The sequence below is a fragment of the Scyliorhinus torazame genome, chromosome 11 (assembly GCF_047496885.1).
Source record: "Scyliorhinus torazame isolate Kashiwa2021f chromosome 11, sScyTor2.1, whole genome shotgun sequence".
Lineage (NCBI taxonomy): Eukaryota > Metazoa > Chordata > Chondrichthyes > Carcharhiniformes > Scyliorhinidae > Scyliorhinus > Scyliorhinus torazame.
In genome coordinates this window covers 147,492,693-147,564,781 of record NC_092717.1, presented here as the reverse complement: position 1 = coordinate 147,564,781, position 72,089 = coordinate 147,492,693, and positions in this window count along the sequence as shown.

The following is a 72,089-nucleotide window of genomic DNA, read 5'->3' as shown; positions in this document are numbered from 1 at the left end:
AGGCCCCCAGGAGCAGGGATCCTGAGCCCTACAGGAGGCCAGCACAGCACTGGAGCGACCCACGCCGCTCCAGCTGGATACTGCCGTCAAATGGGCGCCTTGAATGCGCGCATGCGCATTGCGACCGTGCGAATGCACGCAGGCGCGGTAGCTCCCTTCTCCACGCTGGCCCCGCTGCAACATGGCCTAGGGCTACAGGGGCCGACGCAGAGCAAAAGAGGCCCCCGCCACGCGAGGCCAGCTCGCCGATAGGTAGGCCCGATCGCAGGCCAGGCCATGGTGGAGGCCCCCCCCCAGGGTCGGACGGCCCCCTCCCACCAGGCCGCCCTCCACAGGATGGATGCTGAGGTCCCGCCGGATAAGACCAGGGGCGAAATTCTCCGTAATCTGCGCGATATCCGCCGACCGCCTGCAAAAACGGTGCAAATCAGTCCGGCATCGCGCCGCCAAAAAGATGCGGAATCTAGGCCCGCGCCGGACTGATCTCCGCCCTGCCAGCTGGCGCGGCATCAAAGGCCTTTGACATTGCCGGGCGGCGCATGCGCGGGAGCGTCAGCGGCCGCTCACGGCATCCCCACGCATGCGCAGTGGAGGGAGTCTCTTCCACCTCCGCCATGGTGGAGACCATGGCGAAGGCGGAAGGAAAGGAGTGCCCCCACGACACAGGCCCATCCGCGGATCGGTGGGCCCCGATCACGGGCCAGGCCACCGTGGGGGCACCCCCCGGGGCCAGATCGCCCCGCCTTGTCCCGCCGGTAAGAGAGGTGGTTTAATCCACGCCGGCGGGACAGGCATTCTTGCAGCGGGACTTCGGCCCATCTGGGCCGGAGAATCGCCGGGGGGGGCCGCCAACCGGCACGGTGCGATTCCCGCCCCCGCCGAATATCCGGTGCCGGGGAGGGGGGGGTGAGAGCGAGTGCCGGGGAGGGGGGGTGAGATGAGTGCCGGGGAGGGGGGGAGAGTGCCGGGGAGGGGGGTGAGAGCGAGTGCCGGGGAGGGGGGGTGAGTGCCGGGGAGGGGGGGGAGAGTGCCGGGGAGGGGGGTGAGAGCGAGTGCCGGGGAGGGGGGGTGAGTGCCGGGGAGGGGGGGAGAGTGCCGGGGAGGGGGGGTGAGAGTGAGTGCCGGGGAAGGGGGGAGAGTGCTGGGGAGGGGGGATGAGAGCGAGTGCCGGGGAGGGGGGGTGAGATGAGTGCCGGGGAGGGGGGGAGAGTACCGGGGAGGGGGGGTGAGAGTGAGTGCCGGGGAGGGGGGGTGAGTGCCGGGGAGGGGGGGTGAGAGCGAGTGCCGGGGTGGGGGGGTGGGATGAGTGCCGGGGAGGGGGGGGAGAGTGCCGGGGAGGGGGGGTGAGAGCGAGTGCCGGGGAGGGGGGGTGAGTGCCGGGGAGGGGGGGAGAGTGCCGAGGCGGGGCGGTGAGTGCTGGGGAGGGGGGGAGAGTGCCGGGGAGGGGGGGTGAGATGAGTGCCGGGGAGGGGGGGAGAGTGCCGGGGAGGGGGGGTGAGAGCGAGTGCCGGGGAGGGGGGGTGAGTGCCGGGGAGGGGGGGTGAGAGCGAGTGCCGGGGAGGGGGGGTGAGTGCCGGGGAGGGGGGGAGAGTGCCGGGGAGGGGGGATGAGAGCGTGTGCCGGGGAGGGGGGGTGAGTGCCGGGGAGGGGGGGAGAGTGCCGAGGCGGGGCGGTGAGTGCTGGGGAGGGGGGGAGAGTGCCGGGAAGGGGGGGTGAGAGCGAGTGCCGGGGAGGGGGGGGGGGCAATGTGAGTGTCGGGGAGGGGGTGAGAGTGCCGGGGAGGGGGGGAAAGTACTGTTGAAGGGGGGGTGAGTGCCGGGGAGGGGGGGAGAGTGCCGGGGAGGGGGTGAGAGCCAGTGCCGGGGAGGGTGGGGGGGTGATGTGAGTGTTGGGGAGGGGGGGAGAGTGCCGGGGAGGGGGTGAGAGTGCCGGGGAAGGGGGGTGAGTGCGAGTGCCGGGGAGGGGGGGGGGAGAGTGCCAGGGAGGGGGGTGAGAGTGAGTGCCGGGGAGGGGGGGAGAGTGCCGGGGAGGGGGGGTGAGAGCGAGTGCCGGGGAGGGGGGGTGAGTGCCAGGGAGGGGGGGTGAGAGTGAGTACCGGGGAGGGAGGAGAGAGTGCCGGGGAGGGGGGGTGAGAGTGCCGGGGAGGGGGGGGTGAGAGTGAGTGCCGGGGTAGGGGGGGAGAGTGCCGGGGAGGGGGAGAGTGCCGGGGAGGGGGGGGAGAGTGCCGGGGGAGGGGGGGGTGGCGATGCGAGTGTCGGGGAGGGGGTGAGAGTGCCGTGGAGGGGGGCTGAGAGCGAGTGCCGGGGAGGTGGGGAGAGTGCCGGGGAGTGGGGGTGAGAATGAGTGCCGGGGAGGGGGTGAGAGTGCCGGGACGGGGCGGTGAGTGCTGGGGAGGGGGGGAGAGTGCCGGGAAGGGGGGGTGAGAGCGAGTGCCGGGGAGGGGGGGGGGCGATGTGAGTGTCGGGGAGGGGATGAGAGTGCCGGGGAGGGGGGAGAGTGCTGTTGAAGGGGGGGTGAGTGCGAGTGCCGGGGAGGGGGTGAGAGTGCCGGGGAGGGGGGAGAGTGCTGTTGAAGGGGGGGTGAGTGCGAGTGCCGGGGATGGGGGGAGAGTGCCGGGGAGGGGGGGGTGAGAGTGAGTGCCGGGGAGGGGGGGAGAGTTCCGGGGAGAGGGTGTGAGAGCGAGTGCCGGGGAGAGGGGGTGAGTGCGAGTGCGGGGGGGGGGGGGGGGAAGTGCCGGGGAGGGGGGTGAGAGCGAGTGCCGGGGAGGGGTGATGAGTGCCGGGGAGGGGGGTGAGAGTGAGTGCCGGCGTAGGAGGGGAGAGTGCCGGGGAAGGGGGGTGAGAGTGAGTGCCGGGGAGGGGGGGAGAGTGCCGGGGACGAGGGGGTGAGTGCGAGTGCCGGGGAGGGGGCGTGAGTGCGAATGCCGGGGAGGGGGGGAAAGTGCCGGGGAGGGGGGGAAAGTGCCGGGGAGGGGGGGTGAGTGCCGGGGAGGCGGGGTGAGAGTGATTGCCGGGAAAGGGGAGAGAGTGCCGGGGAGGGGGGGTGAGTGCGAGTGCTGGGGAGGGGGGGAGAGTGCCGTGGAGGGGGGAGAGTGCCGGGGGGGGGGGAGAGTGCCGGGGAGTGGGGGAGAGTGCCGGGGAGGCGGGGTGAGAGTGAGTGCCGGGGAGGGGGGGAGAGTGCCGGGGATGGGAGGTGAGTGCGAGTGTCGGGGAGGGGGCGTGAGTGCCAGTGCCGGGGAGGGGGGGAGAGTGCCGGATAGGGGGGGGTGAGCGCCGGGGAGGGGGGGTGAGAGTGAGTGCCGGGGAGGGGGGGGAGAGTGCCGGGGAGGGGGGGAGAGTGCCAAGGAGTGGGGGAGAGTGCCGGGGAGGGGCGGGTGAGAGCGAGTGCCGGGGAGGGGGTGTTAGTGCAAGTGCCGGGGAGGGGGGGGGGAGAGTGCCGGGAGGGGGGAAGAGTGTTGGGGAGGGGGGGTGAGAGCGAGTGCCGGGGAGTGGGCGTGAGTGCAAGTGCCGGGGAGGGGGGGAGAGTGCCGGGGAGGGGTGGTGAGAGTGCCGGGGAGGGGAGGTGAGTGCCGGGGAGGGGGGGTGAGTGCCGGGGAGGGGGGGAGAGTGCCGGGGAGGGGGGTTGAGAGGGAGTGCCGGGGAGGGGGCGTGAGTGCAAGTGCGGTGGAGGGGGGAGAGTGCCGGGGAGGGGGGGAGAGTGCCGGGGAGGGGGGTTGAGAGCGAGTGCCGGGGAGGGGGCGTGAGTGCAAGTGCCAGGGAGGGGGGGAGAGTGCCGGGGAGGGGGGGTGAGAGTGCCGGGGAGGGGAGGTGAGTGCCGGGGAGGGGGGGTGAGTGCCGGGGAGGGGGGGAGAGTGCCGGGGAGGGGGGTTGAGAGGGAGTGCCGGGGAGGGGGCGTGAGTGCAAGTGCCGTGGAGGGGGGAGAGTGCCGGGGAGGGGGGGTGAGAGTGCCGGGGAGGGGGGGTGAGTGCGAGTGCCGGGGAGGGGGGGTGAGAGTGAGTGCCGGGGAGGGGGGGTGAGAGTGAGTGCCGGGGAGGGGGTGTGAGAGTGAGTGCCAGGGAGGGGGGGAGAGTCCCGGGGTCGGGGGGTGAGAACGAGTGCCGGGGATGGGGGTGAGAGCCGGGGAGTGGGGGAGAGTGCCGGGGAGGGGGGGTGTGAGTGCGAGTACCGGGGAGCGGGGGAGAGTGCCGGGGAAGGGGGCTGAGTGCGAGTGCCGGGGAGGGGGAAAGAGTGCCTGGCAGGGGGGGCGAGAGCAATGATGACATGTTGTCGATCCCCCCCCCCCCCCCCCCCCCCCCGCCTGCAGGACGTCATGTTTACTGATCGGCCAGCGATGTTGTCTGCCACGGCGGCCGCGGCTATTCTCCATGTTGCCCTGGAGGAGGAGGTGCGTGCCAGAGAGGCGGCGGAGGCTGCCGCAGAGGAGCATGCTGCAGAGGGGCAGGCGGCAGCCGCCCAGGCTGGAGAGCCGCCCGCCCGACAGGGCGAGGAGGAGCAGGGGGAGCACGAAGAGGAGGAGGAGCACGAGGAGAGGGAGGAAGACATCGTGGCGCCACGGCGACGGAGACGCTGGAGGAGGCCCGTGTGTACCAGCCCCATTCGTCATACCAGGACCTCACGGACCGGGAATGCAGGAGGAGACTCCGGATGAGCCGGGAAACCGTGGCACATATCTGCCACCTGCTAGCACACCTGGCACCGCATGGCACTGGGGGAGGACACCTTCTCCCCATGTCCGTCAAGGTTACGGCGGCCCTGAACTTTTATGCCACGGGGTCATTCCAGGCGCCGAGTGGGGACCTGTCCGGCATATCGCAGGCATCGGTGCACCGGTGCATCCGGGCAGTGACAGACGCCCTATATGCCATTGTGAACCATTACATCCGGGTCCCTGTGGACCGGGCCAGCCAGGATGCCCTGGCTGTGGGCTTCTCTGTCGTGGCCGGTTTTCCCATGGTCCAGGGCGCGATCGATGGGATGCACGTCGCCGTGCGGCCACCTGCAGATAACAGGGCCGTGTTCACTAATAGGAAGGGAACCTATTCCATGAACATCCAGGTGGTCTGCGACCCCCGCATGATTATCCTGCACGTCTGTGCCCGGTACCCGGGAAGTGTTCATGACTCATACGTGTTGTCGCAGTCTTACATCCCCGGCATGTTCGAGGGACGCCCCCCCGGCTGAGGGTCGGGTTGCTGGGCGACAGGGGTTACCCGTTGCGGTCGTGGCTGATGACGCCTATACGGAGGCCACAGAATGACATGGAGAACAGCTACAACCATGCCCATGCAGCGACAAGGGGTGTGATAGAGAGGTGCTTTGGCGTGCTCAAAATGCGTTTCAGGTGCCTGGACCTTTCTGGGGGGCCCTCCAGTGCCCACCAGGTAGGGTCGGCCGCATCATTGTGGTGTGCTGCATCCTGCACAACATAGCCCAGCAGAGGGGCGATGTTCCACAGGCAGAGGAGGGCGGAGTGGAGGAGCAGCAGGAAGAGGCGCAGTCCTCCCCAGATGAGGGGGATAGGGGCAATGGTCAGGGCAGACGGGGGGTACATGGGCGGGTGGCTGTCCACCGTTACCGGCTGGGCCAGCGGGCACGGGACAGACTGATAGCCGCCCGCTTCACTGACTAGGGGGCGTGGGAATCGGCAAGTATGGCCACATACTGCACACCATGGCAACATCCGACCACCCTCACCCCCCCCTCACCCATCCAGCACCAACACCCTCACCCACCCACCCACCAACCACACCCACCCCACCCGCATGCACACCACCCCTCCATTGCAGATCCACTTGCGGCACGATGGGCCGGGCGCACACAGGCGCCGGTGGAAGCGTGTCTATTGCAGGCCATGGAGGATGATGCCGACCCGCCCTGCGATGAGCTCCTGGCTCCACATCGTTGGACGATGTCTGACCCATGGCGACAGTACCACCCTCCACCCAGACCGTCCCTGCCTTCAGCCGTGACACTGCAGCGCACAGTCCCGTCCTCTGCCCGGGGGATGGCGAGGGCAGCCCAGGGGGACGGGGGGGCACACTCACCTGGGGCCGATGTAAGACCACCCCTCACACACACACTGGCGCTCAAAGCACATGACACCCCCGCACGCTTCGGACAGAGCACAAAGGCAGATTCTGGAGATGTGAAAGTGATTTTAATAACAAACAGTCCATACACGTGCCTTAGCCCCTAAAACTCATCTGTGCCCTGCACCTGTGCCAACTTACTCAGTGTCTAATTGTTTGGCTTTACAGTCCCTTTGACTACGTCTACGTGGTTCCCCAGACGGTACAGCAGAACTGGAGGTGGACTGCGATTCCTGCCCTCTGACTCGGGATCCCTTTGGCGGCTGTTTCCTGGGGCGGCCCAGCCTAGATGGGCCAGGATGCGACTCGGGCGACTGGGATGGCGAGCTGCCAGCCTGTCCTGCCCGTTGCCCACCAGATGCACCTGGGACGGAAGGGGGGGAGTCCGAGGTGCTGCAGTGTTCTGGGACCTCCCCTACAGGGGGATCCGGGACCGGCCCCAGCACCTCCTCCTCCCTCGGGGTGCCCGATGGCCTCCAGGCCTCTACATGGGTCGGGGGTGCGAACGGACCAGCTATCCGACGCCCCCCCGACACCTGGCGCTGCCAGTCCTGGAGGCCCGTGCTGGTATCGACACGGGTCTGCAGGTTTGCAGCCATGGAGCTCAGGGGGTTGGCAATCCCTGTCTGTGACTGTGCGACACCGGCTAGCACATGGCCACTGGCGCCGATGCCCTCAGCGATGGCCTGCAGAGACTGGGCCATGGCCTGCAGCGACTGGGCCATGGCCTGCTGGGACTGCGTCATGGCCTGCAGCGACTGGGCCATGGCCTGCAGAGACTGCGCCATGGCCTGCTGGGACTGCGTCATGGCCTGCAGCGACTGGGCCATGGCCTGCTGGGACTGCGTCATGGCCTGCAGCGACTGGGCCATGGCCTGCTGGGACTGCGTCATGGCCTGCAGAGACTGCGCCATGGCCTGCTGGGACTGCGTCATGGCCTGCAGCGACTGGGCCATGGCCTGCTGTGACTGCGTCATGGCCTGCAGAGACTGGGCCATGGCCTGCAGAGACTGGGCCATGGCCTGCAGAGACTGCGCCATGGCCTGCTGAGACTGGGCTATGGCCTGCTGAGACTGGGCTATGGCGTTGAGCGCCTCTGCCATCTGGCGCTGGCACTGGCTCATGGCCTCCTGTGAGAGGGCAGCCATGTCCTGGGCCACAGACGCCGCCTGCACGGAAAGCCCCAGGCCTCGCAAACCGTTCCCCATGTCTGACACCATCGCACCGATTGCCTCCACCGTGGACGCCACCCGTGCGGTTTCGGCCTGGGTGGCACGCATGACCGGCACCACTCCCAGCTCCATGGACGCGGGCGCACTCCTCCACCTGCGACCGCAGCTGCTGCAAGCCGGCCGTCACCCTCTTCCTTCGTTCCAGGTTTGGTGGCTGCATCGGGTCTGTGGGTGGATGCGGTAACTCCAGGAACCCGGCACCCCTCTGGGCGGCAGATGTTCGCTTGCGCCAGGATGCCCTCCGACCTCCCGGCCCCTCTGCTGCTCCTACCTCCACCTGCTGTACCGGGACGGCTGTGTTGTGCGCACCAGTGAGTGTACCAGACGCCTCATCACTAAAGTGCCCAACCGAGGCGAGTGTCTCTGCGATGGTGGAGGGTGTTGGAGACAGCAGTGGCGTTGAGTCGTGTGCATCGCCCGACTCTGAGTCCATGGTACTCTGGGATGGCGGATCATCTCCACCCATCCACTGTGTGTCAGTGTCCTGTATTTCGGTGTCAAGCGTGTCGGTGTCCTGGGTAGGGCTGTCCTGGGTAGTGGTGTCCTGGGTAGGGGTGTCCTGGGTAGGGGTGTCCTGGGTTGGGGTGTCCTGGGTAGGGGTGTCCTGGGTAGGGGTGTCCTGGGTAGGGGTGTCCTGGGTTGGGGTGTCCTGGGTAGGGGTGTCCTGGGTAGTGGTGTCCTGGGTAGGGGTGTCCTGGGTAGGGGTGTCCTGGGTAGGGGTGTCCTGGGTTGGGGTGTCCTGGGTAGGGGTGTCCTGGGTAGGGGTGTCCTGGGTAGGGGTGTCCTGGGTTGGGGTGTCCTGGGTAGGGGTGTCCTGGGTAGGGGTGTCCTGGGTAGGGGTGTCCTGGGTAGTGGTGTCCTGGGTAGTGGTGTCCTGGGTAGGGGTGTCCTGGGTAGGGGTGTCCTGGGTAGGGCTGTCCTGGGTAGGGGTGTCCTGGGTTGGGGTGTCCTGGGTAGGGCTGTCCTGGGTAGGGGTGTCCTGGGTTGGGGTGTCCTGGGTTGGGGTGTCCTGGGTAGTGGTGTCCTGGGTAGGGCTGTCCTGGGTAGTGGTGTCCTGGGTTGGGGTGTCCTGGGTAGGGGTGTCCTGGGTAGGGGTGTCCTGGGTAGGGCTGTCCTGGGTAGGGCTGTCCTGGGTAGTGGTGTCCTGGGTAGGGCTGTCCTGGGTAGTGGTGTCCTGGGTTGGGGTGTCCTGGGTAGGGGTGTCCTGGGTAGGGGTGTCCTGGGTAGGGGTGTCCTGGGTAGGGGTGTCCTGGGTAGTGCTGTCTTGGGTAGGGCTGTCCTGGGTTGGGGTGTCCTGGGTAGTGGTGTCCTGGGTAGGGGTGTCCTGGGTTGGGCTCTCCTGGGTAGGGGTGTCCTGGGTAGTGGTGTCTTGGGTAGTGGTGTCCTGGGTAGGGCTGTCCTGGGTAGGGCTGTCTTGGGTAGGGCTGTCTTGGGTAGTGGTGTCCTGGGTAGGGCTGTCCTGGGTAGTGGTGTCCTGGGTAGGGCTGTCCTGGGTAGTGGTGTCCTGGGTTGGGGTGTCCTGGGTAGGGGTGTCCTGGGTAGGGGTGTCCTGGGTAGGGGTGTCCTGGGTAGTGCTGTCTTGGGTAGGGCTGTCCTGGGTTGGGGTGTCCTGGGTAGTGGTGTCCTGGGTAGGGGTGTCCTGGGTTGGGCTCTCCTGGGTAGGGCTGTCCTGGGTAGTGGTGTCTTGGGTAGTGGTGTCCTGGGTAGTGGTGTCTTGGGTAGTGGTGTCCTGGGTAGGGCTGTCCTGGGTAGGGCTGTCTTGGGTAGGGCTGTCTTGGGTAGTGGTGTCCTGGGTAGGGGTGTCCTGGGTAGTGGTGTCCTGGGTAGGGGTGTCCTGGGTAGTGGTGTCTTGGGTAGTGGTGTCCTGGGTAGTGGTGTCTTGGGTAGTGGTGTCCTGGGTAGGGGTGTCCTGGGTAGTGGTGTCCTGGGTAGTGGTGTCTTGGGTAGTGGTGTCTTGGGTAGTGGTGTCCTGGGTAGTGGTGTCTTGGGTAGTGGTGTCCTGGGTAGGGCTGTCTTGGGTAGTTGTGCCCTGGGTAGGGCTGTCCTGGGTTGGGGTGTCCTGGGTTGGGCTCTCCTGGGTAGGGCTGTCTTGGGTAGTTGTGCCCTGGGTAGGGGTGTCCTGAGTAGGGCTGTCCTGGGAAGGGATATCCTGGCTCGGCTGTGACGGGGGCCTGTGGCTGCCTCCCTCGTCGCTGGGTGTTACATGCCTGCGTCGCCACACCCGCACGAGACGGGGACGTTGTCTCCCTGTTGCTCCGGTTCTCTCCCTCTCTCGTGGCCGCTCTGGGGCGTCCTGCGGGCGTCGCATGCCAGAGGGGCCGGGTCTCTCCCTCTCTCGTGGCCGCTCTGGGGCACCCTGCGGGCGCCGCATGCCAGAGGGGCCGGGTCTCTCCCTCTCGTGGCCGCCCTGGGGCGTCCTGCGGGCGTCGCATGCCAGAGGGGCCGGGTCTCTCCCTCTCTCGTGGCCGCCCTGGGGCGTCCTGCGGGCGTCGCATGCCAGAGGGGCCGGGTCTCTCCCTCTCTCGTGGCCGCTCTGGGGCACCCTGCGGGCGTCGCATGCCAGAGGGGCCGGGTCTCTCCCTCTCGTGGCCGCTCTGGGGCACCCTGCGGGCGTCGCATGCCAGAGGGGCCGGGTCTCTCCCTCTCTCGTGGCCGCTCTGGGGCACCCTGCGGGCGTCGCATGCCAGAGGGGCCGGGTCTCTCCCTCTCTCGTGGCCGCCCTGGGGCGTCCTGCGGGCGTCGCATGCCAGAGGGGCCGGGTCTCTCCCTCTCTTGTGGCCGCCCTGCGGCGTCCTCCGGGCGGTTGGCATCCGCGGGGCTGGGTGCCTCAACGTTTGGTCCTGCAATACACAATACAGCATGCATGGTTAGACACGCAGACAGGGAACGGGGGATATGGGGGAGGGGGGATATGGGGAGGGGGGATATGGGGGAGAGGGATATGGGGGAGGGGGTTATGTGGGAGGGGGATATGGGGAGGGGGGATATGGGGAGAGGGGGTTTGGGGGAGGGGGGATATTTGGGAGGTGGGATATGGGGGATATGGGGAGGGGGAAATGGGGAGGGGGATATGGGGAGGGGGGATATGGGGGTGGGGGATATGGGGGATGGGGACATGGAGAGGGGGATATGGGGAGGGGGGATATGGGGAGGGGGATATGGGGAGGGGATATGGGGAGGGGGGATATGGGAAGGGGGAATATGGGGATATGGGGAGAGGGGGATTGGGGAGGGGGAATATGGGGAAGGGGATATGGGGGAGGGGGGATATGGGGAGGGGGGATATGGGGAGAGGGGATATGGGGAGGGGGGATATGGGGATATGGGGAGGGGGATATGGGGAGGGGGGCTATGGGGAGAGGGGATATGGGGATATGGGGAGGGGGATATGGGGAGGGGGATATGGGAGAGGGGGATATGGGTGTGGGGGGATATGGGGGATATGGGTGAGGGGGGACATGGGGAAGGGGGATATGGGGAGGGGAGATATGGGGAGAGGGGATATGGGGAGGGGGATATGGGGGATATGGGGAGGGGGATATGGGGAGGGGGGCTATGGGGAGAGGGGATATGGGGATATGGGGAGGGGGATATGGGGAGGGGGATATGGGCGAGGGGGATACGGGTGTGGGGGGGTATGGGGGATATGGGTGAGGGGGGACATGGGGAGGGGGGATATGGGGAGGGGAGATATGGGGAGGGGGGATATGGGGGACATGGGGGAGGGGGGATATGGAGAGGGGGATATGGTGAGGGGGATATGGAGATAGGTGGGATATGGGGAGGGGATATGGGGAGGGGGATATGGGGAGGGGGAATATGGGGGAGGGGATACGGGGGAGGGGGGATATGGGGAGGGGGGATATGGGGAGAGGGGATATGGGGAGGGGGGATATGGGGAGGGGGGCTATGGGGAGAGGGGATATGGGGAGGAGGGATATGGGGAGGGGGATATGGGGAGGGGGATATGGGGAGGGGGATATGGGAGAGGGGGATATGGGTGTGGGGGGACATGGGGGATATGGGTGAGCGGGACATGGGGAGGGGATATGGGGAGGGGGATATGGGGAGGGGGGATATGGGGAAGGGGGATATGGGGAGGGGGGATATGGGGAGGGGGGATATGGGGAGAGGGGATATGGGGAGGGGGGATATGGGAGGGGGATATGGGGAGGGGGTCTATGGGGAGAGGGGATATGGGGAGGGGGATATGGGGAGGGGAGATATGGGGAGGGGGATATGGGAGAGGGGGATATGGGTGTGGGGGGATATGGGGGATATGGGTGAGGGGGGACATGGGGAGGGGGGATATGGGGAGGGGAGATATGGGGAGGGGGGATATGGGGGACATGGGGGAGGGGGGATATTGGGAGGGGGATATGGTGAGGGGGGATATGGGGAGGGGGGATATGGGGGATATGGAGAGGGGGATATGGGGAGGGGGGCTATGGGGAGAGGGGATATGGGGATATGGGGAGGGGGATATGGGGAGGGGGATATGGGAGAGGGGATATGGGTGTGGGGGGATATGGGGGATATGGGTGAGGGGGGACATGGGGAGGGGGGATATGGGGAGGGGAGATATGGGGAGAGGGGATATGGGGAGGGGGATATGGGGGATATGGGCAGGGGGATATGGGGAGGGGGGCTATGGGGAGAGGGGATATGGGGATATGGGGAGGGGGATATGGGGAGGGGGATATGGGCGAGGGGGATATGGGTGTGGGGGGGTATGGGGGATATGGGTGAAGGGGGACATGGGGAGGGGGGATATGGGGAGGGGGATATGGTGAGGGGGATATGGAGATAGGTGGGATATGGGGAGGGGATATGGGGAGGGGGATATGGGGAGGGGGAATATGGGTGAGGGGGATATGGGGGAGGGGGGATATGGGGAAGGGGATATGGGGAGAGGGGATATGGGGAGGGGGATATGGGGAGGGGGGCTATGGGGAGAGGGGATATGGGGAGGAGGGATATGGGTAGGGGGATATGGGGAGGGGGATATGGGGAGGGGGATATGGGAGAGGGGGATATGGGTGTGGGGGGACATGGGGGATATGGGTGAGCGGGACATGGGGAGGGGATATGGGGAGGGGGATATGGGGAGGGGGATATGGGGAAGGGGGATATGGGGAGGGGGGATATGGGGAGGGGGGATATGGGGAGAGGGGATATGGGGAGGGGGGATATGGGGAATATGGGGAGGGGGATATGGGGAGGGGGTCTATGGGGAGAGGGGATATGGGGAGGGGGATATGGGGGAGGGGAGATATGGGGAGGGGGATATGGGAGAGGGGGATATGGGTGTGGGGGGATATGGGGGATATGGGTGAGGGGGGACATGGGGAGGGGGGATATGGGGAGGGGAGATATGGGGAGGGGGGATATGGGGGACATGGGGGAGGGGGGATATGGGGAGGGGGATATGGTGAGGGGGGATATGGGGAGGGGGGATATGGGGGATATGGGGAGGGGGATATGGGGAGGGGGGCTATGGGGAGAGGGGATATGGGGATATGGGGAGGGGGATATGGGGAGGGGGATATGGGAGAGGGGGATATGGGTGTGGGGGGATATGGGGGATATGGGTGAGGGGGGACATGGGGAGGGGGGATATGGGGAGGGGAGATATGGGGAGAGGGGATATGGGGAGGGGGATATGGGGGATATGGGCAGGGGGATATGGGGAGGGGGGCTATGGGGAGAGGGGATATGGGGATATGGGGAGGGGGATATGGGGAGGGGGATATGGGCGAGGGGGATATGGGTGTGGGGGGGTATGGGGGATATGGGTGAGGGGGGACATGGGGAGGGGGGATATGGGGAGGGGAGATATGAGGAGGGGGGATATGGGGGACATGGGGGAGGGGGGATATGGGGAGGGGGATATGGTGAGGGGGATATGGAGATAGGTGGGATATGGGGAGGGGATATGGGGAGGGGGGATATGGGGAGGGGGAATATGGGGGAGGGGGATATGGGGGAGGGGGATATGGGGAGGGGGGATATGGGGAGAGGGGATATGGGGAGGGGGGATATGGGGAGGGGGGCTATGGGGAGAGGGGATATGGGGAGGAGGGATATGGGGAGGGGGATATGGGGAGGGGGATATGGGGAGGGGGATATGGGAGAGGGGGATATGGGTGTGGGGGGACATGGGGGATATGGGTGAGCGGGACATGGGGAGGGGATATGGGGAGGGGGATATGGGGAGGGGGGATATGGGGAAGGGGAATATGGGGAGGGGGGATATGGGGAGAGGGGATATGGGGAGGGGGGATATGGGGAGGGGGGATATGGGGAATATGGGGAGGGGGATATGGGGAGGGGGTCTATGGGGAGAGGGGATATGGGGAGGGGGATATGGGGGAGGGGAGATATGGGGATATGGGGAGGGGGATATGGGGAGGGGGATATGGGAGAGGGGGATATCTGTGTGGGGGGATATGGGGGATATGGGTGAGGGGGACATGGGGAGGGGAGATATGGGGAGGGGAGATATGGGGAGGGGGGATATGGGGGACATGGGGGAGGGGGGATATGGGGAGGGGGATATGGTGAGGGGGATATGCGGATAGGTGGGATATGGGGAGGGGATATGGGGAGGGGGTATATGGGGAGGGGGAATATGGGGGAGGGGGATATGGGGGAGGGGGGATATGGGGAGGGGGGATATGGGGAGAGGGGATATGGGGAGGGGGGATATGGGGAGGGGGATATGGGGAGGGGGGCTATGGGGAGAGGGGATATGGGGAGGAGGGATATGGGGAGGGGGATATGGGGATATGGGGAGGGGGATATGGGGAGGGCGATATGGGAGAGGGGGATTATGGGTGTGGTGGTACATGGGGGATATGGGTGAGGGGGACATGGGGAGGGGGATATGGGCGAGGGGGATATGGGTGTGGGGGGGTATGGGGGATATGGGTGAGGGGGGACATGGGGAGGGGGGATATGGGGAGGGGAGATATGAGGAGGGGGGATATGGGGGACATGGGGGAGGGGGGATATGGGGAGGGGGATATGGTGAGGGGGATATGGAGATAGGTGGGATATGGGGAGGGGATATGGGGAGGGGGGATATGGGGAGGGGGAATATGGGGGAGGGGGATATGGGGGAGGGGGATATGGGGAGGGGGGATATGGGGAGAGGGGATATGGGGAGGGGGGATATGGGGAGGGGGGCTATGGGGAGAGGGGATATGGGGAGGAGGGATATGGGGAGGGGGATATGGGGAGGGGGATATGGGGAGGGGGATATGGGAGAGGGGGATATGGGTGTGGGGGGACATGGGGGATATGGGTGAGCGGGACATGGGGAGGGGATATGGGGAGGGGGATATGGGGAGGGGGGATATGGGGAAGGGGAATATGGGGAGGGGGGATATGGGGAGAGGGGATATGGGGAGGGGGGATATGGGGAGGGGGGATATGGGGAATATGGGGAGGGGGATATGGGGAGGGGGTCTATGGGGAGAGGGGATATGGGGAGGGGGATATGGGGGAGGGGAGATATGGGGATATGGGGAGGGGGATATGGGGAGGGGGATATGGGAGAGGGGGATATCTGTGTGGGGGGATATGGGGGATATGGGTGAGGGGGACATGGGGAGGGGGGATATGGGGAGGGGAGATATGGGGAGGGGGGATATGGGGGACATGGGGGAGGGGGGATATGGGGAGGGGGATATGGTGAGGGGGATATGCGGATAGGTGGGATATGGGGAGGGGATATGGGGAGGGGGTATATGGGGAGGGGGAATATGGGGGAGGGGGATATGGGGGAGGGGGGATATGGGGAGGGGGGATATGGGGAGAGGGGATATGGGGAGGGGGGATATGGGGAGGGGGATATGGGGAGGGGGGCTATGGGGAGAGGGGATATGGGGAGGAGGGATATGGGGAGGGGGATATGGGGATATGGGGAGGGGGATATGGGGAGGGGGATATGGGAGAGGGGGATTATGGGTGTGGTGGTACATGGGGGATATGGGTGTGGGGGACATGGGGAGGGGAATAAGGGGAGGGGGATATGGAGAGGGGGATATGGGGAGGGGGATATGGGGAGGAGGGATATGGGGGAGGGGATATAGGGAGGGGGGATATGGGGATAGGGGATATGTGGAGAGGGGATATGGGGAGGGGGGATATGGGGAGGGGGATACGGGGGAGAGGAGATATGGGGAGGGGGATATGGAGAGGGGGGATATTGGGGAGGGAGGATATAGGGAGGGGGGATATGGTGGAGGGGAGATATGGTGGAGGGGAGATATGGGGGAGGGGGGATATGGGGATGGGCTGTCGGTGGCTCGCTTGCTGATGGGCCCCCGACCTCTGCATCGGCAACCTCCCGGTCCTCAGGTCCACCTGCCAGTTCCAGGGCCCTTTCCTCATGAACGGTGAGTGGTCTCTCAGCTGGGCCCCCACCAGTCTGCTCACGCTCCCTGTTGTAGTGTGCGCGCTTCTCCTATGGGGGGCGGGCGGATGGGTGGCATGGGTAAAGTTCACCAGTGTTAGACAGGTATATGAATGCACGCCAGCGGTTGCGCGTATATTGGCAGAGGTGTGCAGCACATTAGGGTTAGGGTTGGGTTGGCGTTAGGGTTGGTTGCACCTGGGGGGGTGCGGCACATCGGGGGGGGGGGGCGTACTCACCCTGGCTGCCCTGACGAGGTTGTTCACCTTCTTGTGGCTCTGGGTGCCTGTCCGTGGTGTCAGAGCCACAGCGTTGCCGGCCTCTGCCACCTCCCTCCACAGGCGCCGGCTGAGGTGTGGGGCGACCCTGCGGCCATGTCCGGGGTACAGGGCCTCCCTCCTCTCCTCTACTGCATCCTGGAGCACCTCGATGTCGCGCTCCTGGAACCTCGGGGCTGCGCGGCGGGCGGCCATCTTAGCGGGTCTTCCTGGGTGGGGGGGGCGCGTCTTTTGTGCTGTGATGCCATGTGGCATTGATGACTCCGTGTGGCGTCAGTGACGCGGTGCGTCCACAGCGGGTGATGCCGTCGCGAATGGCGTTATGCCTCTGCTAACCCAATCGGGCCCGGAGAATTTGCGCCATTTGGGGGGGCCCGATGCCGGAGTGATCCGCACCGTTTTTGGCGCCGGGTCCCAGCCATCATGCAGGTTTTAGGAGAATCCCGCCCATGGTTGCAGGATAACAGGGATTCCATCCTGAATATTGAGGTGTATGTGACATTCAAGAAGAATAGGAAGATAGGAAAAGGTGGAGGCGTAATCAAGATGGCATTGGTGCGATAGTTAGAGATGACCTGGGTTCAGGAGATCAGGGTGTATCACCGGATTGGGTAGAGATGAGGAATAGTCGGGGAAAGATGCCATTAGTGGGAGTGGTCTACAGGCTCCCTTACAGTCTGCACAATGTAGGACAAAGTACACAAGAAGAATTATGGGATGCTTGTGGCAAAGGGATGGTAATAAACATGGGTGATTTTAATTTACACATAAACTGGGAAAATCAGATTGGCAATAGTAACCCCACGCCGGGTCGGAGAATCGCCGGGGGCTGGCGTGAATCCCGCTCCCGCCGTGTCCTGAAGTCTCCGCCACCAGAGATTCGGCAGGGGTGGGAATCGCGCCACGCCGGTCGGCGGGGGCGGGAATCGTGCCACGCCGGTCGGCGGGGGCGGGAATCGCACCGCGCCGGTCGGCGGGCCCACCCCCGCCGATTCTCCGGCCCGCGATGGGCCGAAGTCCGGCTACTGGAATGCCTGTGCCGCCACCGTGGATTAAGCCATCTTTTGAAAGGCGGGACAAGGCGGCGTGGGCAGGCTCCGGGGTCCTGGGGGGGGCACGGGGTGATCTGGCCCCGGGTGGTGCCCCCATGGTCGCCTGGCCCGTGATCGGGGCCCACCGATCCGCGGGCGGGCCTGTGCCGTGGGGGCACTCTTTTTCTCCCGCCTTCGCCATGGTCTTCACTATGGCAGAGGCAGAAGAGACCCCCTCCCCTGCGCATGCGCGGGGATGACGTCAGCAGCCGCTGACGCTCCTGCGCATGCGCCGACCCGCGCTGGCGTGGCACCAAAGGCCTTTCCCGCCAGCCGGTGGAGTGCAAACCACTCCGGCCCAGGCCTAGCCCCTCAAGGTGAGGGCTTGGCCCCTAAAAGTGCGGAGACTTGCGCACCTTTGGGGCGGCCCGATGTCGGAGTGGTTCCCGCCACTCCATTACGCCGGAATCCCCCGCCCCGCCGGGTAGGGGAGAATCCTGCCCCTGGATGAGGAGTTCATAGGATGTTTTTGAAATAGATTTTTTATAGCAGCTCATTCTGGAACCAACCATGAAGCAGGTTAAATTAGACTTGGTATTATGTAATGTGACAGGATTAATTAATGACCTCAGAGTAAAGCCCCCCTCAATAGCAGCAATCACAATATGATTGAATTTACATCCAGTTTGAAAGGGAGAAAAGTGGGTCTAAAACTAATATTTCAAACTTAAATAAAGGCAACTTTGTGGTCATGGAAGGTGAGCTAGCTGAAGTGAACTTGGATACTGGGCTTGGGAATAGATCGATTGAATTGAATTGGATTTGTTTATTGTCACATGTACCGAGGTACAGTGAAAAGTATTTTTCTGCGAGCAGCTCAACAGATCATTAAGTACATGGGAAGAAAAGGGAATAAAAGAAAATACATAATAGGGCGACACAGCAGATCAATAGAAAAGCAGTGGCAGATCTTTAAAGGGATATTTCAGAATACTTGGAATACGTATATTCTTACTATAAAGAAAAATTCGAAAGGGAGAGCCCACTATCCATGTTTAACTTCAGAAGCCGAGGAAAGCATCAAACTTAAGGAAAAAGCATTAATTATGCAAAGCATGTACCTGGTAGGTCGGATGATTGGTGAGAATATACAGGACGGCAGAGAATGACTAAAAGATTAATCGAGAGGGATTAATTAGGGTGGCAGGGATAATCCCGGGAACTACAGGCCGGTGAGCCTTACTTCAGTGGTAGGGAAATTACTGGAGAGAATTCTTCGAGACAGGATCTACTCCCATTTGGAAGCAAATGGACGTATTAGTGAGAGGCAGCACGGTTTTGTGAAGGGGAGGTCGTGTCTCACTAACTTGATAGAGTTTTTCGAGGAGGTCACTAAGATGATTGATGCAGGTAGGGCAGTAGATGTTGTCTATATGGACTTCAGTAAGGCCTTTGACAAGGTCCCTCATGGTAGACTAGTACAAAAGGTGAAGTCACACGTGATCAGGGGTGAACTGGCAAGGTGGATACAGAACTGGCTAGGCCATAGAAGGCAGAGGGTAGCAATGGAGGGATGCTTTTCTAATTGGAGGGCTGTGACCAGTGGTGTTCCACAGGGATCAGTGCTGGGACCTTTGCTCTTTGTAGTATATATAAATGATTTGGAGGAAAATGTAACTGGTCTGATTAGTAAGTTTGCAGACGACACAAAGGTTGGTGGAATTGCGGATAGCGATGAGGACTGTCTGAGGATACAGCAGGATTTAGATTGTCTGGAGACTTGGGCGGAGAGATGGCAGATGGAGTTTAACCTGGACAAATGTGAGGTAATGCATTTTGGAAGGGCTAATGCAGGTAGGGAATATACAGTGAATGGTAGAACCCTCAAGAGTATTGAAAGTCAAAGAGATCTAGGAGTACAGGTCCACAGATCACTGAAAGGGGCTACACAGGTGGAGAAGGTAGTCAAGAAGGCATACGGCATGCTTGCCTTCATTGGCCGGGCCATTGAGTATAAGAATTGGCAAGTCATGTTGCAGCTGTATAGAACCTTAGTTAGGCCACACTTGGAGTATAGTGTTCAATTCTGGTCGCCACACTACCAGAAGGATGTGGAGGCTTTAGAGAGGGTGCAGAAGAGATTTACCAGAATGTTGCCTGGTATGGAGGGCATAAGCTATGAGGAGCGATTGAATAAACTCGGTTTGTTCTCACTGGAACGAAGGAGGTTGAGGGGCGACCTGATAGAGGTATACAAAATTATGAGGGGCATAGACAGAGTGGATAGTCAGAGGCTTTTCCCCAGGGTAGAGGGGTCAATTACTAGGGGGCATAGGTTTAAGGTGAGAGGGGCAAAGTTTAGAGTAGATGTACGAGGCAAGTTTTTTACGCAGAGGGTAGTGGGTGCCTGGAACTCACTACCGGAGGAGGTAGTGGAAGCATGGACGATAGGGACATTTAAGGGGCATCTTGACAAATATATGAATAGGATGGGAATAGAAGGATACGGACCCAGGAAGTGTAGAAGATTGTAGTTTAGTCGGGCAGTATGGTCGGCACGGGCTTGGAGGGCCGAAGGGCCTGTTCCTGTGCTGTACATTTCTTTGTTCTTTGTTCTTTGTTTGAGAGCAAAAAATTAGTTTATGAGAGGAAGCTCGGTAGAAATGTAAAAACACAGATAGCAAAAGCTTCCACAGGTATTTAAAAAGGAAAAAGAGTAAGTCAAATAAGTGTTGGTCCTCTAGAGAATGGAGAATTAATAGTAGATAATAAGGAAATGGCAGATGAAATTAACAAATATTTTACCTCCGTCTTCACTATGGAGGATACAAAAATATTCCAATAATAGCTATAAATCTAGAGGTGGAAGGGAGAGGGGAACTTAAATATTTTATCATTACTAGTGAAGCGGTGCTGAGTAAACTTATGGAGCTGCGGGCTGACAAGTCTCTGGGTCCTGATGGATTTCAACCTATGGTCGTAAAAGAGGTGGCTAATGAGGTATAGGTGCATTGGTGTTAGTATTTCAAAATGCACTAGATTCTGAAAAGGTTTCAGCATACTAGAAAGAAGCAAATATAGCCCCTCTATTGAAAAAGGGAGGGAGGCAAAAAACAGGAAACTATAGACCAGTTAGGTTGTCGTCTGTCATGGGAAAGGCGTCAAAATCGATCATTAAAGAAGTTATAGCTGAGAAACTAGAAATACTCAAGATAATTGGAGAGAGTCAGCATGGTTTGTGAAAGGGAAATCATGTCCAACCAGTTTATTAAAGGTCTTTAAAGGAGTAACATGCGCGGTGGATAAAGGGAAGCCTAAAGATGTGCTGTACTTAGCTTTCCAATGTGTATTTGACAAGGTGCCACATGAAAGGTTATTGAGTAAGGTAGCAGCTCATGGTGTATGGGGTAATATATTAGCATGGATATAACATTGGCTGGCTGTTAAAAAAACAGAGCGTATGCATAAATAGGTATTTTTCAGGTTGGCAATATGTAGCAAGCAGAGTCCCACAGGGGTCTGTGCTGGGGTCTCAACTTTTCATAATTTATATCAATGACTTAGATGAGGTAAACAAAGGCATGATAGCTAAATTTACAGATGACACCAAGAAACATGGAAGTATAGAAAATATAAGCAAGAGGAGGCCATTCAGCCCTTCAAGCCTGCTCCGCCATTCAATATGATCATGGCTGATCATCCAACTCAATAGCCTAATCTCACTTCCCCCTATATTCTTTGATCCCCTTTACCTTGTTATGGGCGAGGCGTTTTCAGAACCCCAAAATGTATCATGGGGTTCAACCAACCTCTCCCTTTAATGGATTTGTTGCTTTTCCTAGGACACGGCTTTTTCCCGAGGTGTGGAATTACAATTATGGACACGTGGGTTTTTAAACACAAAACACTGTTTATTCCATGAACTCAACTTAACATCTTAAATAAACACTGGATCTCTAACACCCCTTACTTCAAAGATAGCTCCAAAAATATTGCAACAGTAAATAATTCCCGAAAATGTTCCTTCAAACTTCCAAGAGACTTAACACCTTTAAACAGTATCACATCAGGTTAAAGGATATATATATTTTCTGTAGAATGTCAGAGATATATTAGCTAGGTTGACTTCAGCTCCAGCACCTTGCTTTCTTCCTGCAGCTCTCTGGAAACACACAGACGCACACAACCTGCTTTCTCCAACTGCAAAACTAAACTGCAAAATGGCTGACCTGAGCTCAGCCCCACCCACTCTCTGACATCACTGTTTTCTTAAAGGTCCATTGCTTAAACATCCATGTCTTGAAGGTACCCTCACATGACACCTCCTCCCAAGAAAAAAAAATAAACCATCAACTTCAAGATGGTTTCATTTTTCACTTTTGCACCATCCACTAAGAAATGCACACAGTAAAAATATTTTTACGTTTCACAAAAAAAAACACGCAAACAGGCATAATAATATAGTCCATTTTTCTTTGCTCTTCTTCCTCCAACCAAAATCCTTCTCGATTGACAGCCTCTTTGAACAAAGTCCCTGCACGATCCATCCATTCCTCTACTTCTCGGCAATTTTCTTTAGAATCAAGGGCGAAATTCTCCGGAAACGGCGCGATGTCCGCTGACTGGTGCCGCAAATCAGTCGGGCATCGCGCCGCCCCGAAGGTGCGGAATGCTCCGCATCTTTGGGTGATGAGCCCCAAACTTAAGGGGCTAGGACCGCGCCGGACGAATTTCCGCCCCACCAGCTGGCGGAAAAGGCCTTTGGTGCCCCGCCAGCTGGCGCGGAAATGACATCTCCGGGCGGCGCATGCGCGGGAGCGTCAGCGGATGCTGATGGCATTCCCGCGCATGCGCAGTGGAGGGAGTCTCTTCCGCCTCCGCCATGGTGGAGACTGTGGCGAAGGCGGAAGGAAAAGAGTGCCCCCACGGCACAGGCCCGCCCGCGGATCGGTGGGCCCCGATCGCAGGCCAGGCCACCGTTGGGGCACCCCCCCGGGGCCAGATCGCCCCGCGCCCCCCCCAGGATCCCGGAGCCCGCCCGCGCCGCCTTGTCCCGCCGGTAAGGTAGGTGGTTTAATCTACGCCGGCGGGACAGGCATTTAACGGCGAGACTTCGGCCCATCCGGGCCGGAGAATCGCGGTGGGGGGCCCGCCAACCGGCGCGGCGTGATTCCCGCCCCCGCCGAATATCCGGTGGTGGAGAATTCGGCAACCGGCGGGCACGGGATTCACGCCAACCCCCGGCGATTCTCTAACCCGGCGGGGGGGTCGGAGAATCTCGCCCCAGATACTTTAATTCAATCTAACCAAAGAGTCCCTTGCAATTCTCCAATACAGGAGCATTGGTGATCACAGCTTTCAGGCAGTCAAATGCCTGTTGAAAGTCCGCTGTCCATTGAAACTTTTTACGTTTCTTCAGCAATTCCATCAGTGGAGTTAACTTTGTACACATGTTCTTGTGACTTTAAATATATATATTTTTTCTTTATTTTTAATAAATGTTTAAATTCACTAGTTAAAATCATCACAAGTGGTCTGGAATTTGACTTCCACATAACATATAAATTGCAAACAGTTGCGGCAGCTTTTTCCAAATTCCCCTTTAAGATTTGGCCATAACAGAAGGTTCATGGAATGCTATTATTTATTATGGGAGGAACGGAAAATAAGAGTAAGGAAGTTATGCTACAGATATAAAAGGCGTTGGTGAGATCACGGGCGAGATTCTCCGAGCCCCCGCCGGGTCGGAGAATCGCCGGGGGCTGGCGTGAATCCCGCCCCCGCCGGTTGCCGAATTCTCTGGCATCGGATATTCAGCGGGGGCGGGAATAGCGCCACGCCGGTTTGGCCGAAGTCCCGCTGCTAGAATGCCTGTCCCGCCGGCGTGGATTAAACCACCTCTCTTACCGGCGGGACAAGGCAGCGCGGGAGGGCTCTGGGGTCCTGGGGGGGGCGCGGGGCGATCTGGCCCTGGGGGGGGCCCCCCACGGTGCCTGGCCCACGATCGGGGCCCACTGATCCGCGGGCGGGCCTGTGCCATGGGGGCACTCTTTTCCTTCCGCCTTCGCCACGGTCTCCACCATGGCAGAGGCGGAAGAGACTCCCTCCACTGCGCATGCGCGGGGATGCCATGAACGGCCGCTGACGCTCCCGCGCATGCGCCGCCCGGCAATGTCATTTCCGCGCCAGCTGGCGGGGCAGCAAAGGCCTTTCCCGCCAGCTGGCGGGGCGGAAATCAGTCCGGCGCAGGCTTAGCCCCTCAAGGTTAGGGCTCGGCCGCTCAAGATGCGGAGGATTTGGGGCGGCGCGATGCCGGACTGATTTGCGCCATTTTTGACGCCAGTCGGCGGACATCGCGCCGATTACGGAGTATTTCACCCCACATCTTGAATATTGTGTGCAATCTTTGTCTCCTTATTTAAGGAAGGATGTAAATACATTGAGGTGGTTCAGAGAAGGTTTACTTGGAATGAGTGAATTGTCTTCGGAGAATAGGTTGGAAATACTGGGCTTGCTCCTGTTAGAGTTTAGAAGAGTGAGGGGCTACTTGATTGGGGTATATAAGATCCAGAATGGTCTTGACAAAGTGGATGTGGAAAGGATGTTTCCTCTTGTGGGTGAGTCCAGAACTGTTTTAAAATTAGGGGTTGCTCTTTTAGGACAGAGCTGAGGAGACTGTTTTTCTCCCAGAGTGTTGTGTAACTTTGGAACTCTCCGCCACAAAAGATGCTGGAGGCAGGGTCATTAAATATTTTTAAGGCAGAGGTAGATAGATTCTACCAACGGGGCTGGTTTAGCACACTGGGCTAAATCGCTGGCTTTTCAAGCAGACCAGCAGCACGGTTCAATTCCCATACCAGCCTCCCTGAACAGGCGCCGGAATGTGGCGACTAGGAGCTTTTCACAGTAACTTCATTGAAGCCTACTTGTGACAATAAGCGATTTCTCATTTCATTTCATGGATTCTAGTTAAGCAAGGGAAAAAGGTTATTTGGGGGTAGATGGGACTGTGTGTGGAATTTGCAATGCAAACAGATCGACCATGTTCTTATTAAATGGCGGAGCAGGCTCGAGGGGCTAAATGGCCGACTTCTCTTCCTAATTTATATGTTGTATAACTTTAGAATGATCATAACACTGAAATACAAAAGTGTGAGAGCACCTTAGAGAAGGCATCTGACGTTGCTTGCACTTGATACACTATGGGCTACATTGTGAGGCTGGATTTAAAAAGTTCTCATGTGACAACTGAATGTACAGGCACTTTATAAACTGAGTTGGGGTTTTTTCTCTCCAATGTTATGAGAAAATTGATGTTCCCTGCCAGAATTCCCATACATTCAAAATGTATCAGCCAGAGGCAGAGCCATGGCGAAACACATAAATGTTTATAGCTGACTTCCAGCTGCAAGTTCAATTCTAGACAGGCGGTGTAAATCAGCTGCAAATCAATTTTCAAATTGGCTCATCTGCTTAATTGGTGCAGATCTTTCTGAATGCTGTTTATCTCCCTTACATCTGGCACCTGCCCACATAGCTTGGAATCGTCTTCCAAATCATGTGCGAATATCACGAACAGCAGAGAGTTAAGACTGGACCTAAGGACGCTACTATCTGGTCCCCTAATTGAAACTTATTGTATTGATCACCACCTTCTTTTTCCTATTTTCAAGGCATTGTGCAATCCACTTAATTGATTGAAGCTTTGTGCTGATTGTTCTTTGTGGATCTGTATAATTGCTGAAAAAATAGACTTTTTGCGAAGATTTTCATCTTGCACTCAACAGCACATTCACAAGAATACATTATAAGGGAAATCAACACATTTTTCACTGTAAATCGCACAAACTGATGTAAGGGCAGTATTACTGAATTTAGTGCAAGTTTTAAGAACAAAGAACAAAGAAAAGTACAGCACAGGAACAGGCCCTTCGGCCCTCCAAGCCTGCGCTGACCATGCTGCCCATCTAAACTAAAATCTTCTACACTTCTGGGGTCCATATCCCTCTATTCCCATCCTATTCATGTATTTGTCAAGATGTCCCTCAAATGTCACTATCGTCCCTGCGTCCACCACTTCCTCCGGCAGCGAGTTCCAGGCACCCACTACCGTCTGTGTGAAAAACTTGCCCCGTACATCTCCTCCAAATCTTGCCCCTCGCACCTTAAACCTATGCCCCCTAGTAATTGACCCCTCTACCCTGGGAAAAAGTCTCTGACTATCCACTCTGTCAATGCCCCTCATAATTTTGGTCGCCCCTCAACCTCCTTCATTCCAGTGAGAACAAACCAAGTTTATTCAACTTCTCCTCATAGCTAATGCCCTCCATACCAGGCAACATCCTGGTAAATTTCTTCTGCACCCTCTCTAAAGCCTCCACATCCTTCTGGTAGTGTGGCGACCAGAATTGAACACTATACTCCAAGTGTGGCCTAACTAAGGTTCCTTACAACTGCAACATAACTTGCCAATTTTTATACTCAATACCCCGGCAAGCATGCCGTATGCCTTCTTGACTACCTTCTTCACCTGTGTTGCCCCTTTCAGTGACCTGTGGACCTGCACACCAAGATCTCTCTGACTGTCAATACTCTTGAGGGTTCTACCATTCACTGTATATTCCCTACATGGATTAGACCTTCCAAAATGCATTACCTCACATTTGTCCAGATTAAACTCCATTTGCCATCTCACCGCCCAAGTCTCCAAATAATCTAAATCCTGCTGAATCCTCTGACATGTCCTCAGCACTATCCGCAATTCCACCAAGCTTTGTGTCATCCACAAACTTACTAATCAGACCAGTTACATTTTCCTCCAAATCATTTAAAAAATACTACGAACAGCAAAGGTCCCAGCATTGATCCCTGCAGAACTCCACTAGACACAGCCCTCCAATTGCTACTCTCTGCCTTCTATGACCTAGCCAGTTCTGTATCCACCTTGCCAGCTCACCTCTGATCCCATGTGACTTCACCTTTTGTACCAGTCTACCATGAGGGAAGTTCTCAAAGGCCTTACTGAAGTCCATATAGACAACATCACTGCCCTACCTGCATCAATCATCTTTGTGACCTCCTCGAAAAACTCTATCAAGTTAGTGAGACACGACCTCCCCTTCACAAAACCGTGCTGCCTCTCGCTAATACGACCCCTTGCTTCCAAATGGGAGTAGATCCTTTCTCGAAGAATTCTCTCCAGTAATATCCCTACCACTGACGTAAGGCTCACCGGCTTGTAGTTCCCCGGATTATCCTTGCTACCCTTCTTAAACAAAGGAACAACATTGGCTATTCTCCAGTCCTCCGGGACATCACCTGAAGACAGTGAGGATCCAAAGATTTCTGTCAAGGCCTCAGCAATTTCCTCTCTTGCGTCCTTCAGTATTCTGGGGTAGATCCCATCAGGCCTTGGGGACCTATCCACCTTAATATTTTTCAGGACGCCCAACACCTCGCCTTTTTGGACCTCAATGTGACCCAGTTTATCTACACACCCTTCTCCAGACTCAACATCCACCAATTCCTTCTCTTTGCTGAATACTGATGCAAAGTATTCATTTAGTACCTCTCCCATTTCCTCTGGCTCCACACATAGATTCCCTTGCCTATCCTTCAGTGGGCCAATCCTTTCCCTGGCTACCGTCTTGCTTTTTATGTATGTGTAAAAAGCCTTGGGATTTTCCTTAACCCTATTTGCCAATGATTTAATGCTATTTTTATTCTACTTGTAATGTGAATTGTCATTTAGGTTCTAAAAGTTTATAGAACATTTTACCCTGATGATGCTCCACAAGGAAACTTTGTCCCATTTCAGCACTGACTGTGCTGACGAACATTGGTTTGGAGGTGCCAGCGTTGGACTGGGGTGAGCACAGTAAGAAATCTGACAACACAGGTTAAAGTCCAACAGGTTTGTTTCGAATCACTAGCTTTCGGAGCACTGCTCCTTCCTCAGGTGAATGAAGAGGTGGGTTCCAGAAACATATATATAGACAAAGGCAAAGATGAAATACGAAACTTTGAATGCGAGTCTTTGCAGGTAATTAAGTCTACAGGTCCAGGCGGAGCAACTGGAGAGAGGGATAATCGCAGGTTAAAGAGGTGTGATGTCTCAAGCCAGGACAGTTGGTAGGATTTTGCAAGCCCAGGCCAGATGGTGGGGGGTGAATGTAATGCGACATGAATCCAAGGTCCCGGTTGAGGCCATACTCAAGTGTGCGGAACTTGGCTATAAGTTTCTGCTCGTCGATTCTGTGTTGTCGCGCGTCCTGAAGGCCGCCTTGGAGGACGCTTACCCGAAGATCAGAGGCTGAATGCCCTTGACTGCTGAAGTGTTCCCCGACTGGAAGGGAACACTCCTGCCTGGCGATTGTCACGCAATGTCCGTTCATTCGTTGTCGCAGCGCCTGCATGGTCTCGCCAATGAACACGCTTTGGGACATCCTTTCCTGCAGCGTATGAGGTAGACAACGTTGGCCAGTCGCACGAGTATGTACCACGTACCTGGTGGGTAGTGTTCTCACGTGTAATGGTGGTACCCATGTCGATGATCTAGCATGGCTTGCAGAGATTGCCATGGCAGGGTTGTGTGGTGTGGTCGCTGTTCTGAAGGCTGGGTAGTTTGCTGCAAACAATGGTTTGTTTGAGGTTGCGCGGTTGTTTGAAGGCAAGTAGTGGGGGTGTGGAGCAAAGATCCAACCAAAGATGTCCATAAACTCCTTTTAAAACAAAATGTTGCAAAAGTTCTCATGTAACTCAATCATTCTTCAAAGCTCTTGTAAGCTACAGACTTCAAAGTCATCTGCAAGTATCAGGAGATGCTGATAACAGGCTCTTCTCAGTCTAAATCCTACACTCCCCCTTGTCCATTGACTGTAAGTTATTGGTGTTGGTAGTGCTAGTTCTTTATAATAAAATTACTTCCCAGTGGCAACAGCTTGGATTCTGCAGCAAAAGAGACATTACAAAATGACACTATGTGGCATTTATCCCCAAATCACCACAAAACACAAGTATCTTTGTGGCCAAAGGTTTTACTTTAGCATGGTGTGTCCTGGAAGTGCATTTTGTGCTCACATCTTGCTTCAGTTCTGAATAAATTAATGTTCTTGAAATTGACATTGACCTCAACAACTTCATGAATGAATGGATGTGGCGTTGCTGACACTTATCATTGGCTCTTCAAACGTTCATTTGGTTATCCATGTTTTAAATGCCTGGTGTCCAAATTTTATCTCAGGATCATAGGCCTAACCTTGATTTAGCTCAGATCTGTAACTACATCAGGTCAGTGGTTCCTCAATAGCAATATTCATGTTTCCATTTAGCCAGTAGACCAATTGATAAAGTTTCAGATCACCTCTGGATCCTGAAAATACCTCATGAGATACCATGTTTGTTTGTAATATGTTCATCTGAAATTCATCTTTCTGATATGTTATTTTAAATGGGTTATTATATTCACCAATCTAGCAAGTGTCCTTTCAATGTTATCTGTTGGTGACAATTCAGGCCCTAAGTATAACGGTAATATATTAAAAGATGCATTTTGCTAATGCACAACTACAAATAGATTACTACTTGTTGGCTAGCGATAAAACAAATTATGACTGCATAGTGACAACTTATTGAATAATCAAATCCTCACTAATAATCAAAAATAAGAGTTAATCAGTTCAAAAATTATGATTTTGCATAAATGAATAAAACAAGTATGCTTGTACCACTTTGAGACTATTATTCAGGTATTAAGATAAATACCACAGCTATTTATTTTTATTATTAAATGACTAACTGAAGCCCAAAAATATATTAGTTACTGACCTCAATGATTACCAACCTCTTCCGTGGAAATATAATACAATTAAATAATGAGAAAGCCTTAAGTAAATAAAGTTACTGCTGTAATTAGTCGATAGCTGGCACAATAGGTGGTGCGGCACAATCATTTAGTATAGATTGACTAATTGATTCCTTTGGAAAGAGCCATTTATCACTCCTAAATTCACTCCTTTGCAGTTGTGTGGGTGTGTGAGAGATGTTGCTCCTTTGAGAGGCTGTGTTTCTGTGTTCCAGCTTCAGGCTGAGGCTTGGTTAGTGCGGTGTCAGACCAGAGCAAAGTGTAGAACCTGATCTGAGAGCTGTTATGCCTCGTCAACATATTTCCCATCTTTCAGTTTAGTATCTGCTTCATAATATTTGTTGATTTGCAAAAGGATAATGGCAGTCCCTCTCACTATGCTTGGATTGGGTCCAATTTTTTCCACCACTCCTATAAGAATCCCTCCTGCAGTCGATCTTGTTGCCTTACATTTCCCTCCCTTATTTGGTGCTGCTCAGACCCTTCATATTTTGTCCTGTAGTTGTGAATCTTGCACTTAACTGGAGGAATTCCCAAGCCTCGTGCGGGCTGGTCTGGCATTAAACATCAACTTCCTGACAGACCCATGGGGACTGCTGAAAATAGCTTTTCGATTATTTTCATAAAGTGGCATCAAAACAGATTTGTTTAATTGGAAATGCCAGTCTGCAGTTAGAATTGGAGGATATGTTCAAAATATACAATAAAATCAGAACACTTCAGTTCCCCTCTACGAATATTAGTCTCCAGATATTGTATTTATGTTTTTCTGCCATTTTGAGCTCCATTTATATTTGCAACTTAATCAAATCCGGAAATTATACTTCCCAGAGAATTACTGTTATAAAGGATGATTTTCCCCTTGTTTGATTCTCTTAATAATTTCCTAACATTTTCCCACGGTGGTACCAGTGACATCCAGTGTACAAATATGTTACTTGTAGCACATTAGCTGAGCATGAAGAAAGGAAAGTTTCAGAAGTTACCCATCTCGGATGGAGTTGGCTATTCCATGTTGTTAGACACAAGTGAACCATTACACAACCTGCTCACACTTGTATTTCTCAGACTCTCTGATAGAAAATTAAATCTCTTGGGCAATGTGACAATTGGAAGATTTTAGGAAATTGGATTATTAATATAGTGGCCAATTTAAGGGTTAAAAGCCTGGGGTTAGTGTGGTTTGGCAGGAGGGAGTCTCTACAGAGTTAATGATTTGCAGCCTGCCTGCAGAGATATTCAGGACAGGATTCTCCAGCCGTGTTTGCCTGGTGACCGGAGAATCCCGCCCCAGGTCAATGGATTTTTCCATTGTCGGTGACTCACCTGTGGCACTCTTGCGGCGGGCGGGGTAGGAGAATCCAGCCCACTGGTTTTTTTATCCTGAAGAGGTGAGGTTGGTTGTTGGGCGGAGCTCAGGGAGACAGAGGTGCATTTTTTTGTGAGAAGCTGTGGAGAGAGGCAGTTTGGAAAAACTGTTAGGGAGACGGCATTGGAGAAAGGATTTTGGAAGTGAAGTCTGATCTCTGATCTGGCAATCCTTTGTTTTTCTTGAGAACACAAGTAAAGGCAGAGAGGCAGTGAGATTGGTGAAACCTTGAGAGAAAGAGAAGCTGAGTTCCCATCTGCCTGATTCTGAGTGCACAATTCTTTTCCAAGTAAGATAGTTTACAAAGTTACACTATTTAAAAGGCAGAGCAGCCTTGCCTGGAGACAAGGGAAAGACTGAAATAAATCAAGTGAAGCAGCCAATTGAAGACGTTCAGATAGAGTAAGAAAAGGTTCCCGTAAGAGCCAGAATCTGCTTTGTAATGAATATATCACTTTAGGCCTTGCTTGGTAAAGCTGGATTGAAAGCTGTAAGTGTATTTTCTTGTTGTTTAATGGGAAATTGAATAGTAGTTTTAAGCAGGAAGCATTTGTTTCGCAGATTTGAAGATAAAAAGTTTAAGATTGTAGCTATAATAAAGTTTTGTTTTTAAGTAACCAAGCCCTATTTCTTCATACAGTCACTTCTAGAGCAAATTGATCTTTCCACATAGTCTTAAAAAAATAAAATATTGTGGTTTTTAGTCCAGTATCCTGGCCACTGTTGGGGTTTGGTTGTAGATCGTAATAGGAAAGAGCAAAAAAACATCTCTTTTAATGAGTGATCTCTTTCTTCTGTTTGAAAGGTTTGCTCAAGATATTGATTTTAGGATTAGTCATTCTCTTGCAGCTGTCAGCATACTTGGCAGCTGTTAGCTTTCTAAATTGAGAGTATTTCATCCATCTGTCAAGTTGTTGGCATTTCACAAGGAAAATCATTTTTATTTGATTGGGATTGGAGGTTAACAATGTGAACCAATCCAATCAGTTAGAGGGCTTGCCGGCATCTTTATCAGAACCAATCAAATTGGTTGTAAGGTGGCACATTGTCCCCCAAGCAAGTCGGATTAGCTTGAGGATGAGATTGGGGTCTGTCAAACCCATGGACCATTCAATCAAATACCCTTTCACTTCGTATTGGTTACACATCAGACTCAGGAATAACAGTTTCCAAATCAAGAGTATTATTTCGTGTTTATCTTTCAAAAAGTTATAGAAAACAAATTGCAAATGGTAATTAACTTGTAAAACGTTTTAATTTCCCAACAGGGCTCTTCCTAGGGCACGCTTGGGCTGCTATCTTTTGTGAAGGGTTATTTTCTACAAGACTGGTTGCACCAAAATGTCTGAGCTAAAGCAAATGTTTTCTGGTGTACCTTGGGTCAGTTTCTACCTCTCAGTCAGAAAGGTGTGGATTCAAGTGCCACTTAGCTTGAGTACATAATCTAGGTTGTCAGACTATTGAGAGAGTGTACCACTGTTTGAGATGATTTGTGTTTCAGATGAGATGTTAAACGATCCACAATCAGGTGGGTGTAAATGATCCTGTAGCACCATTTGAAGAACAACAAGGGAATTTGTCTAGTGTTTTAGTCAATACTTAATCTTCAACCAACATCACTAAAACAGATTATTTGGTAATTTATCTGATTGGAGCATCATATGGCGGTCATGAAAGGTACTGTATAAATGCAAGCTCAATCATTTTTGTGCAAATGCAAAGTCAGACTATATTACTGCATTTGCAGAATTGTCTGGGTGGAAAAGGAAAAAAGTCAGTTGAGTGGATCGGATTGGACTGACTGATGGTGTCCCAGGTCAATGAAAAATTACTTTGATATTCGTATGCTGAGGGCGCGATCTGACCAAAAAAACCCAGTACGTTCTGGGTGGGATTCGAAGTGTCGTTCCCGGCGCTACAAGTGCCGGGAACGACCCCGCTATCTAATCGCACTCTGTTTTTTTCAGGCCTCAATGGAGAACTGTGTGTCACATGCTTCTGTTTCACTCTGAAACGTGCAGCCAAAGTGCAGCATCAGAGAAGGCCAGGGCCACTATTGCCACCATGGTGAAGGTCACCATGGCCATGGATTTTCGTGCATCTGGTTACTCCCTGGCTGGAGCAGGCAATTGTTGCAGCTTCTCCCAATTTGCTCTCTTTCCAACAATTGCAGGCTTTCCTGAGGTGCAAGAGACCATTAACTGCACACATGTTGCTTTGCAGGCACTAAATGTCATCTACCAAAGGCAGAAAGGATTCCAATCCCCCAATGTCCAAATGCAATACATTTTACAGGTCAATGCTTGGTAGTCTGGCAATGATCATGATGCTATTAGTCCACTGTCCCATCTGCACTTGAGCCACCATGACAAACCAAAGGCTGGCTAGCTGGTTACAAGGGCCATCTGCTTAATGGGGAAATGGTGGCAAAGTGAAGTCATTGGACTACGAATCCAGAGGACCAGGCTATTGCTTTCGGGTTATGGGTTCAAATCTCCCCATGGCAGCTGGTAGAATTTGAATTCAATTAATAAATCTGGAATTGAAAGATAATCTTAGGAATGGTGACCATGAAATCATTGTAAAAACCCACCTGATTCACTAATATCGCTCAGGGAAGGACATCTGCCATCCTTACCTGGTCCAACTGACAGGTGACTCCAGAACCTCAGAAACGTGGTTGCCTATTACCTGCCCTCTAAAATGGCTGAGCAAGTTCAATGGCAATGAGGGACGGGCACTGTGGTGATATACAGGGCTGGGAGAATCCCACCCAATGTCCCTCACTGCCTTCAGTTATGTGTCACTTTGTCCTGCAAGAGAGGCAAGTGTGTCAGTGATGGTGGTGCAACGTGTTGGGCTGATGTGGCTATCTGTGTGCAAGCTGTGAAATGTGGTTGTGAGGCTTACAGCAGTGCTGCTACATGTTGAGGGTGAAGTGAAGCTATGAGTGCTATGTCTGATTTATGATTGCTAGATTTGTTGACAGGTGAGTGATGGTGGTGTTTGTATTTAGCAGTGGCTGAAGCTACTAGTGCAGTGGATTGACAGTGAAGATGCATCCGCCGACCTTGGCCACTCGTGTGGCCATTGGACCTCCTATGTATCTAAAACTACCGGCATTGACAACAACACTGAGGAGGATTTTCCATTCCCATCGAGGGTGACCCCTGAGGCAAGACGGGCGAGCCATGCAAAACGCCGTAGACATCGTCAGGACCGGAAGGTTCCACCGGCGGCCAATAGCGAGCTGCCTCCACTGCCTGAAAACATGCTGGTGGCGGTTGCAGACAATCCCTCTCACTGCCTTCTCAAAGTTTTGTCTGGGAAGAGTCCTGGCTCCCGTTGGTAAATGAAATCTCCCCTGCTATCCACTTCCTGATCAAGGCCTCTGCTGCAGTGTTGGAAAGGCCTGTTCTCTGCCATGTTGTGTCATTCATATATTTTTACCAAGTCAAAGTCACGTTTACAATTATTTCCGGACAAAATGCATCACCCTTTAGGAGATACGGGCTGGTTTTAAGTAGTGCTAGCTTAATATTTGGGTAGCATGGTAGCCATGCGGTTAGCACTGTTGCTTCATAACGCCAAGGTCCCAGGTTCAATTCCCGGCTTGGGTCACTGTCTGTGCGGAGTCTGCACGTTCTCCCCGTGTTTGCGTGGGTTTCCTCCGGGTGCCCCAGTTTCCTCCCGGAAGCCCCGAAAGACGTGCTTGTTAGGTGAATTGGACATTCTGAATTCTTTCTCTCTGTACCCGAACAGGCGCCGGAATGTGGCGACTAGGGGATTTTCACATAACTCCATTGCAGTGTTAATATAAGCCTACTTTTGATCCTAATAAAGATTATTATTATTATGCTAACCTGTCATTGTATCCACTGCCCAGGTGTGCAGCCACTCAGCAGCACTGCTTGCATACTACATTCATTAAAAGAGCAGCTAGCGTGAAGTTTTCTCTCGTAAATAGACGATAAACAAATGCTATGCCCATATGTGAAGTATTCATTTGCTTTTATTGAAGCGATTACAGTCATTTTGTGGATTGTGATTTCTAAGATTTGAAACTCAAGAAAGGCCCAAAAAATTCTCAGAATTTCATCCTGATGATTATGCCAGGACCGTTCTTGTTGGCAACTGAAATGCTAACTTTGCCAGAATATGTGGAGGTAATGAGAGGTCACTTAATTTTCGTGATTTTCATGAATGACCCTCTCTCTGGTCACTGTCTGAGGCTGAAAGAGACCATTTACAACCTTGCCATCTGATTTGACCCTGCAATGAGCTTCTAATTACATATTTGCATCATCACTCACAACACTTACTTCCAATTTTGTAACGCTGCCCAATTCCATTGCATCCTGAGCTCATCTGCTGCTGGAATCCTCCTCATTTCTTTTGTTTCCTCTCGACTTGACGATTCCAACAACTCGCCAGTCTCTCCACCTTCCACCCTGCAGAAAGTAGAATTCATCCAAAGTGCGGGCAGCACGGTAGCACAAGTGGATAGCACTGTGGCTTCACAGCGCCAGGGTCCCAGGTTCGATGCCCCGCTGGGTCACTGTCTGTGCGGAGTCTGCACATTCTCCCCGTCTCTGCGTGGGATTCCTCCGGGTGCTCCAGTTTCCTCCCACAGTCCAAAGATGTTCAGGTTAGGTGGATTGGCCACACTGAATTGCCCTTAGTGTCCAAAAAAGGGTTAGGTGGGGTTATTGGGTTACGGGGTTGGTATTGGTGGAGGTGTAGGCTTTGGATAGGATGCTCTTTCCAAGGGCAGGTGCAGACTCGATGGGCCGAATGGCCTCCTTCTGCACTATACTTTCTATGTTCTATGTTCTATGTTCTACTCCACCTGTATCCTAACTTGCACCAAATTTCATTCACCAGTCACCCTTGTGCTCATTGGCCTGCATTGGCAACACCTACGACACCTCAACTATAGGATTCTCATCCTTTGCTAGTCTGTGGAATTCTCTTCCCCAGAGAGCAGTGGAGGTAGAATCATTAAATATTTTTAAGGCCGAGTTAGGTAGATTCTTGATTGACAAGGGCGTCAAAGAGAGTTGTTACGAGAGTACAGTTGAGAGCATAATCAGATCAGCCATGATCTTATTAAATAACAGAGCGAGCTCAAGGGGCCGAATGGCCTACTCCTGCTCCTAATACTCTACGTTCATATATACCATGCTGGATGGATATTCTTGGCTGAGGAAAACAGAAAACATGTTGGAAGCCTTGATACGGATGGCAGCATTGTTCCCGCCCACTCCCACCGGCCCCACCCCAGTTCTAACCTCCAACACCATCCCCCCGCTGCCATAGCACCTTCCTGTGCAAGGACAGGAGATGAAACTTCTACTCTAACCTCAACTCTTCTGATCTACCAGGACCCAAAACCATTGTTTCAGGTGAAACAATGAATTACTTGTACCTCTTTAGTGCTGCGTTTGCTACATGTGATGAGGTCTCCTATATAATGTGGCGGCTGCCAAATGCTGTTTGGGGTGATTGCTTTGCAGAACACTTCCTTGCAGCCCACAAGCATGCCCCTGTGCTTATGTAGGAACAAGGAGCAGAAGTAGGCAATTCAACCCCTCGAGCCTGCTCCATCATTCAATACAATCATGGCTGATCTCATCTCTGCTTCAACTCGACTTTCCTGCCCGTTCTCCATAACCCTTCAACACATTGCTAATTAAAAATCTGTCTCCCTCCTCAAATTTACGCAACGGCCCGGCATCCACTTCCCTCTGGTGAATTTCACAGATTCATGACCCTTTGAGAGAAGTAATTTCTCCTCACCTGTTTTAAATCTGCTACCCCTTATCCTGAGACTATGACCTTTCATTCTAAATTGTCCCGCAAGAGGAAGCATCTGCTCTATGTCTACTTTGTCAATGCCTTTTATTATCTTGTGTACCTCAATTAGATCTCCTCTCATTCTTCTAAACTCTAGAGAGACTAGGCCTAAACTGCTCAATCACTCTTCATAAGACAAACCCTTCATCTCTGGAATCAATCTGGTGAGCCTCCTCTGAACTTCCTCGAATGTAACTACATCCCTTCTCAAACACGGAGATCAAAACTATACACTACTTCAGGTGAGTTCTCACCAATACCTTGCACAGTTGCAGCGTTATTTCTCTACTTTTATACTCTATTCCTTTAGCTATAAAGGCCAAAACTCAACTTCCTTCCTTATTTCTTGCTGTACCTGCATGCTACTTTTCTGCGATTCACGCACCAGGACACCCAGATCCCCTTACACCGAAGCACTCTGAAGTTTCGACCATTCTCTTTCATTTCAATTCTCCACCACAACCCCACTCCAAACACTGTCCTCAGCTTTCTACACTATTGATGGTTTGAAAAACTGAACTCATAATTCGATTAGACACTTTACAGCCCCCCGACTCAATACTGAATTCAACAATTCATGATCATAACCACAGCTCCCATACTGACATTTGTTGTTGATGGTTATGATGTTGCTTTATACAACTCAGATGTAATCTTTTGTTTCTTGTTCCAGTACCATCCCATTTTACCTTGCATTGTTATCCTTTTGTCATTTAATCTCTCCTATTTGCCACCCTGTCACAGACCTTCCCTTTTCTTCATTCCTCTTTTCCATGTTACTGTACTGATTAAATGTCATTGCCCTAAAAAGTTAATTTATGTTTTCTCTCAGATGCTGCCTGATCTGTTGAGTTTTTCCAGCATTCTTTTTTGTTTCCTTTTTCAATATAGACTTGCCAAGTCAGCTCTCTGTGGTAGACTTAGAAATTCAGCAACCACACCAAGCAGATCCACAGTACTTCAGGGCAGTGTTATTGATCAACCAGTCAGACTGGCTCACTAATAAAACTTGGAGGGACTCGTCCTGTAGGGGCAGAATTCTTCCCATTTTTCTCCAGATAATGCTCTAACAGATAAGGTAGCCTGAGGTGAACAAGCAGTGGGCGTGAGTATATGAGTGTATGTTTGTGTGCTTGCATGCAGGTGGCATTGGGAGGTGCAGTGGGGAGGAGGGATGGGGGTGCTGGTAATGTTGGTGGGTTTTAGGTGTTTCCATGGAGACACTTAAACATAGTGCTGAATTTCTAGATCGGCCAACCATTCAAATCGCCAAAACATTTTTGGGGATGTCAGCTTTTTAAAAAATCAGTTGGCCAGCTTTAATCTAATTTTTTTAATTGTCATCCACATGCGAGCCAATCATCAACGCTCCTCTGTATTTTCTCCCCACTCCCACACAATAACAATAATGCCTGCAATACTATTTGCATAGAGCTGCAAAACAGACCTCCAACTCAAACTCAATTATTTCTCATTTTAATGGAATTGTGTTCCATTTTCGGGCACAAAGAATTATTTTATGTCATATCCAAAACATTCCTCATTTATGAAGGTATGGGCTGCTGCAACATTAGCTCGCTGAAATTGCAAGACCACCTGTACCATCAGATATCAGCACAATCGTGGAGAATTAATTACGTCAGCTAAAAGGACCTTGACTTGTATAAAGCCTTTCCTGCCCATTAAGCAGATTAAAATTTCATGATTACCAAACTAAATGAGTCAGAAACAGTTACAACAAAAACAGCACATTTTGCAGCTGTGTTATAAATACTACTTAATAATGGGGAGGTTGCGCATGGCAAGTCTTTTTATCTATCTGATTTTCCTAATAATTAAGCTGCCATGCTTAAATTATCAAGCACTTTGGATAATCTACTGTCTAAACAGCGGCAAAGAACATGTGACTATTCTTGAAACCAAAACCTATAATTTAATTTTACACCCCCTGCTGATTCATACGTAAAACTCCATGTGAGAAACGACCTTCTCTGTCTGAAGGTTAAGTTTATATTTGGTTATTCAACTTAGTGGTTCCAAACTTTTTTCAGTTTATCTGTGGAAGCATCAATCTTGGACTTGTCAACTTCACAGCCCTCTCACTGATTGCTATGTAATACTGTCCTGAGCACTTGTGTGCAAAGAGTGAGCATTGTCACTTATTAACAAATTCCTTCCAACTGTAATTTGCCACTCGGGGAAACTTTTTTTAAATTGGAAAACGAAGCTGATGAGCCATGATACAAGGTGCAGGACAATACCAAGTCTGGAAAGAGTGAAAAGGAAGATGAGGTAAATCAGGAAATAGTATTGCAATGGCACAGCAATGGGCAGCAGGGTAGCACAGTGGTTAGCACTGTGGTTTCACAGCACCAGGGTTCCAGGTTCGATTCCCGGCTTGGGTCACTGTCTGTGCGGAGTCTGCAAATTCTCCCCGTGTCTGCGTGGGTTTCCTCCGGGTGCTCCGGTTTCCTCCTACAAATCCTGAAAGACGTGCTGTTAGGTCATTTGGACATTCTGAATTCTCCCTGTGTACCCGAACTGGCGCCGGATGTGGCGACTTGGGGGTTTTCACAGTAACTTCATTGCAGTGTTAATGTAAGCCTACCAGTGACAATAAAGGTTATTATTAACAAAACCTTTCTTCTAAAAACATGGAATTGGAGGAGGAAAAAAAATACTGAGAGATGCAAAGAAACACCACAGTCTTGAGGTCCTGGGAAAAAAGAAGCTAGATAAGGAGTTGATTCTTGATTTCAATGTTCACAGGAATATAGGGAGGGGGAAGGGAATTCATGATGATGCATTTGGAGCTCAGAAGGAAAAAGATTGAAAAGTCCAGAGGAATGCTGACTGTAACAGTAATAAAAAATGAGAAAGTTTATGACAGAAAGAGATTGGAAAGGCATTTGAAGTGATTACCCCACAACTGTTGCTCATTTCTGTTGGATGCCATCATGCATTAATAGCACATCTCACGATGTATATTACCTAAGTGATTTCAAGATTGTAACCTTACCTCAGGGCTCAGGAAAACAGAATAAACCATTTTAGCATCACCTAAATTTATGACATCGCCAAGATTGCTGCTTTGTAATCGCTCTCAGATCTCCATTGTGTGTTATTTAATGATAGGAGCGCTGTTTAAGCTATTCTCACACACTTCCTATTATATTTTATGTTTACAAATGATCTAAAAGTCAAACATCTACAAGCAGCTTTGAAATTCTCGGAATTGGATTAATTTGTAATGGCTGACTGCAGTGCTGAGAATGATGACTGGATACTGCATAACATTTAGCAGTCCTGTGGGATTTATATTATTTTTACAACAGTTTGCAGCAGTTTCTGAGAGTATAGCACAATTTTTTCTCGTGATTTGATTTTTGCTATTAAGGTTAAGGATATCAGTGCTGGAAGATAGAACCGTTTTTTGCTCCAGGCATTTAATGTTAACATTGAGCAAGCCTCGGTCTGATACCAATATTATGTGATAAAAGTGGAAAAGGTATTCAATTTTCCAATGCTAACATCTCTCCCTGTGAGGGGCTAAACAAAAGTAGTTACCAAACAAAAACAAGAAGGTACATTTCCTCCCCCTTTCTTGATTACTTATTGTGCTATAATAGCAGAGAATGACTTTCAAGCAAGGGAAACATGGGGGGAATAATTTCTGCTGTTTGCTCACTCACAATCTGCTTCCTGTGAGATCCTGGGTGCAATTAATGAAAAAAATTGTTTTTGGTGCAAATAGGTGTTTCTTGGTGCCTGAAGCACAGAGAAGGGCCCCGCTATCAAACTGGACTCTTTTTTTGCAGGGTTCTCTGTGGGAAACAGCCCAACCAGGCCACGCTTATCTCAATTCCTGCACTGAGAGCTCACTGGGTTAGTGCAGGAAGAGATCGGGGCTTCAATTTTAAATACCATCCTGATCTCCTCCTGACCCCCCACTGCAGCCTCTGGACTCCCTCAATGCCCCCATTTACTGATTAAGGACTCCTCGAGCCCCACTCACCCCATTTCATAAGGGCAGATTGCCCGGCGGCCCGATCACCTGCATGAGCAACCTGCCACTCAGGCACTACCAGTCTGGCACCTTGGCATGCCCCTGCCAGTCCGGCAGTTCACCTGGGCACCTTGGCAGTGCCTGCCAATGTGCCAGGATGGCAGTGCCAAGGTGGCAGCGGGTGCTAGGGTGCCACCTTGCCAAGAGCTCAACCACCAAGGACCTCCGATCATATGGGAGATCCCCCGAAGTGCGCTATATGCCTGGTCCACGTTTGTTTAATGACAAGCTCTCCCAGGCATAGCTGCCTGATCCCAAGTCTTGGGATACTCTGGTGTTGACTTTTTTTTAAGCATGGCCAATCCATCTATCCTGCTCATCTTTGGGTTGTGGGGGTGAGACCCGCACAGACACGGGGAAAATGTGCAAACTCCACACGGACAGTGACCCATAGCTGGGATCCAACCCACGTCCTCAGCAGCATGAGGCAGCAGTGCTAACCACGTGCCACATGCGGCGCAGACGTATTTAAGTGAAGCTAACTGCTCACTTAAATACGCAAATCTGGATCTCGCCCAGTGAGGGTGAGATCCAGATTGCAACGCCTTGCGAGATCGTGTTAGATCTCACGAGGTGTCCCATGCGTCGTACATTTAGTGTCGCTTCACCGAGCTGGGCACAACGAGGCTGTTAGATCGCATCGTTTTTTCCCATCCTACATTGTGCCCAATGAGTTCCCTGAGCAGGCCAATAGAGGGGATGGTTTAGCACAGGGCTAAATAGCTGGCTTTTAAAGCAGACCATGGCAGGCCAGCAGCGCTGGTTTTATTCCCATACCAGCCTCCCCGAACAGGCGCCTGAATGTGGCGACTAGGGGCTTTTCATAGTAACTTCATTTGAAGCCTACTTGTGACAATAAGCGATTTTCATTTCATTTGTCAGTCAATGGCACAATAGAGACTCTGCAATCAGACAGTCAACATTCTCACATTTCTTCAACGGAAAAAAATTTGGAAATACATGGCTACTGGGTGACAAGGCCCCTACTGCCATGGTTGAAGAATGTCATTGCAGGGAGATTTGCTAATATTGTTGGGGAGGATTTAACAGTGGTTAGCACTGTTGCTTCACAGCACCAGGGACCCGGGTTTTATTCCCGGCTTGAGTCACTGTCTGTGTGGAGTCTGCATGTTCTCCCCGTGTCTGCATGGGTTTCCTCCGGGTGCTCCGGTTTCCTCCCACAAATCCCAAAAGACGTGCAAGTTGGTGAATTGGACATTCTGAATTCTCCCTCAGTATACCTGAACAGGCGCCGGAGTGTGGCGACTGGGGGATTTTCACATTAACTTCATTGTAGTGTTAATGTAAGCCTACTGTGACACCAACAAGATTATTATTATTGGTGGAGGATGGGAACCTGAGGACAGATTCAGATAGGGCAAATTCAGAGCAGGAAGTAGGAGACAGAGAATTAGTGACTCTAAGACGTAAGAAGCAAACGTTAAACAGCACAGGAATTTAACAATGTTATAAGATATTTATTTCCATGCAAGGAGTATAGCAAATGGAGCCAATGAGCTGAGGGTACAGATAGACAAATGGCAGCATGATATAATTGCTATAACAGAAACATAACTTAAAGAGGGGCAAGAAAATGACAGCTCAACATTCTTGGATACAGGGGTTTCAGGCAAGATAGAGAGGGGGCTCAAAAAGGTGGGGGTGTAGCATTTGTAGTTAAAAAATCAATTACAGCTGTAAGGAGAGATGATATACTAAATGAATCAGCAAATGAGGCCATATGAGTTGAGTTCAGAACCTTTTGGCTCAGGTCAAGTGTAAGATCAGGTGTAATGTTTTTGTCAGCTTGGATCTTTTCTGTGTCTCTTTTATGTCTCTTTTGTGGGTACCATGAATTGGATTCAATTTGAATTGTTTTTTTGGAGCACGCAAGGAGATGGATTAAGGACTTGCCCTACCCACTCTGCGCATTGGTTTTGTAACTCTGAAAAAGGAATTTTTAAAAGGGCAGCCACACTACTAGAAGTGTACAATAGACCCCCAAATAGTGAGATGGAGATAGAAGGACAGATAGAGATGTTACTGGCTCCGGAAGATCTTAAACTAGAGGAACCCGTATAGGTTGGCCGCCGTGAATCCCGCCCCCGCCCCCGCCGAAGTCTCTGGTACTGGAGATTGGCAGGGGCGGGAATCGGGTCGCGCCGGTTGGCGGGACCCCCCGCTCAATTCTCTGGCCCAGATGGGCCGAAGTCCCGTCCAGAAATTGCCTGTCCCGCCGGCGTAAATCAAAGCTGGTATTTATCGGCGGGACCAGGCGGCGTGGGCGGGCTCCGGGGTCCTGGGGGGGGCGCGGGGCGATCTGACCCTGGGGGGTGCCCCCACGGTGGCCTGGCCCACGATCGGGGCCCACCGATCCGCGGGCGGGCCTGTGCCGTGGGGGCACTCTTTCCCTTCCGCCTCCGCCACGGCCTCCACCATGGCGGAGGCGGAAGAGACTCTCCCCACTGCGCATGCACGGGAAACTGTCGGCGGCCGCTGACGCTCCCACGCATGCGCTGCATTTCCGCGCCAGCTGGTGGGGCACCAAACGCTATTTCCGCCAGCTGGCGGGGCGGAAATCCCTCCGGCGTCGGCCTAGCCCCTCAATGTTGGGGCTCGGCCCCCAAAGATGCGGAGCATTCCGCACCTTTGGGCCAGACGATGCCCGTCTGATTGGCGCCGTTTTTGGCGCCAGTCGGCGGACATCGCGCTGTTGGGGGAGAATTTCGCCCAGGGTATGTAATTGATGGAGGAGAAATTGAACTTTGGAGTATCTATTTTGTCAAGGTGCAAGAACCTAGGAAACACTGGCAGCTGTACAATAGGCAGGTTATGATGTCAATCAGTTTGCAATGCCAATCCGATGCCAATATTTTAATTTTTGAGCACCATGCTCCAGCCAATACTCTGTTTTAACCTCACACAGCTGAGCCTGTTGCGAAGTGGTATTAAGTCCTGCCTAAAAGGTTTGTGATCTACTCACATGTTAGTTGCTAGGTTATTTCTTCTGGATGCTGATACATGTTTTTGAAGCTTGTCTACAGGATCCTCCTCACAGTTCACAATATTTTCAAGTTTCTTTTCTGCAAATTTTGAAATTGTGCCCTCTACACCAAGGCCTAGGTCATTATTAATTATCAAGAACAGCAAGGATCCTAACACAGATGCCAGGGGAATTCCACTACACATGTTAGTCCACTCCTTAAAATATCCATTAACCACTACCTGCTGTTCCTTGTCACTCACCTAATTTTGTATCCATGTTGCTGTTGCCCCTTTTTATTCCATAATCTACTTTGCCCTCAGGCGTCGTGCGACACTTAATCAAATACCTTTTGGAAGTCCATGTAGAGAACATCAACAACCCTCTTGGTTACCTCATCAAAAAAATCAAGCAAGTTAGTTAAATATGATTACGCTCAACAAGTCCTTGCGGTTTTCCTTCATTAATCTGCATTTGCCAAAGTCACTATTAAATTTGTTGTGAATTATATCATGAGACTGAACCTATGCTTTATACAGGTTTATCATAACTCCCTTGCCTTTGTATTCTATGCATCTATTTGGATTGTGGACAAGCATTGTGGATAGCACAATTGCTTCACAGCTCCAGGGTCCCAGGTTCGATTCCGGCTTGGGTCACTGTCTGTGCGGAGTCTACACATCCTCCCCGTGTGTGCGTGTGTTTCCTCCGGGTGCTCCGGTTTTCTCCCACAGTCCAAAGATGTGCAGGTTAGGTGGATTGGCCATGATAAATTGCCCTTAGTGTCCAAAATTGCCCTTAGTGTTGGGTGGGGTTACTAGGTTATGGGGACAGGGTGGAGGTGTTGACCTTGGGTGGGGTGCTCTTTCCAAGAGCCGGTGCAGACTCGATGGGCCGAATGGCCTCCTTCTGCACTGTAAATTCTATGATGATCGATGATAAAGCCCAGGATCACTGATGCTTTATTAACCAATCTCTCAACCTGTTCTCCCTCCTTCAAAAACTTAAACACAGGGCCGTCAGCTCCTTATCCCCCTTTAAAATTGCTCCCTTTGTTTTATATTGTTCCTACACATTCTTCCTACCAAATGAATTACTTCAAACTTCTTTGCATTCAATTTAATCTGCAGCTTGCCTGCCTACTCCACCAACCTGTCTGTATTCCTTTGAATGGTGTCCCTCCTCACAATACTTCCAGGTTTTGTCATCTGCAAATTTTGAAATTGTGCCCTGTCCAACAAATCCTTGGGGTGGAATTTTCTCAAAACTAGACTGAGTGACCCAACGAATGGGAAACGCAGTGAGGAAGCTGCCAGCCCCAAAGGCAGCTTTCCCCACAATGTTGTTCACTACATCGCCAAATATAATGAAGGGATGGGTTTCACAATGTCACACCGGTGGGGTGGGCTCTGACTTTACATGGCATCCCGATACTGTGCCTCAGGGTAGAGTCTCAGGCCCAACTATCTTCGGCTGCTTCATCAATGACCTTCCTTCAAACATAAGGTCAGGTGTGGGGATGTTCCCTGATGATTGCACAATGGGCAGCACCATTTGTGACTCCTCAGATACTGAAGCAGTCCACGTGAAAATGTAACAAGACCTGGAAAATATCCAGGCTTGGCTGACAAGTGGCAAGTTCTATTTGTGCCACACAAGTGCCAGGCAATGACCATCTCCAATAAAAGAGAATCAAACCCATGGCCCCTTGGCATTCAATGCCATTATCATCACTGAACCTGCTACTATTGACATCCTGGGGGTTACCATTGACCAGAAACTGAACTGGACTAGCCATGGCTACAAGAGTAGATCAGAGGATAGGAATCCTACTCCGAATAACTCACTTCCTGACTCCCCAAAGTTTGTCCACCACTGCAAGGCACTTGTCAGGAATGTGGGGGGGGGATTCTCCGACCCCCCCGCCGGGGCGGAGAATCCCTGGGGGGCGGCGTGAATCCCGCCCCGCCGCTCCGACACCGGCTGCCGTATTCTCCGGCGCCGGTTTTTGGGTGGGGGCGGGGATCACGCCACGCCGGTCGGGGGCCGTTGGCAGTGGCCCCCCCGGCAATCCTCCGGGCCCCAATGGGCTGAGTGGCTGTCAGTTCCTGGCCAGTCCCGCCGGCGTGAAATGGACATGGTACCACACAGCGGGACCTGGCTGGTAAGCCGTCGAGTTGAGTCCTCGGGGGGGGGGGGGGGGGCGTGGGGGGGATCCGGCACAGTGGCCTGCCCGCAATCGGGGCCCATTGATCTGCAGGCGGGCCTGTGCCGTGGGGGCACTCCTTCCTTCCACGCCGGCCTCTGTAGGGCTCCGCCATGGCCGGCGCGGAGAAGGTCTGCGCATGCGCGGAACAACGCCGGCGGTTCTGCGCATGTGCCAACTCGCACCGGCCCTTCGCCGCCGATTGGCACGGCGCCAACCCCTCTGGCGCCGACCTAGCCCCCGGAAGTGCGGAGGATTCCGCATCTTTCGGTTTGCCTGACGCGCGCGCCGTTCTTTACGCCGGCAGCGGGCCATCGTGCCAATTGCGGGAAAATCCCACCCAAGAAGTCTTACAACACCAGGTTAAAGTCCAACAGGTTTGTTTTGAATCACTAGCTTTCGGAGCGCTGCTCCTTCCTCAGGTGAATCATTCATGAGGAAGGAGCTGCACTCCGAAAGCTAGTGATTCAAAACAAACCTGTTGGACTTTAACCTGGTGTTGTAAGACTTCTTATTGTGACAAACCCAGTCCAACGCTGGCATCTCCACATCATGTCAGGAGTGTGATGGAATACTCCCCACGTGCCTGGATGAGTGCAGCTCCAACATCACCCAAGAAGCTTGACACAATCGAGGACAAAGCAATCCACTTGATTGGCACCCTTCCATCAACATTCACTTCCTCCACCAACTATGTACAGTACAGCAGTGTATATCATATGCAAGATGCACTGCAGGAACTCATCAAGGCTTCTTAGGCAACACCTTCTAAACCATAAGACCATAAGACATTGGAGCAGAATTAGGCCACTCAGCCCATCGAGTCTGCTCCGCCATTCAATCATGGCTGATATTTTTCTCATCTCCATTCTCCCCATAACCCCTGATCCCCTTATTGATCAAAAACCTATCTGTCTCTGTTTTAAAGACACTCAGTGATTTGGCCTCCACAGCCTTCTGCGCTAAAGAGTTCCACAGATTCATCACCCTCTGGCTGAAGAAATTCTTCCTCATCTCTGTTTTAAAGGATCGTCCCTTTAGTCTGAGATTGTGTCCTCTGCTTCTAGTTTTTCCTACAAGTGGAAACAGTCTCTCCATGTCCACTCTATCCAAGCCATGCAGTATCCTGTAAGTTTCAATAAGATCCCCCCTCATCCTTCTTAACTCCAACGAGTACAGACCCAGAGTCCTCAACCATTCCTCATACGACAAGCTCTTCATCCCAGGGATCATTTTTGTGAATCTCCTCTGGACCCTTTCCAAGGCCAACACGTCCTTCCTTAGATACAGGGCCCAAAACTGCTCACAATACTCCAAATGGGGTCTGATCAGAGCCTTATATAGCCTCAGAAGTACATCCCAGGTCTTGTATTCTACCCCTCTTGACATGAATGCTGACATTGTATTTACCTTCCTAACTGCCGACTGAACCTGCACGTTAACCTTAAGAGAATCATGAACAAGGACTCCCAAGTCCCTTTGTGCTTCTGATTTCCTCAGCATCTTCCCATTTAGAAAATAAACTATGCCTCCATTTCTCCTTCCAAAGTGCATAACCTCACACTTTTCCACATTGTATTCCATTTGACACTTCTTTGTCCACTCTCCTAGGCTGTCCATGTCCTTCTGAAGCCCGCCTGCTTCCTCAACACTACCTGCCCCTCTACATCTGTATCATCTGCAAATTTAGCAACAGTGCCTTTAGTTCCTTCCTCTAGATCATTAATATATATTGTGAAAAGCTGTGATCCCAGCACCGACCCCTGAGGTACACCACTAATCACCGGCTGCCATCCTGAAAAAGATCCCTTTATCCCCACTGCCTTCTGCCAGTCCGCTAATCCTCTATCCATGCCAGGATCTTACCCTGAACACCATGGGATCTTACCTTATTTCACAGTCTCCTATGCGGCACCTTGTCAAAGGCCTTCTGGAAATCTAAATAAATCATGTCCACTGGTTCTCCTTTGTCTAACTTCCTTGTTACTTCCTCAAAGAACTCTAACAGATGTGTCAGACACGACCTCCCTTTGACAAAGCCGTGCTGACATAGTCCTATTTTATCATCCAAATACTCTGCGATTTCATCTTTAATAATGGACTCTAAAGTCTTACCAATGACCGAAGTCAGGCTAACCGCCTATAATTTCCTGTCTTCTGCCTCCCTCCCTTCTTAAACAGTGGTGTTACTTTAGCCACTTTCCAGTCCTCTGGGACCCTTCCTGCCTCCAGTGATTCCTGAAAGATCATCGCCAATGCCTCCACAATCTCCTCAGCTAGCTCCTTTAGAACCCTGGGGTGTAGTCCATCCGGTCCAGGTGATTTAGTTTCAGCTTCCCGTGAACCTCCTCCTTAGTAATGGTCACTGCACTCACTTCTGTCCCCTGGTTCTCCTGCAGCTCTGGCATCCCACTGGTGTCTTCCACCGTGAAGACTGATGCAAACTAACTATTCAGTTCATCTGCCATTTCTTTGTTTCCTATTATTGCTTCTCCAGCCACATTTTCCAGGGGTCCACTGTCAATTTTTGCCTCTCTTGCCTTTAATATATTGAAAAAAATGCTTCCTATTTTCCTTTATATTACTAGCTAGCTTGCACTCATACTTCCGATGACCACTACCCTCTAGAAGCACAAGACCAGCAGATACATGGGAACACCACCTCTTGGAGGTTTACCTGCAAGTCACTCGCCATCCAGGCTTGGAAATATATTGCCATTCCTTCAATATTGCTGGGTCAAAATCCTGGAACCCCCTCCCTAATAGCACAGTGGGTGTACCTGCAGCACATGATGAGTGGGGAGAGGGGGGGGGGGGGGGTAGCTATCAATAAAAACCTGATAATTATATTTTTAAAATATTCAAATGAGTATCCCAATGTTGAATGTCAGAAATCCCATTACATCATTGGCAGGTGGAGGAGACAGTCAGAAAGGAAAATCCCACTGACGTAAGCCACATTTTGGGACTACTATCCCGCTCCGGCCACCGATCCCACCCCCCAGAAATGGGAGCGTGAAATCCCCCCTTGGTATTTAATCTGTATCAGGAAAAGCAGATGTTCGAATACTGGTTGCTGGGGAATCCGCTGTAAACCTTCCTCCAAACCAAAAAACAACCATTCATCATTACTCTGTTTTGTCATTCAGCCAAATATGTAGTTGTCGGTGATTAGTGGTGTACCTCAGGGGTCGGTGCTGGGACCACAGCTTTTCACAATATATATGTAGGAGGCATAGCTAGATCGTCCTTTTATTGCACGATCTCTAGCCTTGCTCACAAGTCTGTTGTGCAGCAGTTTCTCAATTACGTTTTGGAAGTCTATATATACCTTCATCAATCTTCTCTGTTACATAGAACATACAGTGCAGAAGGAGGCCTTTCGGCACCTTTAAGCCCTCACTTCCACCCTATTCCGGTAACCCAATAACCCCTCCTAACCTTTTTGGTCACTAAGGGCAATTTAGCATGGCCAATGCACCTAACCCGCACGTCTTTGGACTGTGGGAGGAAACCGGAGCACCCGGAGGAAACCCACGCAGACACAGTGAGAACGTGCAAACTCCGCACAGACAGTGACCCAGCAGGGAATCGAACCTGGGACCCTGGCGCTGTAAAGCCACAGTGCTATCCACTTGTGCTACCGCGCTGCATGCTTACCTCATCAAAAAACTCAGGCAAGTTAGTTAAATGTGCTAATGGGCCAGCTGACTACTGTGTTTGCCTGAGAGGGGTGTTCTGAAATGCAAAAGGTTTTTAGGCCTTTTTTTCGGGTGTCATTGTGTCAATTGCGCTGAACACATTGATAGTGTTTACCCTGAGACAGTTCCCCCCCAAAAAGGTCTTTTGGGGAATTTTGTTGTCATCCAGGGAGCCATGGCACTTCCCATTCCAAGTTGAATTTTCTGCAGGATGCTCTCCACTCATTGAGCCCAGACAATGAAGGCCTTGTTGTTTGTGATTTTATTCTGTCATTGAATTCTCATGTTGGACCTTGGGTGTCTTGGATGGAAGCTTTGATGTGGCGCCTATAACATGTGTACCGAGGTACAGTGAAAAGTATTGTTCTGCGTGCATGCCAGACAGATCACGCCATACATGAATACATAGAACATACAATAAGTACATCGGGTGCAACATACTGAATATAATGCTATAACTGTAGAGCAGATGCGTGGAAAATTCAGTTCAATCCATAAGAGGGCCATTCAGGAGTCTGGTAACAGCGGGGACGAAGCTGTTTTTGAATCTGTTAGTGCGTGTTCTCAAACTTTTGTATGTTCTGCCTTATGGAAGAGAGAATAACCCAGCTGGGAGGGGTCTTTGATTATGCTGCCCGCCTTCCCAAGGCAGCGGGCGATGTAGACAGAGTCAGTGGATGAGAAGTGGGTTTGTGTGATAGACTGGGCTGTGTTCACAGCTCTCTGTAGTTTCTTACGGTCTTGGGTCTAGCAATTGCCATACCAACCTTTGATGCAACCAGATAGGATGCTTTCTATGATACCTCTATAAAAAGTGGTAAGAGTCATTGTGCACATGCTGAATTTCCTTAATTTCCTGAGGAATTAAAGGTGCTGTTGTTCTTTCTTGGTCGTAGCATCGACGTAGGTGGACCAGGACAGATTATTGGTAATGTTTACACTTAGGAATTTGAAGCTGTCAACCATCTCCACCTCGGCACCATTGATACAGATGTGGACGACACATCACTTCCTGAAGTCGATGACCAGCCCCTTAGTTTTGCTGACATTGATGGAGAGATTGTTGTCATTGCACCATGCCACGAAGCTCTCTTTTTGTGATGCAAATGCAGGAAAGTTTGTTGAGAATCCAGCCTATGATCTAATCTAACCTGGGAGTATACAATGAGTGCCAGAAATGCAAAAATGTTCCAGTGTTGACATCCCTTGTGTATGTTCTCATTATTGACATCCTTCGCCTTGATGAGAGAAACTAAATTGAACCCACATGGAAAGAAAGTTGCTGGCAGAAGTAGCTTGAAATTGTTCCAAGTATAATGCAAATCCCTAAAGAAGATTAATTTTAATACAGAATGATCTAAAATGAGTCAGATGAGCCAGCAACATCCAAGTGGAATGAAAATAGATGAAAACCATTTGAGGCAGCATTTTCATTGACTTATTGCAAGAGTCCATTTCATTCGCAGCATAAAAATGTTTGACTGTTCAACAAGAACATTGAAAGCTATGATCCTTATATTGATTTGGATACAGTATCTTCATAAATCCATTTGGAACATTGCAACCGATATAATGGTGTGCCAGTGCTTCAGGTTTTCAACCATTATGGATCCCCTGTTCATTTTTTTACAGCTGTTTCCTGTGCAATCCATATTTCCTAACATATCTCTCTTTTTACGGTTCTAATCACATTAAGCATTTCTGGTTTGTGAAGAAATTCCTGAAAAGCTGTGATTTCTCATCTGCATTTTGCAGGAAATATTAAGTGTATTTTTAAAATTCTGAATTGGGCTCGCACATTACAATCTTCACAACCAGAACAGTTTAGTCAGTTTATTCACATCACAAGATTTCTTTCAGCACTATCCACACCTCAATTTTAAGTCTGTTTGACCACTGCATCAACTACCGGCCACTGGTCTTATTTGAATACAAAGTTTGTCCTGGCTTTTGTGTTCAGCAACAAAGCAACAGCACTCTCTGTTAACCTCAGAGAAAACTTCCCCACAAAGATGTGGTGATCTCTGTGGTGTGGTGTAGTAGCTGGCTTCTTTTCTGAAGGGTCATGTGACCTGCTGGTCCAGTCGGTAGCTAGTGCACAGGTTCACCCGAGCAGAGGGCGGGTTTATGCTGAGTTCGATCCAGGAGGCATACTGGCAGCATTGAAGCTGCACCATTCTGTGAATAGCATGTTGTGTAAATAATAGTTTGTTTTTGTACCTAACTGTTGGAGCGAGGCTGCCACATTTGATAACGAGGTTCACAAAAAGCAGCAAGTGAGCTTGCCAGATCATCAACTCGAAACCTGGTCCAGTTGAAGTCAAGCTTGTGAAGTAGACAAGAGCTGCAGAGGTGCCTGTATTTGGTAGAGTGGATTCCTGTGATCCCTCTGCTGAAGATTGGGTACAGTAGGTTGAGCGAAGAGAATTCTTCTTCAGAACAAATAGAGTTGAGGAGGATGAAGACAAAAGGCAATATTGTTAAGCGCACATGGGATGCGATTTAATGGAAATGAAACAGTGTTCCATGTTAGGGGTGTTTAGCTGGGTGTTTCCCAACGCTAGCAGTGCTGAGAACAACCCCACTATTAAACAGGACTCTACTTCATTTCAGGCCATCAGCGAGGAACGCCCCTCTGAGGCCGCACTTAGTCCCAATTCCTGCACTAAAGAGCTTTGTTTACCAGTGCAGGAAGAGATTGAGGCGCCATTTTTAAATGGCGCCCCGATCTCTACACCCCACATCATGGCCTCCAGACCCCTCCAAATGCCCCTACTCACCAATAAGGGAATCATCGAGTCCCCTGCACTGCACCTCATGAGGGCAGGACCCCCGCAGGCCTGATCCTCGGCATGGGCAAGATGCAACCTGGGCACATTGGCACTGCCAATCTAGCAGTGCCCCTTTCAGCTTGGCAATGCCACCTGGACACCCTGACACTGCCAGGTGGTACCCAGGTGTCACTGCCAAGGTGCCCAGATGGCACTCTCAGGGTGCCTAGGTGGCACTGCCAAGGTGTCAGGAAGGGAGTACTATGGTGTCTGGGCAGCATTGGAGTGCCAAGGTGCCACCCTGCCCAGAATCCGACTGCCCAGTGGTCTCCAATTGCCTGGGAGACCACCCCAGGTGCCGGTATGCCTGGAACCCAGTTGTGGAACCCAGTGTTAAATGACACTGGGTCTCTGAGGTGAGGCCAATACGTCCCGGGCACTGGGTAGATCCGGCGTAGACATATTCAAGTGTGACTAACTGCTCACTTGAATATGCAAATCTGGATCCCAACCTCAATGGGCGGAATCCAGATCACGACACCTCACGAGATTATAAGCCTCGCAAAATGTATCGGCCTCATCGTGTCCCGAGTCGGGTATGGTGGGGCAATAGATCGCGCGGGCACATAATTTAATCTATAGCCTTATGTCCCCAAACATTTATAGAGATTGTAGATTTAATAAAAGGGAACTACCACCCAAAGCCCTTCGTGATTTTGCAATGATTTAAATCAATCCCATGGGGAGAGCCCCAGGGGAGACCATTGCAATCTACATAGCAAGGTTTAGGAAAATTGCAGAACACTGTGATTCGGGACAACTCTAAGTTATATGCTGAGGGATCACTAAGTTTGTGGAGTCAATGATGAGGCCATACAGAGAAAGTTGCTGGCAGAAATTGAGATTCGTTTTAAAAAGGCATTGGAAATCGTGTTAGCAATGGAGAGTGCTGTGAAGGGCACCCTGGGACTTCAGAGCGTGCAGAATGGTGGGGTCCACCAATTAGGGTGGGAAGCTGCAGACAGCAGTGGCGCCAAAAACAAAGACATCAGTCTAAACCAAGAAACAAATTCAGAAGCTGGTAGAGTTAAAAAATTCATGATAATGAATCAACAGGCTGGGATTGGTACAGGGTGTTACAAGTGTGGGAGAAACCACCCCTCAGAGATTTGCAGATTCAAGGAAGTAAATTATTTCACGCGCCACCAGAAGGGCCATCTGAGGCACAGATGCAAGTGTAAGCAGAGTCTGCCAAGTGACAATAGAATGAACAGTTCAGTATCAGTACATAGTGTTGAAGATTTTTCAGCAAGCGATTGAAACATTCTTCAGATGAATAGTGCGAAAATGGGCAAGGTAGCCCCATTACAGTTATTAGTCAATGGCAGACGATTAAGAATGGAAGTAGACATGGGAGTATCTGCTACCGTAATAGTGGAGCAGAGAAGGGGTTCAGCTTCTGAGCTTGCAGAACACATCACGGGGGACGACAGTAAGGTAGTGGAGACGACCAAAACGCCTGTGAGCTATGGGTAGCAATCTGCCCAATTTCCGTTCATTGGGTGCCTGGCCAAGGACCAAATCTAATGGGCCATGACTGGTTCCATGAAATTAAAGTCAACTGGTGGGAAATTTTCAGAACTAAGGAAGGAGGCCTGCATGAAGTAATCTGGAAGTATCAGGAAGTTTTTCAAGGTGAACTTCGAAAAAATTAAAGGCTTAAAGGCTTAAAGGCAAAGATTCACGTCGACCCAAAAGGCAACCACAAAATTGTTCAGAGCTATTGTGTTCAATGTGTTCAATGCTTTGTTGGAGAAAGTCGAATCTGAGCTAAAAAGGCTTGATGAACTGGGTACCACCCAACCAGTCCAGTTTGCAGAATGCGCAGTCCCCATATTGCCTGTGGTAAAACTAGATATAACGGTCTATATCTGCATTAACTATAAATTAACAGTGAACCAGGCAGCAAAGCTGGACAGATAATCAATCCCACAGATAGACTATTTTATAAGCAATGGCTGGGTAGACTACACTCATACACAAAATTAGATATGAGCAATGCTTATCAACAATTGGAATTCGTTGATGCTTCTTGAGGTTACGTGACTGTTAACATCAATAAAGGATTATATCAGTATACACACTTGCCTTTCAGTGTTTCATCAGTGGTCCCAGTGGATTCGAAAATTGCAAACGTGACACACTGTTTAAAAAAGGGGGTAGGCAGAAAACGGGTAATTATAGGCCAGTTAGCTTAACTTCGGTTGTAGGGAAGATGCTGGAATCTATCATCAAGGAAGAAATAGTGAGGCATCTGGATGGAAATTGTCCCATTGGGCAGACGCAGCATGGGTTCACAAAGGGCAGGTCATGCCTAACTAATTTAGTGGAATGTTTTGAGGACATTACTAGTGCGGTAGATAACGGGGAGCCAATGGATGTGGTATATCTGGATTTCCAGAAAGCTATTGACAAGGTGCCACACAAAAGGTTGCTGCATAAGATAAAGATGCATGGCGTTAAGGGTAAATATGGATAGAGGATTGGTTAATTAATAGAAAACAAAGAGTGGGGATTAATGGGTGCTTCTCTGGTTGGCAATCAGTAGCTAGTGGTGTCCCTCAGGGATCAGTGTTGGGCCCACAATTGTTCACAATTTATGTAGATGATTAGGAGTTGGGGACCATGTGCAATGTGTCCAAGTTTGCAGACAACACTAAGATGAGTGGTAAAGCAAAAAGTGCAGAAGATACTGGAAGGCTGCAGTAGGATTTGGATAGTTTAAGTGGATGGGCTAAGGTCTGGCAGATGGAATACAATGTTGACAAATGTGAGGTTATCCATTTTGGAAGGAATAACAACAAAAGGGATTATTATCTAAATGATAAAATATTAAAACATGCTGCTGTGCAGAGGGACCTGGGTGTCCTAGTGCATGAGTCACAAAAAGTTGGTTTACAGGTGCAACAGGTGATTAAGAAGGCAAATGGAGGTTTGCCCTTCATTGCTAGAGGGATGGAGTTTAAGACTAGGAAGTTATGCTGCAACTGTATAAGGTGTTAGTGAGGCCACACCTGGAGTATTGTGTTCAGTTTTGGTCTCCTCACCTGAGAAAGGACGTATTGGCGCTGGAGGGTGTGCAGAGGAGATTCACAAGGTTAATCCCAGAGTAGAGGGATTGAGTTTCAGAGCCATGAGGTCATGTTGCAGCTGTACAAAACACTGGTGCGGCCGCATTTGGAGTATTGCGTGCAATTCTGGTCGCCGCATTATAGGAAGGATGTGGAAGCATTGGAAAGGGTGCAGAGGAGATTTACCAGAATGTTGCCTGGTATGGAGGGAAGATCTTATGAGGAAAGGCCGGGGGACTTGAGGCAGTTTTCGTTAGAGAGAAGAAGGTTAAGAGGTGACTTAATTGAGGCATACAAGATGATCAGAGGATTGGATAGGGTGGACAGTGAGAGCCTTTTTCCTCAGATGGTGATGTCTAGCACGAGGGGACATAGCTTTAAATTGAGGGGAGATAGATATAAGACAGAGGTAGGTTCTTTACTCAGAGAGTAGTAAGGGTGTGGAATGCCCTGCCTGCAACAGTAGTGGACTCGCCAACACTAAGGGCATTCAAATGGTCATTGGATAGACATATGGACAATAAGGGAATAGCGTAGATGGGCTTTAGAGTGGTTTCACAGGTCGGCTCAACATCGAGGGCCGAAGGGCCTGCACTGCGCTCTCATGTTCTATGTTCTACTGAGGAGTTTGGATTACGAGGTTAAGTAGACTGGGACTGTTATCGTTCTCATTGGAATTTAGAAGGCCTTGATGATGTTGGCCTTGATGCGGCTGAAGGCCGATCGGGCCTCAGACAACAGGGGAAATATCGTGGTCTTTATGAGTGGGCAGGCTTTGTCCGCATATTTGGGAACCCACTGGGCGTAATAGGAGAAAAGCCCCAAGCACCGTTTGAGGGCCTTGAGGCTGCAGGGGAGGGAAAGTTCCTTAAGAAGGTGCATGCGGTCGGGGTCGGGACCTAGGACCCCGTTTTCCACGACATAGCCGAGGATGGCTAGCCGGGTTGTGTGGAAAACGCATATTACCTTGTTATAGGTCAGGTTGAGGGCTTGGGCGGTCTGGAGGAACTTTGAGGTTTGCGTCATGGTCCTGCTGGAAGACGGAGACCCCATTTGTTATGCTGCTGGGAACCCTGAGGAAGTGGAAGAGCCGGCCGGCTGCTTCGAAGGCAGTATAGAGGTGGTCTTTCGGTCGGATAGGGAGCTGGTGGTAGGCGGATTTGAGATCGACCGTGGAAAATACCCGGTATTGGGCGATCCAATTTACCATTTCTGCTATGCGAGGAAGTGGGTACGCATCGAGCTGCGTGAAGCGGTTTATGGTCTGGCTATAATCCACGACCATCCGTTTCTTTTCCCCGGACCGGACTACCACCACTTGTGCTCTCCAGGGGCTGTTGCTAGCCTCGATTACCCTCTCTCCCAGCAAACGCTGGACCTCTGACTTGATAAAAGTCATGTCTTGGGCACTGTACCGCCGGCTCCTGGTGGCGACGGGCTTACAGTCGGGAGTGAGATTCGCGAATAGAGAGGAGGGTGCGACTTTCAGTGTCGCAAGGCTGCATACCGTGAGGGGGGGGCAAGGGTCCGCCAAACTTCAGTGTCAGGCTTCGGTGGCTGCACTGGAAATCCAGTCCGAGCAGCAGGGGGGCGCAGAGGTGAGGGAGGATATACAGTTTGAAACGGGTGTATTCGGCATCCTGGATCGAGAGATCCACAATACAATACCCCTTGATTTGTACCGAGTGGGACCCGGATGCGAGGGCTATGGTTTGGTACATGGGATGGGTGCGCAAGGAGCAGCGCCTTACCATTTCTGGATGAATAAAGCTCTCCGTGCTCTCGGAGTCGAAAAGGCATGGAGTGTGTAGCGCACAAAGACTCCGAGAGACGAATAGAGTGAAGTCGATGAGGCTTTATTAAGCGTGACTGTTCCCCCGCAGTTCAGTAGTAGACTGCCTGCGGGGGAGGACTCCAGGTACTTATACTCCACCTTCAGGGCGGAGCTAGAGGTCAACGTCCAACCAGGACCCGGGATCTGTCAGCCAATGACATCACGGCTTCACAGTCCCACATGACCCCTAATGCATACTACCACATTCACCCCTTGTTAAAAATGAACCCGGCAGGGTGATGCTTCGCATGGTGGTAAGGGTTTACAAGGCTGGTCCTGGGAGGAAAACTTTCGCATGTTATTACAGTATGTACAAGGTTTTTTTTTGTTTCAAACTATTTACAGTAATCGAGAGGAAAAGACAAAATGTTCTCGTTAAAAGTCCACATATTGTACTGTTAGATCGACGCCACGAGTCGGTCGGGCGGTCTGGTCGTCCGTGTCGATCGGCTCGGCCCCGGTGGTGGTGGTGGTGCTTGTTCCGGTGTGGTCGTCTCCGGGAGCCTTACGGTTTCAGCTTGGGCTTCATTCCTGGTCGGGCCTGGGAGGAGGACCGATCCTCCTGGGAAGGGGGCGGTCGCGGGGTGCGGCGGTGGCAGGAAGGGTGGGGGTTGGGTGATTGGTGTCGGGGGGGTGTGTGTGTTGCCGGCGGGCGCCAGATCTCGCAGGGAGACCGTGTCCTGTCGGCCGTCGGGGTACTCCACGTAAGCGTACTGCGGGTTCGCGTGAAGGAGGTGAACCCTTTCGACCAATGGGTCCGGCTTGTGCGCCCGCACATGTTTTCGGAGCAAGATGGGTCCTGGGGCCGCCAGCCAGGTCGGCAGCGACGTTCCAGAGGAGGACTTCCTGGGGAAGACAAGGAGGCGCTCATGAGGCGTTTGGTTAGTGCTAGTGCACAGTAGTGACCGGATGGAGTGGAGGGCGTCCGGGAGGACCTCCTGCCACCGTGAAACTGGGAGGTCCCTGGACCGTAGAGCCAGTAGGACGGTCTTCCAGACCGTGCCGTTCTCCCTCTCTACTTGCCCGTTCCCCCGGGGGTTGTAGCCGGTCGTCTTGCTTGAGGCTATACCGTTGCTGAGCAGGAACTGGCGCAGCTCGTCACTCATGAAGGAGGACCCCCTGTCGCTGTGGACGTATGCGGGGCAACCGAACAGTGTGAATATGGTGTTCAGGACTTTAATGACTGTGGCCGCGGTCATGTCAGAGCAGGGGATGGCGAATGGGAAGCGGCAGTACTCGTCCACCACATTAAGGAAGTATATGTTGCGGTCGGTGGAGGGGAGAGGTCCTTTGAAATCCAGACTAAGGCGTTCAAAGGGGCGGGAAGCCTTAATCAGGTGCGCACCATCCGGCCTGAAAAAATGCGGTTTGCACTCTGCGCAGATGTGGCAGTCCCTTGTGACTGTACGGACCTCCTCTAAAGAGTATGGGAGGTTGCAGGACTTAATAAAGTGGTAGAACCGAGCTACCCCCGGGTGGCAGAGGTCCTCGTGGAGGGTTTGGAGGCGGTTAATTTGTGCGTTGGCACATGTGCCGCGGGATAGGGCATCGGACGGCTCGTTCAGCTTTCCGGGACGATACAAGATCTCGTAGTTGAAGGTGGAGAGCTCGATCCTCCACCTTAAGATCTTGTCGTTTTTGATTTTGCCCCGCTGTGCATTATCGAACATGAAGGCTACCCACCGTTGGTCCGTGAGGAGAGTGAATCTCCTGCCGGCCAGGTAATGCCTCCAATGTCGCTCAGCTTCCACTATGGCTTGGGCTTCCTTTTCCACTGAGGAGTGGCAGATTTCTGAAGCGTGGAGGGTTCGGGAGAAAAAGGCCACGGGTCTGCCCGCTTGGTTAAGAGTGGCCGCTAGAGCTACGTCGGAGGCGTCGCTCTCGACCTGGAAGGGGAGGGACTCGTCGATGGCGCGCATCGTGGCCTTTGCGATATCCGCTTTGATGTGGCTGAAGGCCTGGCAAGCCTTTGTCGACAGAGGGAAGGTCGTGGTCTGTATTAGGGGGCGGGCCTTGTCTGCGTACTGGGGGACCCACTGGGCGTAGGATGAAAAGAATCCCAGGCAGCGTTTTAGGGCTTTTGAGCAGTGCGGGAGGGGAAATTCCATGAGGGCACGCAAACGTTCGGGGTCGGGGCCTCTTATCCCATTGCGTACTACGTAGACCAGGATGGCTAGCCGGTTTGTGTTAAAGACGCACTTGTCCTCGTTGTACGTGAGGTTCAAGGCTTTAGCGGTCTGGAGGAATTTTTGGAGGTTGGCGTCGTGGTCCTGCTGATCGTGGCCGCAGATGGCCACATTGTCGAGATACGGGAACGTGGCCCGTAACCTGTGTTGATCAACCATTCGGTCCATCTCTCGTTGGAAGACCGAGACCCCGTTTGTGACGCCAAATGGGACCCTTAGGAAATGGTATAATCGCCCGTCTGCCTCGAAGGCTGTGTACTTGCGGTCACTTGGGCGGATGGGGAGCTGATGGTAGGCGGACTTGAGGTCCACGGTGGAGAAGACCTTACATTGGGCAATCCGATTGACCATGTCGGATATGCGGGGGAGAGGGTACGCGTCTAGTTGTGTGTACCTGTTGATGGTCTGGCTATAGTCTATGACCATCCTTTGCTTCTCCCCTGTCTTTACTACTACCACCTGTGCTCTCCAGGGACTATTGCTGGCCTGGATTATGCCTTACTTTAGTAGCCGCTGGACTTCGGACCGAATGAAGGTCCGGTCCTGGGCGCTGTACCGTCTGCTCCTAGTGGCGACGGGTTTGCAATCCGGGGTGAGGTTTGAAAACAAGGATGGGGGTTGCACCTTGAGGGTTGCGAGGCCGCAGATAGTGAGTGGGGGTATTGGGCCGCCGAATTTGAAGGTTAGGCTCTGTAGATTGCACTGGAAGTCTAATCCCAGTAATGTGGGGGCGCAGAGTTGGGGAAGGACGTAGAGCCTGTAGTTTTTGAACTCCCTCCCTTGCACCGTCAGGGTAACTATGCAGAAGCCTTTGATCTGTACGGAGTGGGATCCTGCAGCTAGGGAAATCTTTTGTGCGCTGGGATGGATGGTCAAGGAACAGCGTCTTACCGTGTCGGGGTGGATAAAGCTCTCCGTGCTCCCGGAGTCGACTAGGCATGGTGTCTCGTGCCCGTTTATCAGCACCGTTGTCGTCATCGTCTGGAGCATCCGGGGCCGAGCTTGGTCCAGCGTCATTGAAGCCAGACGTGGTTGTAGTGGTTGAGCGTCTTCTTCGAACCCCGTGGAGCCGTCGACACTGGGGTCCGTTGTTGCCGTCCAAGATGGCGTCGGGGGTGAACAAGATGGCTGCCCCCATGCATCGCACATGGCTGGGGGGTCACAAGATGGCAGCGAGGGTGGACAAAATGGCCGCCCCCCATGCGTCACAGAGGTCTGGGCTGGTCCAAAATGGCGGCGCCCTTCCTCCCCTCGTGGTGGCCGGGACCCAAAATGGCGGCGCCTGCGGGTCGCACATGGGGCGCTGGGGGGGGTTGGGGAGCATTGGGAACACGCAGGACTCCCTCTTCTCTGGGGACAGCGGTGGCCGGGACCCAAAGTGGTAGCGCCGGCGGGTCATACATGGGGCGCGGGGGGCGGGGTTGGGAGCGTAAACGGCGTGCAGGGCTCCCTGTTCTCCGGGGAGAGCGGTGGTCGGGACCCAGAGTGGTTGCGCCTGCGGGTCGTACATGGGGCGCTGGGGGGGTTGGGGAGCGTAAACGGCGTGCAGGGCTCCCTGTTCTCCCGGGACAGCGGCGACCTCGCGGGACCTGCACACAGCCACGAAATGGCCCTTTTTCCCGCAGCTCTTACAGATCGCTGCACGGGCCGGGCAGTGCTGCCGGGGGTGTTTAGCCTGGCCGCAGAAATAGCAGCGGGCTCCCCCGGTGCGACTTGGCGTTTGGACCGCGCAAGCCTGTGGGGTGTCCGGGGGGGGTGGGTGGGTTTGTCGCGACGGGTGCGTACGGAGCCCAATGGGCTGCCGCGCGGTCGGGGCCGTAGGCGCGGGTATTTCGCGCGGCCACGTCTAGGGAGGCTGCTAGGGCCCGTGCCTCTGAGAGTCCTAGCGACTCTTTTTCTAGAAGTCTTTGGCGGATTTGGGAGGAGTTCATACCTGCCACAAAAGCATCGCGCATTAACATGTCCGTGTGTTCATTTGCGTTCACCGGCGGGCAGCTGCAGGCTCGTCCCAAAATTAGTAGCGCGGCGTAGAATTCATCTATCGATTCTCCGGGACTTTGCCGTCTCGTTGCGAGTTGATAGCGAGCGTAGATCTGGTTTACTGGGCGGACATAGAGACTTTTTAGTGCTGCGAACGCCATCTGGTAATCCTCTGCGTCTTCGATGAGAGAGAAAATCTCCGTGCTTAACCTCGAGTGCAGGACCTGTAGTTTTTGGTCTTCTGTGACCCGGCCGGTGGCCGTTCTGAGGTAGGCCTCGAAACAAGTCTGCCAGTGCTTGAAAGCTGCTGCCGCATTCACTGCGTGGGAGCTGATCCTCAGGCATTCCAGGATGATCCTGAGCTCCATAGTCCTTTAGTCACGCTAAATAAATTGTACCGCACAAAGACTCCGAGAGGCGAATAGAGTGAAGTCGATGAGGCTTTATTAAGCGTGACTGTTCCCCCGCAGTTCAGTAGTAGATTGCCTGCGGGGGAGGACTCCAGGTACTTATACTCCGCCTTCAGGGCGGAGCTAGAGGTCAACGTCCAACCAGGACCCGGGATCTGTCAGCCAATGACATCACGGCTTCACAGTCCCACATGACCCCTAATGCATACTACCACAGAGTGTCGCACCCGTTGACCTGGACCTGCATCATAGAGTTCTGCAGGAGTTTTGGCCGCGTCTGGTCGAAGGTGATAGCTCCCAGTTGCAGGTAGTCCAAATCCTCCGGCGAGTCGGATTCATAAAATAGCCACCACCGTCGGTCGCACGTGTCGGGTTGAGAAGATGGCCGCCACCAAGATGGCCGCCTCCGTGATTCGCACGAGGCAGATGATGCGTCACAAGGGGGCGTGTCGGGTCGATGCGCAGCCACGTTGCGAGGCCTGCGGACCTGTGAGCCTGATTTTCGGGCCTGCTGTTCTTTGTGTGTCTGGCCCTTGGGCCTGGCCAGGCAGACCCTCGCAAAATGCCCCTCCTTCCCGCAGTCTCTGCAGATGGTGGAGTGAGCTGGGCAGCGCGGGCGTGGATGCTGGCCCTGCCCACAGAAGTAGCACGGTGTGCCCCCAGACTGGGCGGGTCGCCGCACGGCGCAGTTCCGTAACGTGGCCGAGTCTGGGGAAGTCCGAGGGAGGCTCACAGGGTCCGCGGGGTGTGTGCCTAAATTATGTCGGGCCACCTCCAGCGAGGTGGCGAGCGTTAGCGTGCCTGGAGGTCTTTTGCCCCGTTTTCGAGTAGTCGCTGCCGGATGTAGGTCGAGCGGATGCCGGACATGAAAGCATTTCTGATGTGCAGGTTCATATGGATTTCCCATGTCACATCCTGATGGTCACTGTTCCTTGCGAGGGCGGTGAGTTTTTCTACGAATTCGTCTAGCGTTTCCCCCAAGCACTGCCGGCAGGTAGAGAGCAGATGCCGAGCATGTACCTCATTTATGGGTTTGACAAACCGCTTGCGTAATATCTCTACCGCTTCTTCGTAGGTAGTCGCCTTTTCGAGCGTGGCAGAGATTCTGGGACTCACCCGAGCGTGGAGTAGGCGCAGCTTGCATGGCCCCAGGATGGGAGTCTTTGAGGAGTCCAGGTAGGCCTCGAAGCATCGGAGCCAATATTTAAAATTTTCCTTTGCCTCCGGTGTCCATGCATCCAGATTGAGCTTCTCTGGTTTTAGGCCTGCGTCCATCCTGATGTAGTTTAGCTTATTAAATTGTTGTACCCTCAATAATGACGCTAGAGAGTAAAACGGTAAAGAAGGCTAAGAACTAGCCTGGTGCCGAGGCGGGTGCTTACTGGGTGCCGCCTGCAAGGCGGCCCCTTATATACGGCTCCCAGGTGGGCGGAGCCAGAGGCGGAGTCCCCCAGGGTTCCAAACCCGGTCTTAAAATGGACATCACCTTGCATGATGATAAGGGTACAGTAATACAATAACCGTTCATCACAGACTGCCTCTTGTGCATGGAGTGAGAAAATTTAACCAGAACGTCTATGAAAGGCATTTTACTGTTGTAACAGACCACAAGCCATTATTGTGTCTTTTCAAGGAGGACAAGGCTATTCCGCCGATCGCATCGGCCAGGATTCAGTGCTGGGCGTTGATCTTATCAGCCTATGAATATATATTTGACCAGAGACCCAATTAGCCAACGCTGATGCCCTTAGTCACCTTCCACTGCCTGAGAGTACAGCACTCTCTTCCCCAGCCCCCCTCCCCCAGACACTATGCCAGTGTCAGCAGAACAAATAACATTGTGGACCTGCAATTACCCGCTGTTATCACAGATCAGGCACAAAATATTAGTAGGTTGGCAGAATTAGATGATTTCCGAAGATATGAAGCCATGCCATGTCAGGAAAGGCGAGCTAAGCTGTGAGGACTGCATCATCCTATGGGGAGTGAGAGTAATTATCCGTGTGCAGGGGAGGGAACTATTGCTTGCAGGGTTGCAGAGTGCCCATCCAGGCATGTCGAAAATGAAGGTGCTTGCCAGAAGCTATGTTTGGTGGCCAGGCATTGATCCCAATATGGAGTGACTAGTGCAGCTGTGATGAATGATTACTGTGTTACTGTACCCTTATCGTCATGTAAGGTGATGTCCGCTTTAAGACCGGGCTTGGAACCCTGGGGGACTCCGCCTCCGGCTCCGCCCACCAGGGAGTCGTATATAAAGGGCCGCCCTGTAGGCGGCACCCAGTAAGCACCCGTCTCGGCATCAGGCTAGTTCTTAGCTTATTAATGCTTCTTTACCGTTCTACTCTCTTGCGCGTTATTGAGGGTACTACAGCAGCACTGCAATCAGTGCCAGCTACAGCAGAAGTTACTTGTTACAGCCCCTTTGCACCCTTGGTAATGGCCAGGTCAGCCTTGGGTGTGAGTCCACATACATTATGTAGGGCCATTCTTAGGCATGATATTTAACTATTGTTAGACACCCATTTCAAATGGCTAGAAGATTCAAGATGAGGTCCACAACCATATATGTCGAGAAGCTTCACCAGTGCTTCGCGTTACATAGATTACCTGAAGTACTCGTATCAGATAACAGAACAGCTTTTACAAGCACTGAGTTTCATGTCTCCCATTGGGACAAAGCACATTCGAACTGCACCATATCACCCCTCATCCAATGGATTGGCTGAGTGGGAAGTCCAGGCTTTCAAGGCTGGCTGAAGGAAATAATTAGCTGCATCTTTGCAAACAAAAACAGCTTGGTCCCCCTTAGCATACAGGGCCAGCCTGCACTCGATGACAGGTATAGCTCCAGCAGAAATATTGATGGGTCAGCTTTTAAGGACCAGGCTAAGCCTGGTATTCCCAAATTTAGCAGGGAGAGTCGAGGCAAGACAGTGCAATCAAACGAGGAACTATGATTCACCTAAAGATGCAAGATCATTCAAAAGAGATGGCCCGGTTTATGTGAGAAATTTCAGGAGTGGCCCAAGCTGCGTTCAGGAATTATTGTGGCCAAGACAGGACCGTTATGAAGTGAGTGTACAAGACAGGACTTTGAGGAAACATGTAGACCATTTGCATGGTTGACAGTTGTCCCAGGAACCAGTGTCACAGCCTGCTTTGTTGTTGCCAGCTGCAGGTGTAGTTGACTGCCCCAGAAGTGAAATGTCCAATCAGCCTGTGACAGGTGCGAGTATTGTCTTGACTGAAACAGAGGACCAGAAGAGCGACCCAGTGTGACAGGTTCTATAGAAAGTACCCCAACAGAAGCACCCCAATTGGAGTTGCGCCGCTCTATGAGGAAGCAGAAGCCACCAGAGAGACTGAGGGCAGAATTATCCCAAAAAATGACTACGTCGCATCTCTGACGGGAATCGAGGTGCAATTCCCATCGGCTGGGTGGGCGCAATCCCGATCACAATCCACCCACAGTTCGTTGGAGAGTGGTGAGTTTTCCACCATCTCGGAGAAGGGTGGAACGCGGGAGTTCTGGTTCCTCAGAGACGGGAGCACCACTTTTAAAGGGCGCCCTGATCTCAGACTAAAGTGACGGAGGCAACCTCCCCGCCCGTCCCTCCCCTCCCTTGGTTCCCATCCACCCCCTCCCCCCCCCCACCCTCCAAGACGACATGACCCCGTCCAGACAAAGAGCACCTCCAACCCTTCACCACAGACAGGCAAACACCCCTCCACAACTAAATGATCAGTTCACCTCCCCCCCCCCCACTCCCACCCAGTCAAGGCATTCGTGCCCCCCCCCCCCCCCACCCTCAGTCAGGGGCACATTCCCCATGCCCACAAGAGAGAGACACTCCATTAAAGGGTCTGCAAAGGCTTAGAGCACCCCCCCCCCCCCGGTGTAGTCATATCGTCTATCCAGAATATTAAATGGTGGCTGTAAGAAGGTCCATTGAAATTTTAATTTCTAAGTTGTTTCAGCTTCTTCAATGGTTGAAAACGACCTCCAGTACTGGCGTGCTGTTCTGGCATAAGAGGCTGAAAAAGACCAACTATAAGAAAAAGCAGTCAGACAGAGCACCCGGTCTTTCGAGGGAGCACTTCAGAGCAAATAAAAAACCTGCATGATAAAACTACTGTTAGAAACAACCCCCACCCCCCGCAACACACTCTTTTTAGGAAGCAATTCAAAATAAAGAAACAGCTGCTTTGAAAAAAATAGTTAAAAACAACATCTGCTCAAAACAGGAAGCACTTTAGAGTTAATGGGCAGTGAAGAACTATAAAAACAAACAAAGCTTTTTCTAAAAACAAAATTCCAATTAAGGGGCAATTTAGCGTGGCCTATCCACCTACCTGCACATCTTTGGGTTGTGGGGGTGAAACCCACGCAGACACGGGGAGAATGTGCAAACTCTACACGGAGAGTGACGCAGGGCTGGGATCGAACCCGGGTCCTCAATGCCATGAGGCAGCAGTGCTAACCATTGCACCACAATGCCGCCCAAAAACAAACAAAGCTAATCACTCCTTGAAAATAGCCCGGCTCTGGCAATCAAGAGGCTTAATAGGTATTGGGGACTGTGAAATTGAATGTCAACAATGTAGTTCAAAGATTTTAGGCTTGTCAGTTGAAAGGTTTAAAGGAGAATGACACTGAATGTGAAAAAAGTGCTTCAAAGGTTTCCATCACACCAGATGGAAGACGTTTACCGTCATCCGATAGATCTTTGAACTTGATATACTGGGCGAGACATCAAAGGTTTTCAAGGCTACAGACTTTTACCTTAATCTGACAGATCTTTGAACTTGACACTCTGGGAGAGAAAGGCTACAGAGGGAAGACTTTTACATTCATCTGGCAGATCTTTGAACTTGACATGCTGGGAGAGACAGCAAAGGTTGCCAACACATCAGAGGATATTTTTTTAACTGAAACTGATGGCTCTTCAAAGTTCAGATGCTGAAAGAGAGTTTAAAGATTTTCAAAGCTACAGACGGAAGACTTGCCACCCATCCCGGGAACGACCTGAGCACCCCCAGCCCAGCCAGAGCACCCCCTCCCCTGACCATCACCTGCCCTGAAAGGCCTCCCTTGAAGGTAAGGGCAGAGATGGTACTCGCCCCTTGCTCCCCTTCAGTGTTCCTGGCGCCTGGTCCCCACTTTTGAGGACCAGCAGCGATTCGTGCCCGGGCAACATCTCACTGGGGGGGGGGGGGTGAATACCAGGAGGCAGTTGCATTCAACTTTAATCTCGCTAATGAGATTAAAATGAATGCAAATGAGGTGTGATCGGGTTCTCTCCCTTTATAGAGTCTGAGATGTTTACAGCATTGAAACAGGCCTTTCGGCCCAGCTTGTCCAGGCCGCCCAGTTTCTATCACTAAGCTAGTTCCAATTGTCTGCATTGTCCATATCCCTCTATACCAACCTTGCCCATGTAACTGTCTCACTGTTTTTAAAGGAAAAACTGAACCTACCTCGACCACTGCCTCTGGCAGCTCGTTCAGATGCTCACCACCCTCTGTGTGAAGAAATTTCCCCTCTGGTCCCTTTTGTATCTCTCCCCTCTCACCTTAAACCTGCGCCCTCTAGTTCTAAACTCCTCTACCTTTGGGAAAAGATGTCAACAATCTACCTTATCGATGCTCCTCATTATTTTCCTCATTATTATTACACCTGGGCGGCATCCTGACCACGCAGCTGGAGCAGGCTGGGAGAATAGTAAACTGATTACACCTGCCGTAAATCCCATTTCGGGGCACTCCTGCAACTCTCCCAACATAGTGGGATTTACACTAGGCGCAGCCAGCCGCAGAGTCGCCCCGTGTGGTTTTGCTAGATTAAAAATATTCATTGCTGTAAAGTGCGGGGAATTCTATAAATTAACTATAATTCTGTATAGCAAGGAACTTAGAGGGGAAAGGATGTAGTAGCTGGCCCCTTTAAGGGACTATTCTCTGAATTGTCGTGCGACCCACTCGTCCAATCGATAGCTAGCGTGCGGGATTGGCCGAGCAGTACGTGGCCTATTGCTGACTTCGATCCAGGAGACAGACTGGCAGCATCAAAGCGGCACTACCCTGTAAGTAGCATGTTGTGTAAATAAATGTTTGCTGTTTGTACTTAACTGGTGCAGCAAAGTTACTACACTTGGGGCTGCCTTTTTACGATGGCAGTTTAACTCTGGTGGGAGTCAAAGGGATGTATTGGTTGCATCAGCAGTGTTATCAGCAATCAGGGCAAGCAGCCAGCCCCATTGAAATATACGCTCACATTAAACCAGGAAGTTAAAAACATTTAATTAAAATTTTCAGGCAGCAAAGGATTACAATCATATTAAGATCGAAGTTAAAATAAAGGTAATAGAGTGCAGACTATGGCCGCAGTTGTAGCTACTTATAAGGCAGCTTTGGAGGGGAGAGGGTTGTTGGGGTGTTAAAAAAATGAGATGGAGTGCTGGTTCCCATATTCTGTCACTGGGAGGCAACCTCTTTTCATTGGCATGTTTCAGTCATTGTGGGCAGCCAGCCTGCAGACTGAAACATTCCAGGAGGTGATGGAGATAGGCCTTATTAGGGCCATTAATTGCTTTAGTTGGCTACCAGCAACTTGCGGGCAAGTAACTGTTGTCCCTCCCAACCAACCCCTTTGAAAGTGACCCGGAGATGGGAAGATGCCAGCAATCTGGCACGCTGCTTTCCCCCAGCCATCGTTCCGCCCACCTCCAGCCCCACCCCTATCTGCATTTGAAAACCTTGGTTGCCATTTTGAGGAAATACTGGGCATAATTCTCCGGAAGAAATTCTCAGTGCGGTGGCAGGAATTGCCATGGGTTTCTCGGCGCTCGGCCTAGCGAGGCCGGCAATGCAATTTAACGTTGTTTGGTCCACTTAACGAGGCCTCACAGGCTTCTCACCGCAAATGATGGCTCATCAGCTGATTCGCCGGGACCGCGCTCGCCTGTCCCCCGCTAACAAGGGGGAGCAGCACTTAAGCTGCACTTGCTCAGCCAACCCCAGACAGCTCGCAACAATAGTGCTGAGGAGACCAACCCCAAGATTCGGGGACACTGACCTGGGAAGGCTCCTCAGGTGGAGGCCAAGGGGGGTGTCCTGTACTCCTGAGGGTCCCGGATAGTCAGCCACAATGTAGCAAGCGCTGCCTGGGATGAGGTGGCGGCAGTCGTCAGCTCGGGGAGTGTGACCAGGATGACAGGCCTTCAGTGCCGGAAAAGGTCAATGACCTACACCAGGCAGCACGAGTGAGTCGACAACAATGCCCCTCCACCAGCAAACCCCGCTTTCCCACCACTGTGAACCACGCATGTGGCTAACAATACCTTCTTTGTGTCTCCTCAGGAAATGCTCTCCCACAATCGTCAGGAGAGTGCCCAGATTGGCAGTGGTGGGCTGGACATAAGACTGCTCACCTCCTCACCACCACCTCCCCATGGCAGCCTACGTCTATGGCGGGTCCCCCATCCCCAACCGAGGGTCCCCCACCCCCTACCGAAAACTGCAGTGGCATGCCCAGCACCTCCGGCCTCTTCGCCTGTGAGGAAAGGTGGCTACTCACCTCCTCGGCTCCCCACAGAAGCCCTACCGCCAGGTTCATGTTTTTAAAAAGGAGTACTAATCGGCGCAAGCTGACCACTTGCTGGGGAGGCCGCTGACGGGAGGCCACTATATCGGGGGCACCTCTCGTTGATTGTATGGAAATGGGGCTTAAGTGGTGATAATTGGTTTCTCGCCATGCTATGGCGAGATCCCGATTTTGCCTATGGGAGCAGGCCGGTTGCATCGCAAACTATTTGGCGCCCGGTGCGGATCTCGTTTTTGGCCTCTCCCACTATTCACTGGCCTCGCTATACTTGAGCGAGAGCACAATGAGGCCGGAGAATCGCGCTCACTGTCTATAAGTGAAGAGAAATCAGTATGGTAACATTCCTGAATGCAAGATTTCTACTAGGAGCATCAATTGGGCAGTAGTGTAGGTATGTCCCTTCACTTATAGACAGAAAGTCAAAGGCTGCAGACCCATGGTTCCCCAATATGCCTGCTCCTCTTAATTCAAAATGAATGAAATGTTCCCAGCAGCATTTTGCGCATCCAAACATTTGTACCCTGAAATTATAATTGAGCTCCATAATATGACCCGTGTTGCATCATCTATAAAACTATGCCTGATCGGCCCCTGTACTAGCCCTCACAACTTGAAAAAATAATTGTGCAAGAATAATTGGAGATGGCAGGAAAATATTTGGATTATTAATGGTTATTTTTTGAAGTACTCACTAGGGACCATAATATTACTTTGCAATGCAATTATTGTTGTACAACAAATACCATAGAATATTTTGAAATTGGTGTGTCCCTGATTGCTCATTAAGGCTGAAGCAGATGGCATTCTGTTCAGCCCAGGTTAAATTAGAAACCACACATGCTATTTATTATGTAGACTTGTGTCTGTGCAGTATCTCCCGCTTCCACATTGACCTCACTCCCACCATTGCCAAAGTCCTTATCCACGCTTCTGTTCATTCTCGACTTGCCAACTTTAATTTCTTTTCGGCCGTTATCCCGAGGCTGAGTCTTTATATTTTCCAAGTTTCAATAACACCCTGCTTATGTTTACTAATCACTGTTGGTTCCCTGACTCCACTTCCTCCACCCACCCAAATGCATTCATTCAAATTTATCATCCACACTCTGAAAAGCCTTTGTACCCTGACCCAAATGCACTGTTAGAAATGCTTCCAGTGTGATGCCCCAGTATATGTCATCCAAGCTCTGGTCTGCGATGTAACCCCCTCACCTTAATGCTTTATCATTGATGGCAGGACCTTCAGATCTCAGTCTGACTGTCTAGTACTCCATTCACCTGACTCTTTCTTCAAAGTCTAGCTTTTCAACTTCTCTTTTGTTATTTCTGCTAATTCGTCCACTTCTGTTTGATGTCCTTTTTCTTCTGTGAAACCTTGGGATGGTCTCTGGTAAAACTTTAATTAGGACACGGAGAGTCCACTCCAAGTAAAAATAAGAACCAGCTTTTATTAACAAACGAGATACGAACACTTCCCAGTAGACACCTACTGGCTTTCTTTCTGGCCGGTGCCTTACTGGCTGACCTTATAGACACTGGACTGCCCCGCCCCTAGCGGGAGAGCTCGTATTCCACAAGGAGGGTGGGAAAACATTCCCACCCCTAGGACCTGAGCAGGATATTACAAAAACTGTTATGTGAATGTACATTTGTTAATTATATTCTATTCCTCCATAAAACAATTCATAGCTTGATTAATGTAATGCAAGGTCTGTTATGAAGTCTTTTTATTAAATACAATGCAGTGAGTAATTATCTTTTTCACAAATCAAAACACATTTCTGCAGCTCATAACTCAGAGACATTGGTTTAAATAAAATGTGCAGCATAAAGAGTTTACTAGTTGGTCAATGCTATTTTGAAGCACACCATTTGTTTTTGCAAAGATGTTTCACGAGAGCCTACACGGACCAAAGGTAAACCTGAGAAGCCCTTGTGTACTGAGTAGAGTATTGAATATGATCCTTGTTGTGATAGACCTTTAAGGGATAGCAGCATACCATCACTAGAAGGGAAGTGTATCGTGATCACCAATTTTCTTTTCACTTTGGCCTGTGCGCAGGACACAGCACACAGCTCTGTTGCTAATGTCTTCAAGTTTTCTACCTTTGTGTAAATGTTCCCATGTGCCTTGTCTTAATAAATGAACCCACAGCATGTTTACACAATCCAATATGAGTGATCGGTGCCTTTACTTGTTAAAAGAAAAACAATTCCTGATAATTGCACCACTGGATATTTGGGTGAATCTGAGAGGTGCACATAAGAACATAAGAACTAGGAGCAGGAGTAGGCCATCTGGCCCCTCGAGCCTGCTCCGCCATTCAATTAGATCATGGCTGATCTTTTGTGGACTCAGCTCCACTTTCCGGCCCGAACACCATAACCCTTAATCCCTTTATTCTTCAAAAATCTATCTATCTTTATCTTAAAAACATTTAATGAAGGAGCCTCTACTGCTTCACTGGGCAAGGAATTCCATAGATTCACAATCCTTTGGGTGAAGAAGTTCCTCCTGAACTCAGTCGTAAATCTACTTCCCCTTATTTTGAGGCTATGCCCCCTAGTTCTGCTTTCACCCGCCAGTGGAAACAACCTGCCCGCATCTATCCTATCTATTCCCTTCATAATTTTATATGTTTCTATAAGATCCCCCCTCATCCTTCTAAATTCCAATGAGTACAGTCCCAGTCTACACAACCTCTCCTCGTAATCCAACCCCTTCAGCTCTGGGATTAAACTAGTGAATCTCCTCTGCACACCCTCCAGTGCCAGTACGTCCTTTCTCAAGTAAGGAGTCCACAACTGAACACAATACTCCAGGTGTGGCCTCACTAACACCTTATACAATTGCAGCATAACCTCCCTAGTATTAAACTCCATCCCTCTAGCAATGAAGGACAAAATTCCATTTGCCTTCTTAATCACCTGTTGCACCTGTAAACCAACTTTTTGCGACTCATGCACAGCACACCGAGGTCTCTCTGCACAGCAGCATGTTTTAATATTTTATCATTTAAATAATAATACCTTTTGCTGTTATTCCTACCAAAATGGATAACCTCACATTTGTCAACAT